The sequence below is a fragment of the Nicotiana sylvestris genome, chromosome 3 (assembly GCF_000393655.2).
Source record: "Nicotiana sylvestris chromosome 3, ASM39365v2, whole genome shotgun sequence".
NCBI classification, from domain to species: Eukaryota; Viridiplantae; Streptophyta; class Magnoliopsida; order Solanales; family Solanaceae; genus Nicotiana; species Nicotiana sylvestris.
In genome coordinates this window covers 138755144-138827232 of record NC_091059.1, presented here as the reverse complement: position 1 = coordinate 138827232, position 72089 = coordinate 138755144, and the positions used below count along the sequence as shown (strand labels likewise).

Here is a 72089-nt window from a genome sequence, read left to right as displayed (position 1 = left end):
CATTATTCAAATGTTTGACAAATTTTATCTATCAATTCTAACTAAAAAATGAACAATATGCAATGTGAGCTAATACTACTAAAATAAGTAAATTAGAACCATGAAATAACACAATTTCAAAATCCAAAAAATAAAATAAAAAATAGTTTAACATATGTTAAATTCCAACATAATAATAGTAAGTTCCACTACAACTTAATATTAGAAAACACAATAAGTTTATAACCACATTCAACAACAAAATTTCACTTTAATCGCATCACTCTTATGTGCCAAGTTTGTTAATAATTCATTATTTCTAATGCTAGGAGGTGTAGTTTCAAAAAATAGAATAATAAAATAAATAAAAAATAAAATATAAGCAATTACACAGAATCACAAGAGGTAAAGGTAGATAAATAATATACAAAGAAAAATATATTTTAAAATTTTAAAAGAGATAAAAAAGTAAAAATAAATTAAAAAAATAAAATAATAGAAATAAAAAGTTATAAAGAAAATAAATTAAAACAAAAACAAAAAAGGCAAGAAACTAAAAAGCAACCTTGTAATTATACAGTGTAATTACCACCAATTCTCACCTCCCCTTAAGAATTGGAGAGTGTAATTACACCCCTTCAATTACACCCAATTTCATGCTGACCAAGTAATTATTTGGCCAAACAAACATGCCAAACTGTGTAATTACACCCAATTACACTCAAATTCAATTCCTAGGTGTCTTTCCAAACATGCTGTTAAAGTCTTCGTGATCCCTGATTTTTTATTTTTTTTTATTTTTTTTATTTTTTTTTTGGGATTAGCTGCTCACTTTGAATACGGTGATGTAAGAAACCAAAAAAGTGATTCTAAATTAATGCACATATATAAAATCTCGGCGCTGTGTGGACATAAAGAAATTAGGTAAGTTGAAGCTATCTCAAATGCGGTAATTTGATAATCTACAAAAAGTTATTACTTATATGCAATCCAATTCCTCGAACTGCAATGAGTTTGAAAAATCCCGAGAACATTCAAGGAACTATTTCGAAAAAACATACATTTCAATATTCAATATTATTATAGTAAGCTTTAATAAAAAAATACGTATTTGTGTGGTAATTTGATTTATTCGCAGAATCTCATTATAAACAAAAAATAAATTTTATACAACTAATTATATAGTATACAACTTATTTTAACTTATCTATAATTTTCATAAATTATATTTATCTAGTTAAAAATAACTACAACACCATACAACTTCAATACAATTTTCATACAAATATGTCTTTTGTATATATTTTATATATGATTTGTATATATTTTGTATGTAGTGTGTTCTTCTTCTTCTCCGACTTTTCAATCAAACATTCTCTTTTAATACAATTTTGATATATATCAACAACTTTATGTAAAATGAAAATATTTATAACTTAAATACAAATTTCATACAATGATTCATACGTTATACAACCATTTTTCAACTTTTATACAACATTCAAATAAATCAAAAATATAACTACGTACAACATAACACAATTTAAATACAATTTACATACAATTATTGTGATGACCTTTTACCTCACCTTACATGAATTCAGTGTTCTGAGGCCTAAAAACCTCCCTTCTACCTCACCTTGATTTGCCTGTGTGGTTCGGACCTATATCCGAAAAGTCTTCTATGTGAAACTATGAGAAATAGAAATTCTAGAGTTAAAAATTTGATTATGGTTGACTTTGGTCAACATTTTGAGCAAACGGACCCGGATTCGTGTTCCGACAATCCTGGGAGGTCCGCAGTAAAATATGGGACTTGGGCGTATGCCCGGAAATGAATTCCGAGGTACCAAGCCTTAGAAATCAATTTTTGAAAGAAATTATTTTACTGAATTGTCACGACCCGAAATTTCCACCCTCGGGAGTCGTGATGGCGCCTACTCGTAGAAGCTAGGCAAGCCACGAACTTAGAAATCTTTAACTCTTCTATTTTAATCCATTTTACAACTTATATTAACAAGTGATAAACATCTAAATGACAGCGGAATATGAGATTTAAGCGGAAGTCTTAAATAAATATAAAACCAAAATATTTCGAAAATCAATACGTGCCTCTACCCAGAAACTGGTGTTACAATATCCACGGACTACTAAGAGTACTACATACAACAGTTTGAAGGAAAAATAACACTGTTTGTCTCGGATACATGAGATAACAGAACTTAATAAAGGATAGAGGAGACACCGGGCCTGCTGACGCCTGCAAGGCTACCTCAGTGTCTCGGTGGACTGAAGGCTGGCTCTCCTACTACTGTTGATCAAGTGCCGCTCCGGTATCTACACAGAGTGCAGAGTGTAGTATCAGCACAATCGATCCCATGTGCTGGTAAGTGCCAGGCCTAACCCCGGCGAGGTAGTGACGAGGCTAGGACCAGACTCCAGATAAACCTGTGCAATTATATAATATATGGCGGAAAATAAACAGGAATAAGCAGTTTAAAATTGGAGGGGGTACATGCTTCGGGGAAACATATCAAGACCAACATAAACTTAATAAAATATGAAAGGACAACTCAATATCTACAACAATACAATAACAATACTGTTGCGGCGTGCAACCCGATCCCTTATCATTTAACATTGTTACGGCGTGCAACCCGATTCACATATATATAGCTGTTGCAGCGTGCAACCCGATCCACATATATAACCGTTGCGGCGTGGAACTCGATCCAATATAATATCTGTTGCGGCTTGCAACCCGATCCAATATGATATCTGTAGCGGCGTGCAACCCGATCCAATATAAATCTGTTGCGGCGTGCAACCCGAACCATAGACTACACCATCCCGGCAAGGGAACTCAACAGTGCATGTATATACGTCCCGGTAAGGGAGAAACAACTTTAACCAAACTTGTTCCAACAGATAACTATCTCAACTATAACCTAACTGGTTTCAACACCTAGCTTAAAGAATCATCAACCTAAGCGTCAATAATATAAATTAAGAAACTCAATGCAAGGGAACCTCAACTCAACAATAGCCCAGCAGGGGGGCAATATAATGATCTCCTTTCTTTCTCACTTTTACTTCACAATTCACTTCACAACTCGAACCAATGCTCTAGAGTTTCGATTATCACTTATACTTTCGCAATTCGTTATACAACTGGAGCCAACGCTCCTCAATGTTCATAGGTCACAATTCCTTCCACAACTTTGCACAACAAATAGAAATCTTCACCAAGGCATGAATAATACAATGAGATCATGAAAATCATAATATAAGACTCATGGTCATGCTTGACACCAACGCATAGATACTCGTTACCATGCCTATACGTCGTACTCAACAAGAGATAAATAGCAAATAGTACATAAATCCTAATCCCTCAAGCTAAGGTTAGACCAAACACTTACCTCGATGCCACGAACACAACTCAAGGTTCAATTATAGCTTTACCCTTTGATTCCACCACCAATTCGCTCGTATCTAGTCACAAATTACTCAATTACATCAATAATCGCTAAATGAATCAACCCCAATGCATGAAAATGAGTTTTTCAAAATTTTACCCAAAAAGTCAAAAAATTGCCCCCGGACCCACATGGTCTAAACCAGAGGTTCAAAACAAAACCCGATTACCCATTCCCCCACGAACCCAAATATATGATTTGTTTTGAAATCGGACCTCAAATCGAGGTCCAAATCACCAATTTTTGAAAAACCTAGGTTCTACCCAAAAACACCCAATTTCCCCCATGAAAATCTTTGATTTTAAGTTGAAATCATGTTAAAAGATGTTAATGATTGAAGAAAACTAGTTAAAAAATAACTTACAATTGATTTGGAGAAGAAATGTTGTTTGAAAAATTGCCTCTTATGTTTTTGGGGTTTTGAAAAATGAAAAATAACTGAAAATCTCGTCTATTTATACTCCTCTCAGACCCTCTCCGCGGACCGCATAAAAAGGATTGCGACCGCGGAGCTCCATCGCGGACCGCAAGAAATCGAGCGCGGCACCGCGGACCGCACAAATCCCACTGTGGTCGCGAAGTCCCCACCGCGGTCGCGAAGCTTCCACCGCGGACCGCGAGACCTGGCTTCAGAGACCTGTAACTTCTCTGAATCTGCAACTTTTTCCTAAGTGTAAAAACATCCCGAAACTCACCCGAGCCCTCGGGGCTCCAAACCAAATGTACACAAAACTTCAAAAACATCTTAAGGATTTATTCGTGTAATCAAATCATCAAAATAACATCATGAACATCAAATTAAATCTCAAGATCAATGAAATTTTCTCAAAACTTCTTTAAACATCAATTTTTTTTTTTTGCAATTTAAGTCTGAATCATGTCAAATGACATCCATTTTCACCAAATTCCACAAAAAATGTCTTAAATCATATATAAGACCTGTACCGGGCACTGGAACCAAAATACAGGCCCGATACCATCATGTTCTAATCAAATTTCATTTCAAATTTCCTTGAACAATTTTAGATAACAATTTTCTTTAAAAATTTATTTCTCAGGCTTGGGACCTTAAAATTCGATTCTGGGTATACGCCGAAGTCCCATATTTTCCTACGGACCCTCCGAGACCGTCAAATCACGGGTTCGGGTTTGTTTACACAAAACGTTGACCGAAGTCAAATTAACTTATTTTATAACCAAATTTTATTATTTTTCACAGAATTTCATATTTAAGCTTTTCGGTTACGCGTCCGGACTGTGCACGCAAATCGAGGTGACTCTAAATGAGGGTTTTAAGGCCTCAGAACACAGAATTTCAGTTTTAAACAAGTGATGACCTTTTGGGTCATTACATGAATTATCTAAGAAATGAAGAAATAAATTTAATATTTGAAACCATTGTTATCGGGCCCATTTTGGTTCCGGAGCCCCATACAAACTTGTTATAGTATTTGAAAGATAACTGTAAAGTTTGGTGAAAATGGAGTTTATTTCACGTGAGTTAGACTTCCGGTTCGAGAGTTATGAACTTTGAGAGTTCTTGATGAAAATGTTGAGTTTTGAGGTTTAATTCATGATTTTACATGTTATTTTGATGATATAATCGTACGAATAAGTTCGTGGGATGTTTTTGAGGTTGTGTCCATATTTGGTTTGGATCCCCGAGGGCTCAGGTGAGTTTCGGGTAGGTTTTGGGGTGTCTTAGGCTTAAACATGACTATTGGAGGTTCAGAAAACTGCAACTCTCTGAACCTGCTAGTGCGGTTCGCACTGGTTTTGTGTTGTCCGCACTGGTGGCTGTGCGGCCGCAGTGGATCTTGTGTGGTCCGCATAGGTTCACTGGTGACTGTGCGGACGCTGTTGATTTTGTGCAGTCCGCACAGGGAGTTTGAGAGGAGTATATTTAGATGAGATTTTTAGTTATTTTTTATTTTTCAAAACCCCAAAAAATAAGAGGTAATTTTTCAAACAACCTTTCTTCTCCAAAACGTTGGTAAGTGATTTCTAACTCATTTTCTTCACTCTTTAACATCTTTTAACATGATTTCAACTCAAAATCAATGACTTTCATGGGGGAAATTGGGTGTTTTGGGTAGAACCTTGGTTTTTTCAAAAATTGGGGATTTGGACCTCGATTTGAGGTCCGATTTCAAAACAAATTATATATTTGAGTTCGTGGGGGAATGGGTAAACGGATTTTGGTTCGAACCTCGTGTTTTGACCATGTGGGCCCGGGGGCGATTTTTGACTTTTTGGGTAAAACTTTAGAAAATTCATTTTCATGCATTCAAATTGATTCATTTAGCGTTTATTGATGTAATTAAGTAACTTGTGACTAGATACGAGCGAATTGGTGGTGTAATCAAGGGGTAAAGCTATAATTGAATCGTGAATTGCGTTTGTGGCATCGAGGTATGTGTTTTGTCTAACCTTAGCATGATGGATTAGGAGTTGAGTCCTATTTGCTATGTGGTAATTGTTGAGTACGATGTATAGTCATGGTGACGAATATCTATACGTTGATGTCTAGCATGCCCGTGAGTCTTTATATTGTGATTATCATGACTTTGTTGTATCTCTCTTGCCTTGGTGATGGTTTCTAACTGTTATGTAAAGTTTGTGGAAGGAATTGTGACCTATGAACATTGAGGAGCGTTGGCTCAAGTTGTATAATGAATTGTGAAAGTATAAGTGACAATTGAACTTTTAGAGCATTGGCTCGAGTTGTGAAATGAATTGTGAAGGTATAAGTGATAATGGAACCTCTAGAGCATTGGCTCAAGTTGTGAAGTGAATCGTGAAGTAAAAGTGAGAAAGAGAAGAGGTCATTATATTGTTACCTTGCCGGGCTATTGTTGATTTATTTGTTATCTCCCTTGCCGGGATGTGGATATTATTGATGTTGTTCCCTTACCGAGATTTAATTGTTGACTTGTTGCTCCCTTGTCGGGATTCTTATTGTAAATTTTCTTTATTTCCTTGCCCTATTGTTTGTGATTGTTGTTTGGGTGAGGAAGAGAGTTAAATCACGAAGGGTGATGCCGTGCATTGTTTGTTTTGTGAGGAAAGAATGTAAAACACGAAGGGTGATGTCGTGTATTATTGTGAGGAAAGAGTGTAAAGCACGAAGGGTGATGCCGTGCCGCACGATGTACCATTCCTTGTTGATTTTATTGGTTATATGGTGAGGAAAGAGAGTAAAAGCCCGAAGGGTGATGCCGTGCACATTTTTATTATATGATTGCTTTGGTGAGGACGAGAGTAAAAGCACGAAGGGTGATGCCGTGCATTTGTTGATTTCTAATTCTTTGATGATATCCGAGTTATATTGTTTCTTTCATTACTTGATGTCTTTCTATTCGGAATTGTTATCTCCCCCCACAACATGCTTCCCCTCCCATATTGACTGGTTATTTCTGTATTTCTTTCCGTTATATATGTATTTGAACTGCACAGGTTATTTGGTAGTCTGGTCCTAGCCTCGTCACTACTTCGCCGAGGTTAGGCTAGACACTTACCAGCACATGAGGTCGGTTGTGCTGATACTATACTCTGCACTATGTGCAGATCCCGGAGCAGCTTTTGAACAGTAGTGTGGAGGCTACCTTCAGTCCACGCGGAGATCCAAGGTAGACCTGCAGGTGTCCGCAGGCTCTGGCTTCTCCTCTACTCCTATCTCCTATTTCATTTTCCTTTTATTCAGAAACAGTGTATTGTCATTTTCTTCAAACTTTATATGTAGTTAATCTTAGACCGTCTGTGACACTGCAATACCAGGTTTTGGGTGCTTTAGGTTTTAAGAGTTGTAATAGATGCATATTTCAGATATTTAGTTGTTATCTTCCGTTTAATTATTTAAAATTCCGCTGTTTTCATGTTATCGTCTTATATTTGTTCTAAAGAAATAATTGAGTAATGAAATAAGTAGTTAAGTGAGTGGCTTGCCTAGCTTATATTAGTAGGCGTCGTCACAACTCCCGAGGGTGGGAAATCCGGGTCGTGACAATTATAATACAACTTTAATACATCTTCTTCATCTTCATATTTCAATCTGAAAATTTATCCAAAATCAACTGTAATCTTCACCAAACACTTTAAAATTAAGATATAAACTCTAAAGAATATTCATAATTGTTTGCAATAACATCCAATCAAAACAAATAATAATTAATAAAAAACGAATTCTCTTCTCTTTTCTAATCTCCCTTTTTCTGTTCTCCAGAGAATTCAATAATAGATGGTAATTTTGATTCTCTCTTTGAATGCAACTTTCTCGGTTTCTCAAGTATATACTTGTTTGTGTGGAAAACTCCAAATGCAGATTAGTAGAAGAGACTGGAGCGTGAAAATAGAGAGAGGAGGGAGACATGTGGAATATGATTTCCACATTAAAAAGTTACAATTAAGGATACTCATCTAAAATTTATTTGTATATAGGTGGTAAATTGGATATCAATTTGTAATAAAATTAAAATCTAAATAGTGAGGGTAAATAAAATTTTAATATAGTACACATAAGTAAAAATCCCTTTAGTTTTCTCGGTTTTGGAAAACGAAGAGTAAAGTGCTCTATTGGAGAATTACCGGTGGCGACATACAATAGCACCGTGAGCTTCCAAAGTCCAGGTATTATCTTTTATGTGGCAACAAAATAGCAAAATCGTGTAGTTATATTAGTCAGATATTGGGATTAGTGCATTATGATATATTTTGAATGTAAAATATATTGCAAATATTTTTTGGCAAAGAGGAAGTATAATAATTATTAGCTTTAAAGGATAAATATGAGGTGGGAATTGTGGGAAAACATTGATTTCGTATACTTACAGTGGAATTGAATTTTTTCTAAGAAGCTACAGTGTTGGAATTTTAATATTAAGTATATGAACTATAAACTCAATCATGGCGTAATGATTGGGTAATGATATTAAATGTACAATAGCATGAGAAATTATTATTTTGGAGTTACTGGGTCATATGTGAGGCTACTGTTAGGTAATCTTTTTCCACTATTGAAGCTGCCATTCGATATTAATCATGTACAGATTTTTATTAACTGGGCTGAGGGTTGACTTTGATTTTGACTCGTCCTAAGATTATGAAAATTATTCACCTGGACTAACAAGGACGTGTTATTTAATATTTTGGATAGATTGAGATCATTGGAGGCTGTTTGGTTGATGTTCTAGACGTTGCAAGGTTGGAAAACTTCCGTCAGCGAGGTAAGTGAGACTTTAAACTTTGATGCTTGCTTTTATAAAATCCACTTTGAAAATGTGTTTTCTCTACCTGGTCCATGTGATGACCCGGCCGATCGTCTTAAGAATTAATACCCCGATCCCCTATCAACTGCTTTCCCCAAGTTTATTTCTGCTATTTCAATTTGCGGGGATGTTCGATTTTGAGTTTCGGAGAGTTTTGGGATACTTAGTCCCTAAATGAGAGCTTAAGTGTTGGAAAGTTGACCGTAGTCAGAACAGTATGAAGACGGCCTCAGAATGGAAATCCGATGGTTCTGTTAGCTCCGTTGGGTGATTTCGGGGTTTGGAGCGTGTTCGGATTGTGTTTTGGAGGTCCGTAGCTAATTTAAGTTTGAAATGCCGAAAGTTGAATTTTTGAAGTTTCCGGTCTGATAGTGAGATTTTGATCCGAGGGTCGGAATGGAATTCCGGAGGTTGGAGTAGCTCCGTAGTGTTGAATGTGACGTGTGTGCAAAATTTTAGGTCATTCGGACGCGTTGTGATAAACTTTTTGATCGAAAGCGTATTTTGAGGAAATTTGGAGTTCTTATGCTTAAAACCTTGGTTAATTCGAGGTTTAGATGTTGTTTTAGGTGTTTTAAGGATTGGTACAAGTTTGAATAAGGTATTAGGTGATGTTTTTGCTTTTGGTTGAGGTCTCGGGGGCCTCGGGGTGATTTCGGATGGTTAATGAGAAATTGAGGAACACGTTGCAGCTGTTGTATTTTTGCATCTGCGGTCCCCGCAAAAGCGGTGTAGAGACCGCAAAAGCAGAAATTGGGAATTTCTCAGGAACCGCAGATGCGGTGAAATCTTCGCAGAAGCGCAACCGCTCCTGCGGTTAGAGTTTCGCAGATGCGGAATCTGGCATTTAAATGAAAGTCGTAGATGGGACGTAGTTTCCGTAGAAACCGGACCGCAGATACGGTCCCTGGGCCACAAATGCGGGAATCGCTGGGCAGAACATATAAAGAGTTGCCTTTGCGATTTTGAGACATTCTTTCACTATTTCATCCGGGTTTGAAGCTTTTGAGAGAGATTTTTGAGGAAAACAAAGGGTAATCATTTGGAGGTAATGTCCTTGACTTCATAAATTATTTTTATGTGATTAAAGACCTAATTAGTGGTGAGAAATTTGGGAAAAATGGGCAATTAGGGCTTGAGTTTAAGAGGCCTTTAAATGAGGATTTGAGGGGTCATTTGGACTCTGATTTCAGTGTTCTTGTTATGAATAGACTCGTGAGAGTACGGGGTTTCTTAAAATATAAATTTTACCCGATTCCGAGACATGGGCCCGAGGGGCATTTTAGTCATTTTACATAATTTTGCGTATTAGCTTAGACTTTAATTGTAGAATCAGTACTTGAAGTATTATTTATATCATGCAATTGGGTTGAATAGATTTGGGCTATTTGGAGTCGAGTACTCGTGGTAAAGACGTGGTGTCAGGCTGATTTTGAGCTAGTTCGAGGTAAGTGGATTGTCTAACCTTGTGTGGGGGACCTCCCCCTTAGGATATGATATACTTGATAATTGAAATGCCTTGTACGTGAGGTGACGAGCGCGTACTTGACCTAATTGTTGAAAATCCAATTTTACTTTAAATATTTGAACTGAGTTCCTTTTTCTTGCTTTATTCTACTTGCGAATTTAGCTTTTTGTTAGTTTAGAAAAGCATGTTTAGTTGACTTAATTGCCTATTTGCTTAAATTGCCTTAATTGCATTATGTGAAGCATGTTAGGCTAGAATTGACTATTTACTTAGTACGAAATTAGCATTTAATTTAGTATTCTTGTGTTTCTGTTGTGTGTTTTAATTTGGGACTACGGAACGACATCCCGAGAGATCCCCTGTATGTATTTATGATCTGGACTGAGGTGCGGGATACCAAGAGATCCCTGACACGTATATTGAGGATACCGAGAGATCCTCGGGATACTAAGAGATCCCTGGCATATATTGAGGATACCGAGAGATCCTCGGGATACCAAGAGATCCCTGACATATATTGAGGATACCAAGAGATCTTCGGGATACCAAAAGATCCCTAGCATATATTGAGGATACCAAGAGATCCTCGGGATACTAAGAGATCCCCGGTTATTATCCTTGTTGTGAGTGGTATTTCCTTGTAGTTTGCCTTTATCTTTATTTTCGTTATTGTACTCTTATTATAATGTATAGATTCTTAATATAGATTCTCAGTTTTACTGCTTATTTTATCCAGTCATTTTATTATTTATTAACCTCAGTAGGGCCTTGACCTTCCTCGTCACTACTGATAAGTAGGGATTTTAACGAGTTTCATGCTCCTTCTTGCCTATGCTTTGATTATAAATCGTTACAAAATAGTCCGAAAAGCTCATAAGTTGTGCTTGATTGCAGGTTTGATCGACAAAGTAACGAATGTCAAAGATCGGCTCAAAAGGAGTGAAACCTGCTCAAGTATCAAAGGCAAAGTAAACTGAGGGCAAACAAGCCTAGTGTGGACCGCACAAAATGGAACGCGGCCGCACTAGGTGATTCAGAGAGATGGCAAGATCAGGCTTCAAGCAACGCGGCCGCAGTCCACACTGGTTCCGCGGCCGCATTACCTTTTTGTACGGTCCGCGGAAGAGAGATTCAGAGAGATGACAAAAACTAGGCTTAGGCAACGCGGCCGCATTGCACATTGTGCGATCCGCGGTGAAGGTTCTGTGACCACACTACCTTTTTGTGCGGTCCGCGGAAGAGATATTAAGAGAGAGGCAAAATGCCAATGCGGTCCATGGTCATGGTTGTGCGGACCGCGACAGTTGCCTCCGCGGCAACGGTCCATTCTACGCGGTCCGCGGATCCCAAGTCAGAGACCCCAAAATCGAAGTCCAAGAGCCTAGCGCGGCCGCGATCTATTTTATGCGGCCCGCGCTGACCCCGCAGGAGTATTTTTGTCCAGTTTTTCCAATCTAGTATAAATAGAACATTTTACCATTTTTAGGTCATCAGATATATCCAGAACTTAGCTGCGCTCGTGGGAACTTCATCTGTAGCCAATTTTTGGCATCTTAGCTTCAAAATAACGATAGATTCTTGTATTTTAATTTATCATTTAATTAATATGTCTTGTTCTTCATCTATTTATATATTTTCTCCTTCAAGCATGAGTAGCTAAACCTATTAGCTAGGGTTATGGCTCAACCCTAGATTGGGTAATTGATGGGTGTTGCCATCTAATGTTAGATTGACTATGGGTGTTTGTTATTTGGGTCAATTTTATGGTTTAATCTATGAATTGGTGGTTGCAAACACTGGTTTGTGCTAAGTTAACTTGGCTCTTCTTGAGAAAGAGAGCTTAAGTCTCCAAAATAGACCCAACAAGGAATTGGGATGGACTCACGAGAATTGATAGTCCCAATTAAAGGGTTAAACCTCAAGAGAGTAATTACCCAACTTGAACCCTAGTTGCTTGAGCTAATTTGCCAACCCATTTGGTCTCAAGAGAGTTAATTAGGCAAAATCACTCTCTCTACCGAGAGGTGTAAGAGTGGGTAAAATTGTGCAACGGTTATAGCATAAGCCCTAAGTATGTCAATCGAACTTTAGTAACATCTACCCGTCAATTAGCCACCTAGGTAATGCCATGACCCTAGTGCCCTTCTTCCCATTAGATACAACTTAGAAATTATCTCGTAGCATAATCTAGTTTCAATTAATAGTTTGATAATAGTAGTTTATAATCTAAAACCCAAAAATGTATGGAAGTGACATTTGGAACAAATACACACTTCTAGTCTAGATAGATACTCGACTATATTCCTAGCTCCCTGTGAAAATTGATCCCGACCCTCATATCGGGTAAAAGCTATTGCGACCCTCTTTTCCTACTTTTTAGTAGTGTGGAGTTGGAAGCGATCACTTTTTGGTGCCGTTGCCGGGGAGCTAATGATTTTGGCTATCTATTTTGTTAGTTTTGTGTATTGTTCTTCTTTCCTTCCTTGTTATTTACTTGTTTGTGCCATTACTCAGGTACCAACATGGCTTTAAACAACGCTAATGAACCTCTTGGAAACGTGATAGCGGGGATGAGGTAGATGATCTTGAGCAAGATGAGGTGACTCTTGCACCTCAAGGTCAACGGAGAGGCCGGAAGGCCAAAGCTAATCCAAATGACAATATTCCAGACCCTCCCCCGGTTCCTCCAAGAGTGGCTCCTAGAGTATTACCGAACCAGGGCTACGCAAGTACTATTGTCCCACCCCGAATCCGGGCGGGCAACTTTCAGATAACCAATATGATGTTGATCTTACTTGAGCAGCGTGGGTACTTCTAGGGCGCTGCAAATCAAAATGCCTACAAACATCTCAAGGGGTTCGTCGATACATGCTGGGGGAGAAAACAGACGAATGTGTCCGAGGATGCGTTGAGATTGAGACTTTTCCCGTTCTCACTATGGGAAAAGGCATTGGATTGGCTCGAGAGACTCCCCAACCATTCCATCACAACTTGGGATAAGTTGGCGGATAAATTTATTGCCAAATTCTTTTCTCCTAGTCATATGGCGGCACTTCAAGATGAAATATTAGCCTTCAAGCTAGAGCCAACAGAACCTTTGCATGAGATTTGGGAGCGGTATAGAACGATGGTGAAGGAGTACCCAAATAATGATATGACCGAGGCCATGATCCAACAAACCTTCTACCGGGGAATAAATACTACAAATCAATGCATTGTTAACCAATCGGCTGGGGGAAATTTTATGAAACTTTCTTATGAGGAGGCATGTGATGTACTTGATGAAATGGCAGACACTTCTTCAGCATGGCAGAGTAGAGCAAATGTGCCTCAAGGTGTTACATAAGGAATTACATGATCACGGGCAAGCGATAGTTGAGCTTACCACCACGATGAATCAATTGGCTAAGGCACAGTTGCAACAAGTTTAGAATCCTCGCCAAGTGAATTCCATGGATGGTGTTAGTATGCTTGTCAACAAGAGAAGGCAAATGAGGCAACAAAATCAAGGAAATTCTGAGCAATTTGTTGATGAATATGATGGGTGTCAAAATGATGGTTATGATGACCAAAGTGAAGAGGTACAATATGTCAACAACTATCAAGGCAATAAAGGCAACTCTTCAAACCAACAATGGCGACCCCAAGGAAATTGGGGCAATCAACAACAAAGTGGTGGTAATTGGAACAACAACCAAAATAACAATTGGGGTAATCAGAACAACAACCAAGGAAACTAGAATGGAAATAACAACAACTGGGGCAACAACAACAATCAAGGCGGGTGGAACAACAATGGAAACCAAGGAAACAGGGGGCAAGGCTTTCAAAGGCCCCCAATGTACCAACAACCGAACAATCCACCCCCTTTCTCTTCTTAGGGTCCTAGTTCTTCTGGTAATGATATGGGTAGAATTGAAATGATGTTCGAGCAGATGATGAAGAGGAATGCGGATTCGGATGCACAGTTAGCTTCTCACAACACCTCTATTCGAAACTTGGAGGTGCAATTAGGCCAAATCTCTCAGTCATTGAATACTCGCCCGAAGGGTGCTCTACCAAGTGATACGGTAGTGAACCCGAAGAGTGGAAATAACAATCATGTGATGGTGGTTACAACAAGAAGTGGGAGAGGCGATGATGTGAATGCCTCAAAGCAAAAGCAAGTTGTGGATGAAGATGTTGAGTTGCGGGATGATGATGTACCTTTGATTGTTGAAGGTGTGGTTGAAGAGAATGTGAACAATGATGTGAGGATTGATATTGGTGAGGCCGAGGTAGAAACCCAAGATGCTGTGAACTCGTCTAGGGAATACGTGATTGACATGCCCGAGCCGGTTGTGCCAAAAGCCAAGGCTCTTTTAACAAGGCCACCTCCACCTTATCCTCAGAGGCTCGCAAAGCAGAAAAATGATAATCAGTTTAAAAAGTTCATTGACATGATGAAGAGCTTATCTATTAATGTGCCATTGGTAGAGGCACTTGAACAAATGCCGAGCTATGCAAAATTCATTAAAGACTTGATCACAAAGAAGCGTTCTATGGACTGCGAAACTATAAAAATGACTCACCAAGTTAGTGCTATAGTGCATTCAATGGCCCCGAAGCTTGAAGATCCCGACGCCTTCACCATTCCTTGAACCATTAGAAGTGCGGATTTTGCCAAAGCTCTTTGTGACTTGGGAGCTAGTATCAATTTGATACCCTAATCGGTTTTCAAAACTTTGGGTATTGGGCAACCTAGGACAACTTCAATGAGACTTCAAATGACAGATCGATCAATGAAGCGGCCTTTGGGCATTATTAATGATGTGCTTGTCCGGGTTGACAAATTCATATTGTCGGCTGACTTTGTGATTTTGGATTGTGAGGTGGACTATGAGGTTCCTTTTATCTTGGGCAGACCTTTCCTTGCAACGGGGAAGACATTGGTTGATGTTGAAGCGGGCGAGCTCACTTTTCGAGTGGGAGATGAAAAGGTCGTTTTCCACGTTTGCAAATCTATGAAGCAGCCCAATAGCACCGAGGTGTGCTCATTGTAGACCTTGTCACTGCTGTGATTGTGGATGATTCCAGTGCTATGATCAACGTGAAAGATCCTCTTGAAGCAGTGCTCTTGAACATGGATGTCAATGATGATGCTAGTAGAGTGGAGTGCATGAATTCCCTACATGGGATGGGCTCTTATTCTTACAAGCCGAGGAAGCTATCTTTGGATCTTGAAAACTGGAAAACTCCACCAACAAAGCCATCAATTGAGGAGCCACTGGTATTGGAGTTGAAACCACTTCCTCCACACCTCAGGTATGAATTCTTGGGTTCAAATTCTACTTTACCAGTTATTCTTTCTTCTTGCCTTACTAACATGCAGGTTGAGACCACTTTGGTGGTGCTTCAAAAGCAAAAAAGGGCAATTGGATGGACTCTAGCTGACATTCGGGGAATAAGCCCCGCATTTTGCATGCACAAAATCATCTTGGAGGAGGATGCAAAACCTTCCTTGGAGCATCAAATAAGATTAAATGAGGTGATTCAAGAAGTGGTGAAGAAAGAGGTTATCAAGTGGTTAGACGCCGGTGTGGTTTATCCTATTTCTGACAGTTCTTGGACTTCTCTGGTGCAATGTGTGCCGAAGAAGGGTGATATGACTGTGGTGACCAATGACAACAATGAACTCATGCCTACTCGCATGGTCACCAGGTGGAGAGTATGTATGGATTACCAGAAGCTAAATAAGGTGACCCGAAAAGACCATTTCCCATTGCCATTCCTTGACTAAATGCTAGATTGTCTTGCGGGGCGTGCTTTCTATTGCTTTTTGGATGGTTACTCGGGGTACAATCAAATTTTAATTGCCCCAGAAGACCAAGAGAAGACAACTTTTACATGTCCTTATGGCACATTCGCTTTCTCTCGAATGCCGTTCGGATTATGTAATGCTCCGGTGACCTTCCAATGTTGCATGATGGCTATTTTCACCGACATGTTGGAAGATATCTTGGAGGTTTTCATGGATGATTTCAGCATGGTTGGGGATTCTTTTGACGAGTGTCTGAAAAATTTGGATAGAGTATTGGTCCGGTGTGAAGACACCAACCTTGTTCTCAATTGGGAAAAGTGCCATTTCATGGTAGAAGAGGGTATAATGTTGGTTACGAAATCTCAAAGCGAGGAATTGAAGTAGATAAAGCCAAGATAGAGGTGATTTCGAGGCTTCCTCCCTCTACTTCTGTCAAAGGGGTGAGGAGTTTCCTTGGGCACGCGGGTTTTTACCGGAGGTTCATAAAAGATTTTTCCAAAGTGGTACACCCTTTGTGCAAGTTGCTAGAGAAAGATGCAAAGTTCTTGTTCGATGAGAGTTGTATGCAAGCATTCGAGCTTCTCAAGCTCAAGTTGACTTATACCCCCATCATTACCGTACCAAATTGAAGTTTCCTTTCGAGCTTATGTGCGATGCTAGTGACATTGCGGTTGGAGCTGTTTTGGGCCAAAGGATCAACAAGATGTTTCATCCGGTGTACTACGCAAGCAAGACCATGAATGAGGCTCAAAGGAACTACACAGTCAACTAGAAAGAATTGTTAACTATTGTATTTGCTATGAAAAAATTCCGACCCTACCTTATTGGGGCCAAAGTTATAGTGCACACTGATCATGCCGCCCTTAGGTATTTGATGACCAAGAAAGACTCCAAGGCGAGATTGATGAGATGGGTGTTACTTCTTTAAGAGTTTGATCTAGAAATTGTTGACCGGAAAGGTAGTGAGAATCAAGTGGCGAACCACTTGTCCCATTTGAAGGAGGAGGGGAGGCCTTGTGACGGCCTTGAGATCAATGATTCATTTCCTAACGAACAACTCCTTGCGGTGTCAATGAAGGATATGCCATGGTTTGCCGATGTTGCCAATTACCTTGTGACCAGAATAATCCCGTGTGAGCTCTCTTCTAACCAAAGGAAGAAGCTCAAGCAGGATAGTTTGGATTTCTATTGGGATGAGCCATACTTGTTCAAGATTTGTACGGACGGTGTGATTCGTAGATGTGTCTCGGAGGAAGAACAATTGAGTATCTTAGAGGCTTGCCATTCTTCACCCTATGGTGGCCATCATGGTGGGTGAGGAACGCCTCGAAAGTCCTTAGTTGTGGATTCTATTGGCCCACCTTGTTCAAAGATGTGGGCGATTTGGTGAAGAGGTGTGATGAGTTCCAAAGAGCGGGCGAAATTTCAAAAAGAGATGAGATGCCTCTCAATACGATTCTAGAAGTGGATATCTTTGATGTTTGGGGCATCGATGTCATGGGTCCTTTTGTTAGCTCTTATGGGAATACCTACATTCTCGTGGCGGTTGATTATGTCTCAAAATGGGTTGAAGCCATGGCTTTGCCTAATAATGAAGCCCAGAGTGTTGTTGCATTTCTTAAAAAGAGCATCTTCACAAGGTTTGGCACTCCTCGTGTGATTATTAGTGATGGAAGGTCTCATTTTTGCAACAAGGCTTTCGACATATTGCTTTCCAAGAAAGGTGTCAATCATAAGGTTTCTACCCCCTATCATCCTCAAGCTAGTGGTCAAGTGGAAGTCTCCAATAGAGAAATTAAGAGCATCTTGTCAAAAACTGTCAATGCTAATAGGACCGATTGGTCGAAAAAGTTGGATGACGCTCTAGGGGCTTATCGGATGGCTTATAGAACTCCGATTGGTATGTCTCCATAACGGTTGGTGTTTGGAAAAGCTTGTCATCTTCCGGTCAAGTTAGAGCACAAGTGCATGTGGGCTTTGAGGAAGTTGAACTTGGAATGGGATGTCACGGCAAATCTTTGTGTTGAACAACTCAATGAGCTTGATGAGTTTAGATTCCATGCCTACTCAAGTTCATCCTTGTATAAGGACAAAATGAAGTACCTTCACGACAAATATGCTCGGGGTAAGGAGTTCAAGGTTGGAGATATGGTTCTCTTGTTCAATTCCCGGTTACGTCTGTTTCCGTGTAAGCTCAAGTCAAAGTAGAGTGGGCCATTTGAAGTTGTGTTCGTGACCCCATTTGGTGCTCTTGATCTAAGGAACAAAAATGGTGAAGTTTTCAGAGTTAATGGGCACTGGGTCAAGCATTATCTTGGAAAATTTGATGACAGCCATGTGGTGGCACTTCTTCATCTAAAGTGATGCGCTAGTAGCATGCGTCGTCCCGCGACGTTAAATCAGACGCTTCTTAGGAGGCAACCTATGTCTTTTTCTTCTTGTTTTCTTTGATTTTCTTTGTAGTGTAGGACCGATTTTTGAGCTAATTGGTTGTGAGATGTTGCTGGGACTATGTTGATACAGTGCAAAAAATTTTGAAAAAATTGAATAGTCTCTGAAGTTTCCAGTGCGTCCGCATTGCACTTTGTGTGGTCCGCACTGGTGAAGGCCAAGTGAGGTACTCTTTGAAGTTTTCCACCGCGGCCGCATCCCATTTAGTACGGACCGCGGTGGACCTCCGCGGCCGTGGTCTGTTTTGTGCGGACCACGGAGGTTGCCTTCTCATATATCTTCTGAACAAACCCACCGCGGTTCGCGGTCCATTTTGTGCGGCCTGTGCTGGTAGGTAAGGCTGGGTCCCACATGCTTTTCTATAAATTGACCACAGGGGTCACCATTTACCCTTTTCGAAAAATTGACTCTCAGAGACCTAAAATTACGGTTCATCTTCCCTATTGACTGTGATTCTTGCTTAGAGTGATTATCTGCATTTTATATCCACATTTGGTAACATTTCAACCATTTCTTTGTGCTCAATTTTTTAAATTCGTTTTTATTTCACTGCCATTAGCCTGTAACTTCTTCTTCTTCCCATATTTCTCTATGTGTCAGCATAGGTTAGCTTAAATGTAGTCTTATTTGTGTGTTCCTGAGAGGTATAATGAACATGGTAAACTGAGTAGGGCCCTAACTAGGTTGGAACTGAACAAAAATGCAAGACCAAGAACCATAACTCAGTGCCTTGACCAAGCACCCACCGCGAACCGCGATCATTTTTGTGCAGTTTGCGGTGCTTCGACGCGGTCCATGGCACCACTTTGTACGGACCACGGTGAGGATTTTTCAGGAATTGACCTCTTGCCTAGCGCGGCCGCATTGCATTTTGTGCGGTCCGCGCTGGCCCACCGCGGCCGCGGTGCTACTTTGTGAAAGTCGCGGTGGTTGGATTCAGAGAGGTAGTGTTATAGACCTTGCCTCAGTGCGGACCACAGTTGCCTTTATGCGGTCCGCGATGCCCCTAGTGTGGCCGCACTCCCTTTTGTGCGGCCCGCGGTGCACTATTTCTGCAACATGTTCTGTAGCTTGTGGCTTCTATTCTGCAATTCATTCTCCACAACTGATTCACTACCTGTGTTGGTACTAAAAAAGCTAGATGTTTGTGCTTGCAGATAATGGTTAAACAATGAGGCAAAGGCTCGAAACAACCCGGTCGAGGTGATTCTTCCTGGGGACGAAAGCAAAGGATGGTAAAACTCACTCCCCAGGCTAAAAAAACATAAAGGACATGAGAAAAACAATGAAAGCGGCTGACAGAGCCATTGACAACTCAGGGAGTGAGTACGAGCCCTCCGGGGAGATCTCTTCAGATTCAGTCTCACTATACATCCCGTATCCGGAGAGAGCCATACATAAAGACACTCCTCCCTCTTCCCCCGATGCACAAGCTTCAATCAACATTTCTTATGGGTCGTCTGAGGGCTCAGGGCCAGGTAGTGGAGATGAACTCTACCTCTCCCATATCGTCAATATCTGGAGAGGGTGCTAGGGGTGATGAGGGAGATGGGGAGTTACCTGGGGGTGGTGTGCCTCAGGTTGGGGGTGTTGACCGGACTAGAAATCCCTCTGTTTGGGAAGATAGATTTGTCAGCCAGGTGGCGTTCCACAAGTTTAGGGAATGGTGGCCGGCACAAAAGTTGATTCTTGAAAGGAGCTTCATTAACAAAGACCTTCTACCCCTACACCCCAATGTACATAGACAGTTTCGAGCTCGAGTGGGTTGGGAGCACTTCAAAGATAATTGTGTGAAGGCGAATGAGCACATGGTCAAGGAATTTTATAGCAATGTGGCCCACATCTTGAAGGGCACTAAAGTGACTAAGTGCGAAACAAAAATATGGTATTTACCGGGAAGGAACTAAATGAATACCTGGGTTCAATGAAGAAGATGAGTCCCTTTACAATGAGAAGTTGGCAATGGGCGAGGAGGTTCGTTCGTGGTTAGCTTCATACCTGGAAATCCCGGGTATGGTTCTAGAGTGGTTGCAAATAGTGGCCAAAATACTTCGGAGAACCTTTAACTTTGAGGCTAGAGGGTGGTTGACTTTTGTGTGCAGTCGGCTCGACCCCACTACCCATGATCAGACTATTCCACTTTCCCGGGCTGTTCTTGTTGCATCTATTATGGCGAGATACCCTATCAATGTGGGCAATGTGATGTCCCGCGTAATTTTTGCAGTGGGGGTTGAGCATGACCGGAACTACCCTTTTCCCAGCACCCTTACTATGTATTTCCGGGACCTGGATGTGGAGAAGAGACCTTTTGACATCAAGGTCAAACTTGTGGCTCCGTTTTCGTGGTACAGTTTGAAGGGGTCATACAACCCCAAGGACAAAAATTACAAGTCATCTACTTCTGCCCCAACTGGCTAGTCTGAAGAGCCGGTTGCGGTAGATCACTCCACTGAACCTGCCTCCACAGTTGCTGACATGCCTCCCGGACATTCCACTACTGCTGGTCCCTCTACTTCAGCTGGCCCGAGGATTCCATCTTCCCGGGCCTATCCTATCACCACCCACCAGTTGAGCCAGACACTTCATAGCTTAAACAACTGGATGGCGACTACTTCGTCCAAGTTGTCTATATTGACCTCCACCATTGCGGCTCAGTCGGCACCACAACCAATGCAGGTGCCCCAGTCTATCGAGGATTCACTTAAGGAGATTCTTGCCAACCAGTAGAAGATCCTTGATTCTCAGGCTGCCTTGGCACAGTAGTGGATTTACATGGCAAGGCCCTGAAGGATCTTGCCAGGGAGCACAAGAAGCTGCGCATAACACAGGCTTCCAAAGAGTCTATAAAGGAGCTTAGAGCGGATGTGAAGACTGAAGGCAGACCAGCTGCTTAGATTTGCTATTTGAGGATCTAACTCCAGCAGCAGTACCAGCAGTAGAGCCATAGCAGGAGCATGCACAGAGGCTTCCTAAGAAGAATAGAAAGCTCCCTAGTGCAGATTAGGCAATCATCCAGTTGGAGGACCCACCGGAGGCTTCCTCCAGTCAGCCATAGGATGTTCCTGATATTCAGCCCATCCAGGTCCAGACCCCAGTCCCAGTAGCTGAGCAGTAGGAGACCAGGAACCAGTCTGAGGTTCCCGTGCATACAGAGGACTCGGGGACCACTGATGATCCCATGCAGACGGACACAGCTTAGGGAGTTCCCATATCCTTTCCGTATATGTGTTTTGGTGCTTATTTGTTTAGTTGGCATTGGGGACAATGCCAGCTTTTATTTTAGGGGGTGCGCCCTACATTTTTGGATGACTGTATATATTGTTACATTTTATGTCTTTTTGATTTTCATCTTTGGTCTGTATATAATTTTACGTTTCGTTACTTTTATCGCACTTTTTATCTTTCATTTGGTCTATATATAAAGTTACATTATTGTATATATTCATCCCCTATTGTATATTCAAATCCCCTATTGTACATATTCATTCTATTTTCTATTTTCGTAAAAGTTTTTTCGTTTTTAGCTTCTTAGATAGGCTTGTAGCTTTTAATTTCATTTTTGGCGCTTCAATAAGCCTTTGGTTTTCTTAATGCCACAGTTCTTTTCAAAGGTGGAATATTGTGTGAACTGGATGGCTCTTCTTGATGATGGATAGCGTGACAACCTTCTTAAGGGTTTGAGTCCATTTTTATTTTTATTTTTGGTAGCTTATAGTTAAGGGTACCTCAAGAAAAGCTTCACTTGGGCCTAACACATTTGCCTTTGATCCCATGATAAAAGACAAGTTGTTGTATTTAGGATGGTGAAAGTCATGACCTTGAGACTCTTGTGTTGACCAAATAATCATCATGTGGTCTTTAGGGACTATTATGGGCTCAATCGCGTCTAAGGTTGTTGTGGGCCTCCGACTCTATGTCTTTAGCAATTCTTAAGCTTGTGTGGTGAGAAATTGATTGTGAGTCCAAGTTCCGAGCCAATGGTCTAGAACTTGCCCTGAATGTCTGTTGAGGCGAAATCTTGAGTGAAATTTGGCTTGAGAAGTGATTATAGGCTCTCCTTGATCCAAATGATAGTTGAACAACTCCATAGCCCACCAATGATATAATCCTTAGTTATCCCTTTTGAGCCTTAAACCTTTTTCTTTCAAGAACCAATACTATAAGCTTATATCCGTTCTAAAATATACCCTTTTTTGGCACCCGATCTTCCCTTGAGCAATGGCAAACGTCTAAGTTTGGGGAGGTATAGATGAGAGAGGGAACAAAGTGGTAAAAGGTACTAAAGCAAAGAAAAGGAAGGCAATGAAAAAAAAAAAGAAAATAAAAAGACAAAAAATAAAGCCCAATGTGAAAAAGAATAAAAAGGGATTCATCAAAAAACAAAAGAAAAAAACAAAAGAGAATAAGGTGTGGAAAAAGTTGAAAAAGGAGAAAGGCTTTGAAGTGCAATAAAAAGAGTGACATTATGTCTCTCTAACCCCTTAAAAAGAAGTGAGATACTCAAAGAGTCAAGAAAATTGTGCCAAATGAATCAAAAGAAGTGCTTAAGGGAAGATGGAACCCATTTAGACCAAACATTTCCTAGCCTGAACCCAAAGCCTTCACATTGACTCCTCAAAAGCCCTATATGATCTTGAGTTGAAGGACGCTTACATTAGTGGATACTTACATGAGGGCAAGCATATGGTACTTAGAGCCGGACTTGTGACCTTTCCTTGAGAGAGATGAGTGAATTCCCATTAACCTCGATTTGTGTGCTAATACTCTAAAAGGCGAGGTTTGCTTAGGGAGAGTTGATGATGTGTGAGTTTGGGTTCCACAATGACCAAAGTAATTGTGAGAGTTCTTTGATGTAATGAGTCAACTCTTGATGTTCTTGTGTCACACTTGATCTATAGTTTTTCAAAAGTTAAATGTTGTCAATGATTCATTCGTATTGAGGGCAATTGTTAGTCCCAATTGATGCTTGTTGAGGTTACTTTAGGATAGTTGGAAATACATGGATTTTCCCTTAAGGGGTGGGTCTTATTTTGTTTGCTTGAGGACAAGCAAATGCTTAAGTTTGGGGGAGTTGATAAGTAGGGATTTTAACGAGTTTCATGCTCCTTCTTGCCTATGCTTTGATTATTAATCGTTACAAAATAGTCCCAAAAGGCTCGTAAGTTGTGCTTGATTGCAAGTTTGATTGACAAAATGACGAAATGTCAAAGAACGGCTCAAAAGGAGTGAAAACTGCTCAAGTATCAAAGGCAAAGTAAACTGAGGGCAAACAAGACTAGTGCGGACCGCACAAAATGGAATGTGGCCGCACTAGGTGATTCAGAGAGATGGCAAGGTTAGGCTTCAAGCAACGCGGTCGCAGTCCACACTGCGCATCCTGCGGTGAAGGTTCCGCGGTCGCACTGCCTTTTTGTGCGGTCCGCAGAAGAGAGATTCATAGAGATGACAAAAACTAGGCTTAGGCAACGCGGTTGCATTACACATTACGCGGTCTGCGATGAAGGTTTAGCGACCGCACTACCTTTTTGTGTGGTCCGCGGAAGAGATATTCAGAGAGAAGCAAAATGCCAATGCGGTCCGCGGTCATGGTTGTGCGAACCGCGATAGCTGCCTTCGCGGCCGCGGTCCATTCTACGCGGTCCGTGGAGCCCAAGATAGAGACCCCATCATTTTAGTATTTAGCCCTTTTGTACTTCTTTTTTGTTACATTCCGTAGATTAGAGCTGTATAGTGTTTTTGTCAGCTTGTAGATCCGTGGGTTTCCGGGTTTTGGGATAATATATCAGATTTTGAGAAGTTATGTATATATGTCGAGCGGCATTTAAATATTGTTTCCTTTAGTTGTTTTCAGCTTTGGATTATTTATTCCACAAGTTAGTTCATTTTCCGCATTTGTTAGGCTTACCTAGTCGTAGAGACTAGGTGCCATCACGAAAGTTCACAGAGGGTGAATTGGGGTAGTGACAAGTTGGTGTCAGAGCTCTAGGTTCATAGGAGTCACGGATCAGAAGTTGGTTTATTAGAGTCTCGCTGATCGGTACGGAGACGTCTGTACTTATCTATGAGAGGCTATGTAACTGTTAGGAAAACTTCCACTTTATTTGATTTCCTTGTTATGCGATATTTTGATATCACAAGTCTAAACTTTTGTCTTCTATTCTCTCACAGATGTTGAGGACACGTGCTACTCAAGATGATCAGGCACCCGCGCCCCCTACTGCAGCCTTCAGAGGCCGAGGCTGGGGTAGAGGTCGAGGACGTGCATATGGTGCATCCAGAGCACCTGCGTGAGCTGTTGCCGAGGTACCACTAGCAAATCTAGCTGGAGTCCAGGCACCTGACACGCCCACTGCTACTACTCCAGCTCTTCAGGAGACACTGGCACAGTTCATGAGCATGTACACCACTTTGGCACAAGCAGGGTTGCTTCCCCTTGCTGCAGCCACATCCCAGGCCGGGGGAGGAGCACAGACTCCCACCGCCCGCACTCCTGAGTAGAGAGTGTATATTGAGCAGGTCCTTGAGATTATTCTTGTACCTCCTGCAGTGCCAGTTCAGCCTGAGGACAGGGCAGCAGCTTCCGAGGATGAGCAGCTGAGGCTTGAGAGGTTCAAGAAGTACAAGCCTCCTGTATTTAGTGGTCTAGCATTGGAGGATGCTCTGGAATTTCTTAATGAGCGTTACCGCTATGTACCATAGGTATCTCAGGATCGAGCGGGGTTTCTTTCACTACCTTCCAGTTTTAAGGAGCCACCTATGAGTGGTGGCACACCTACGAGTTAGACAGTCCAGATGAGGCTGCTTCACTGACCTGGGCTCAGTTTTCAGATCTGTTCCTGAGGGAGTATGTTTCTCAGAGCCTCAAGGACGCATGGCGCACAAACTTTGAGCATTTGCGCAGAGTGCTATGATTGTTTCAGAGTATGCTGTCCGTTACACTAGTTTGGCTAGGCATGCACCAGCATTGCTTTCTACTGTCCGTGAGAGGGTTCATCGGTTTATTGAGGGCCTTATTCCTAGCATCAGATATAGCTTGGATCGTGAGTTGGAGATGGATATTTCTTATCAGTAGGTGGTGAGCATTGCTATGAGGATTGAGGGTATGCATGCTAGGGAGAGAGAGGAGAGGGAGGCCAAGAGGTATCGAGAGTCGAGCCATTATTCTGGTACCCGTACCCCAGCTGCCGGTCGTTATGGTAGGGGTTATATGAGTCGCCCTGTTCATTCAGCTCTTCTAGCAGCCAGTAGTGCTCCAGTTTCCTCCTAGGCCACATGAACTTTATTATGCACCTCCGGTTTCTAGTGCGTCTCTTGCGCGGGGTGCTTTCAGAGGTCAGTCCAGTAGACCTGGCCCTAGCTAGTCATAGCCACCGCGTCCTCCTAGGGCTTGTTTTGAGTGTGGTGATACACGCCACATGGTGAGGGATTGCCCTAAACTTGGGAGGAGTGCACCTTCACAGACTTCTCAGCAACATCGTGCCCCACAGAGTTCTCAGGATATGATTACAACTCCAGTTGCTACCCCACCTGCTCAGCTAGCTAGAGGTAGAGGTCGCCATCGAGGGGGAGGCCAGGCCAGATACTATGCCCTTCCTTCTCGTACCGATGCTATTGCCTCTGATTCTGTCATCATAGGTATTGTCATGGTTTGTCATAGAGATGCATCGGTTCTATTCGATCCAGGCTCCACTTACTCTTATGTGTCTTCTTATTTTTCTCTGCATTTGGGTGTACCTCAGGATTCTTTGAGTTCCCCTGTTTATGTTTCTACTCCTGTGGGAGATTCACTTGTTGTGGACCATGTTTTTCTGTCTTGTTTGGTTACTCTTCGTGGTTTCGAGACCAGAGCCAATTTATTATTACTCAGCATAGTAGATTTTGACATTATCTTGGGCATGGACTGGTTGTCACCCCATTATGCTATTCTTGATTGTCACGCCAAAACCATGACGCTGGCTATGCCAGGTATACTGCGTGTTGAGTGGAGGGGTACTTTAGATCACACTCCCAGTAGAGTTATTTCTTTCCTTAAGGCTCAGCGTATGGTTGAGAAGGGGTGTGACACGTATTTAGCTTATGTGAGAGATGTCAGCATTGATACCCCTTCAGTTGATTTAGTACCAGTAGTACGGGATTTTCTCAATGTGTTTCCAGCTGACCTTCCAGGCATGCCTTCTAATAGAGATATTGATTTCGGCATTGATCTGTTGCCGGGCACTCAGCCCATTTCTATCCCTCTGTATCGTATGGCTCCTTCCGAGTTGAAGGAATTGAAAGATCAGTTATAGGAATTGCTTGATAAGGGTTTTATTTGACCCAGTGTTTCACCTTAGGGTGCTCCTATCTTGTTTGTGAAGAAAAAGGATAGTTCTATACGTATGTGTATTAATTATCGCCAGTTGAACAAGGTTACAGTGAAGAACCGTTATCCTTTGCCTCGTAGTGATGATCTGTTTGACTAGCTTTAGCGCGCACGGGTTTTTTCTAAGATTGATTTGTGCTCAAGTTACCATCAGTTGAATATTCGGAAGCCAGATATCCTGAAGACTGCTTTTCGGACTCGGTATGGTCATTACGAGTTCCTTGTCATGTCATTTGGGCTGACCAATGCCCCAACAACCTTTATGCATTTGATGCATAGTGTGTTCCGGCCATATCTTGACTCGTTCATCATTGTCTTTATTGATGATATTCTGGTGCATTCCCGGAGTTGGGAAGATCATGAGCAACACCTGAGGACTGTGCTTCAGACTTTCAGAGTAAAGAAGTTATATGCTAAGTTCTCAAAATGTGAGTTTTGATTGGATTCAGTGGCATTTTTAGGCCACGTGGTATCGAATGAGGGTATTCAGGTGGATCCGAAGAAGATAGAGGTCGTGCAGAGTTGGCCCAGACCATCCTCAGCTACAAAGATCCACAGTTTCCTTGGTTTGGCGGGCTACTACCATCGTTTTGTGGAGGGGTTTTCATCGATTGCAGCCCCTATGACTGGGTAGACCCAGAAAGGTGCTCCATTTCAGTGGACGGAGGAGTGTGAGGCGAGCTTCCAGAAGCTCAAGAAAGCTTTGACCACAACCCCAGTTTTGATATTGCCTACATGTTAAGGGTCTTATACGGTCTGTTGTGATGCCTCGAGGATTGGACTCGGAGCGGTGTTCATGTAGGATGGTAGGGTGATTGCCTACGCACCCAGACAATTGAAGATTCATGAGAAGAACTAGCCTTTTCACGACCTTGAGTTAGCTGCCATTGTTCACGCCCTGAAAATTTGGCGCCATTATTTATACGAGGTTCCCTGTGAGATTTATACTGACCATCGGATCTTGCAGCACTTGTTCAAGCAAAAGGATCTAAATTTGTGCCAGAGGAGGTGGTTAGAGTTGCTGAAGGATTATGACATCACTATTTTGTATCACCCGGGCAAGGCCAATGTAGTGGCTGATGCCTTGAGTTGCCGGGTGGAGAGTTTGGGGAGTTTGGCTTATTTACCAGCATCAGAGAGGCCTATGGTGATGGATGTTCAGGCCTTAGCCAGCTAGTTTGTGATATTGGATCTTTCGGAGCCCAGTCAGGTTCTAGCTTGCGTGGTTTCTCGGTCTTCCTTATTTGATCTTATCAGGGAGCGGCAGTATGATGACCCTCACTTTCTTGTCCTCAAGGACAAGGTTCAGCACGGTGATGCCAGAGATGTGACTATTGGTGATGATGGGGTAATGAGGATGCAGGGTTGGATTTGTGTACCCAATGTTGATGGGCTTCGAGAGTTGATTCTGGAGGAGGCCCATAGCTCGTGGTATTCCATCTATCCGGGTGCCGCGAAGATGTATTAGGATTTGAGGCAGCACTATTGGTGGAGGCGGATAAAGAAAGATATAGTCGGGTTCGTAGCTCGGTGTCTCAACTGTCAGCAGGTGAAGTATGAGCACCAGAGACCGGGCGGGTTGCTTCAGTAGATAGAGATTCCGGAGTGGAAGTGGGAGTGGATCACCGTGGACTTTGTAGTTGGACTCCCACGGACTTTGAAAAAGTTTGATGCTATTTGGGTGATTGTGGATCGACTGACCAAGTCCGCTCATTTCATTCCTATATGTACTACTTATTCTTCGGAGCGGTTGACGGAGATTTATATCCAGGGGATTGTTCATCTGCATGGTATTCCAGTTTCCATTATTTCAGATAGAGGTACTCAGTTCACATCACGATTTTGGAGGGTCGTTCAACGTGAGTTGGGTACTCAGGAGAGTTGAGTACAACATTTCACCCTCAGACGGACGGACAGTCCGAGCGCACTATTCAGATTCTTGAGGATATGCTCATTGCGTGTGTGATTGAATTTGGAAGGTCTTGGGATCAATTTTTGCCATTGGCGGAGTTTGCTTACAACAACAGTTATCAGTCCAGCATTCAGATGGCGCCGTATGAGGCCTTATATGGTAGGCGATGTAGATCTCTAGCTGGTTGGTTTGAGCCGGGTGAGGCTAGATTATTGGGCACAGATTTGGTTCAGAATGCTTTGGAGAAGGTTAAGGTGATTCAAGATAGACTCCATACAGCCCAGCCCAGACAGAAGAGTTACGTGGACCGAAAGGTTCGTGATGTTTCCTATATGGTTGGAGAGCGGGTTCGGCTTCGGCTTTCGCCTATGAAGGGCATTATGAGATTTGGGAAGAAAGGGAAGTTGAGTCCGAGGTTTATTGGCTCTTTTGAGATATTAAGGCGTGTTAGGGAGGTTGCTTATGAGCTTGCCTTACCTCCCAGCTTGGCAGGAGTTCATCCGGTATTTCATGTTTCGATGCTCTGAAGGTATCACGGTGATCCGTCGTACGTGTTGGATTTCAGTTCAGTCCAATTGGACAAGGATCTATCTTATGTTGAGGATCCAGTGGCAATATTGGACACGCAGGTCAGAAAGTTGAGGTCAAAGAACATTGCATCAGTCAAGGTTCGGTGGCGGGGTCAGCCAGTCGAGGAGGCGACCTGGGAGACTGAGCAGGATATGCGCAGACGTTACCCGCATCTTTTCACTACTTCAGGTATGTATCTATGCTTGTTCGAGGACGAACGAATGTTTAAGTGTAGGAGGATGTGACGACCCGGTCGGTCGCCTTAAGAATTAACACCCTGATCCCCTATTAACTATATTCCCCAAGTTTATTTCTGCTATTTCGATTTGACGGGATGTTCGGTTTTGAGTTTCGGAGAGTTTTGGTATCCTTAGTCCCTAAATGAGAGCTTATGTGTTGGAAAGTTGACCGTAGTTAGAACAATGTGAAGACGACCTCGAAATGGAATCCGATGGTTCCGTTAGCTCCGTTGGGTGAATTTGGGGTTAGGAGCATGTTTGGATTGTGTTTTGGAGGTCCATAGCTAATTTAGGCTTAAAATGCCGAAAGTTGAATTTTTGAAGTTTCTGGTCCGATAGTGAGATTTTGATCCGAGGGTCGGAATGGAATTCCGGAGGTAGGAGTAGCTCCGTAGTGTTGAATGTGACGTGTGTGCAAAATTTTAGGTCATTCGGACGCGTTGTAATAGACTTTTTGATCGAAAACATATTTTGAGGAAATTTGGAGTTCTTAGGCTTAAATCCTTGGTTAATACGAGGTTTCGATGTTGTTTTAGGTGTTTTAAGAATTGGTTCAAGTTTGAATAAGGTATTAGATGATGTTTGTGCTTTTGGTTGAGGTCTCGGGGGCCTCGTGGTGATTTCGAATGGTTAACGAGAAATTGAGGAACATGTTGCAACTACTATATTTTTTTTGCTACTTCTGGTTTTTTCGCATCTGCGGTTTGGGGGCCACATATGCTGAGCTGCAGAAGCAGCGTAGAGACCGCATAAGTGGAAATTGGGAATTCCTCAGGAACCGCAAATGCGGTGAAATCTTCGCAGAAGCGCAACCTCTCCTGCGGTTAGAGTTCCACAGATGCGAAATCTTGCATTTAAATAAAAGTCACAGATGCGACGTAGTTTCCGCTAAAGCGGGACTGCAGATGCGGTCCCAGGGTCGCAAATGCGGGAATCGCTGGGCAAAACATATAAATAGTTGCCTTTGTGATTTTGAGACATTCTTTCGCCATTTTCATCCGGGTTTGAAGCTTTTGAGAGAGATTTTTGAGGAAAACAAAGGGGATTCACTTGGAGGTAACGTCCTTGACTTCATAACTCGTTTTTATATGATTAAAGACCTAATTAGTGGTGAGAAATTTGAGAAAAATAGGTAATTGGAGCTTGAGTTTAAGAGGCCTTTAAATAAGGATTTGAGGGGCCATTTGGACTCCGATTTCAGTGTTCTTGTTATGAATAGACTCGTGAGAGTATGAGGTTTCTGAAAATGTAAATTTCACCCGATTCTGAGATGTGGGCCTGAGGGGCATTTTGGTCATTTTAGATAATTCGCGTATTAGCTTAGACTTTAATTGTTGAATCAATACTTGAAGTGTTATTTACATCATGCAATTGAATTGAATAGATTTGGGCCATTTGGTGTCGAGTACTCGTGGCAAAGACGTGGTGTCGGGCTGATTTTGAGTTGGTTCGAGGTAAGTGGCTTGTCTAACCTTGTGTGAGAGACCTCCCCCTTAGGATATGATATACATGACAATTGAAATGCCTTGTATGTGAGGTGACGAGCGTGCACTTAAGCTAATTGTTGAAAATCCGGTTTTACTTTAAGTATTTCAACTGAGTTCCTTTTTCCTACTTTATTTTACTTGCGAATTTAGCCTGTTGTTAGTTTAGAAAAGCATGTTTAGTTGACTTAATTGCCTATTTGCTTAAATTGCCTTAATTGCATTACGTGAAGCATGTTAGGTTAGAATTGACTGTTTACTTAGTACGAAATTAGCATTTAATTAGTATTCTTGTGTTGCTGCTGTGTGTTTTAATTTGGGACTACGGGACGGCATCCCGGGAGATCCCCTATACGTATTTATGATCTGGACTAAGGTGCGAGATACCAAGAGATCCCTGGCATGTATATTGAGGATACCGAGAGATCCTCGGGATACTAAGAGATCCCTGGCATATATTGAGGATACCGAGAGATCCTAAGGATACCAAAAAATCCCTAGCATATATTGAGGATACCAAGAGATCCTCGGGATACTAAGAGATCCCCGATTATTATCCTTGTTGTGAGTGGTATTTCCTTGTAGTTTGCCTTTTTCTCTGTTTCCGTTATTGTACTCTTATTATACTGTATAGATTCTTAATATAGATTCTCGGTTTTACTGCTTATTTTATCCTTTCATTTTATTATTTATTAACCTCAGTAGGGCCTGACCTTCGTCGTTACTACCCGACCGAGGTTAGGCTTGACACTTACTGAGTACCGCTGTGGTGTACTCATGCCCTTTCTGCGCATTTTTTTTATTGTGCAGATCCAGGTACCTCTACTCAGGCTTACCATTCTTGAGGCGAGGCGGTTCTACGAGACTTCGAGGTATATCTACTGCGTTCGCAGACCGAGGAGTCTCTTTCTATTCCTACTTTTTAGTATTTAGCCCTTCTATACTTCTGTTTTGTCAGATATTCCGGAGATGAGAGTTGTGTAGTGTTTTTCTCAGCTTATGGATCCGTGGGTTTCAGGGTTTTGGGATAGTGTATCAGATTTCGTGAAGTTATGTATATATGTCGAGCGGCATTTAAATATTGTTTCCTTCAGTTGTTTTCAGCTTTGGATTATTTATTCCGCAAGTTAGTTCATTTTCTGCATTTGTTAGGTTTATCTAGTCGTAGCGACTAGGTGCCATCACGATAGTTCACGGAGGACGAACTGAAGTCGTGATAGTCCATGTGTTGGGATAAGCGTGAGCTTGACAGAATCGATGGTCTTAGACTAGCCGCAAATATATTATTATGAAAAATACAAAAAAATTATTTTATAAGTTGTTTGGTGGCGTGATACAACTATTAGCCATGATGTTGAGTTTGATAGTTTGATACGGCTGTGAGCTAAGGTGTGTGTTGAGTTTGATACGGCTGTGAGCTATGATGTTGGGGCATTGTGTATGCCTTTTTACATCACCCGAGAATTGTGTATGCTTCAATGAGCATTGTGTTTGCTCCATTACATATTTGAGGCATTATGGTGCAGTTGTGGACTCGTAGAGGTGTTGATTAATTTCTTTCATTGCAATTATGACAAGTCCTTAGTGTGTACTCTTGTTGGTTAATTTTTATTAACTCTGTTGATACATATATATTGAGTTATTATATAATTATCATATTTATTATATCGTTCTTGTTGTGGTGTGGCAAAGGTATTTAAAATGGCGGGTCGAGGATCTTAATGAGTTATATTTACATATAACTCACTCATTACCTGCATCTCTATGCAGATACCATTGAGGGAGATAGAGCTAGTGGCTGACGAATTTGTTCGAGTGGATCTTATTGCAGAGGTGAGCCACCGCATTGTTCATGAAGGCTTTCGTTTCAACTTTATCTAGTTCGTATTAGTTAATTTCCTTTTCCTTCGGGTTTTCATACCCGTCAATTAAACTCATATTACTCTATTAGATGCTCTATGGTCTTAGTGTGAGATTAGGGCTAGAGTTTTATTATTTGAGTGATTGTTGATTTTCTATCAATTGACTAAGGTATTGGGTGATAATTATTTCGTCTTTAACTATTAATAATACTTTTAGCATGCACTTAATTTTTCTCCCAGTGTTTATGTAAATGATTAAACATTTGAGAAAGGGGTTCGCCTGGCAGGTGGTGTTAGTTGGGTGCCAATCACATCTAGGGAATAGTTTGGGACGTGACAGCCGTAAGCATGTGATTTTTGTCATATATGAAATACTCCTATAAAATGCAGAAAACATAGATTTTTTCAAATTATTTGCCATTTTGTAGGATATTTGTAGGATTTTATTAATTGTTTGCATTTTTGTATACGTTTAATTTTTAATTAAATCATGAAAAATGCCAAAAATACAATGCATTGCATTTAGATTTTGTTTTTATACTTTATAGGATTAATTAGTTAATTTATTATTTTATTAACAATGAAAATCACAAAAATGGCTCATTTTACATTTTTTACCTTTTAATTTTTAGGTTATTGATTTTTCTCTTTTAATTTAGGATCAAGTAATTTTTATAATTTTTATAATTAGATAATTAGTTATTTTCACAATTTAGATTAATTTAGGATTTTTTTTAAGAAAAAGAAAAAGAAAAATAAAAGAAAAAGGAAATAAAAGGGGGAATTGAAGAAATGGGTTTTAAATCTAAATTTGGGTTAATTGTTACACCAAACTGGCCCAAAAGTTTCTTAAAATTAACCCAGACCCAAGCCCAAATGTAGCCTTACCCGGTCCAAACCACAACTGACTAAAACGACACCGTTCCATGGCTATTGAATCCCATCCGTTGATCTTGTTTGATCAAATGGACGTGAACTAACTACCCCTTTATCATATAATGGTCGGAACTCACCCCCAAACCGTGAAACCCCTTCCCATTTCCTTCACTCAAACTCAGAGACGTGAAACCCTAGCTGTCGCGCCCCCTTTTTTTCCCATCCTCGCGTAGGGAGGTCCAGGTTTCGACATTCATGGGGTGTAATGACTCGTTTCCTTTTGGGAATTGGGTATTTGAAGAGTCGCCACCTAACGGATTATGGTGCGTTACGGCACCTAGAGCAATTAACTCTTGAGTTGGTTTGCATTACCAGAGATTAGGGTAACGGCTCGAAATAACCTCGAGGGGAAGGTGTTAGGCACCTCTCTTGGTCCACAACTGTGGGTCCCGACCGAACTTATTTTTACAAATTAGTTCATATAAACAAGTAAGTTGTAAAGCTCATTGAACAAGTCAAGTAACGAAATAAAGGTTTGAACAAATTATACAAACAAAGTTTTAAATAAGGAGAGGATTTGTGGTAAAAAGGGGTCCTAGGTTGTTTATCCTATAGGATCACCCCACACAATGTCCGGTAAACACTCCTCAATGAGGTGCTACATGTGACATTAATGCGTAGTCATCATATCCCATGTCTACCCTTCCCATCCCCTTATTGGTCATGCAAAACGAGTGTTTGGTCATTAATTCCTATTGTGTGCTGCTACCCGTCCCTTCTTAATAATCCCGGAGGGATTTGAGACCTCTACCTATAGGTAGTGCTAGACGTACCCCTAAGGTTTTAAAGGCAAAACTCTAAGGCAACAGTCAAAAAGCATCTAGGACTTTCACATAATGAGAGCAAGTAAAAGGCTCATAGTTTCCTCCGTAAACAAGCATGCATGCAGCACGACTCAACCACAAGTAAGGTCTTTAGTAATCAAAGTCCTAAAGAAGGATTTCTAAGTGATTATGCAGAAATAAACCACTTTCAGATATAGAAGTCATAACATTATTAGCTGCCTAGGACCTCCTATTTAAAAGCTTATTAGAATTCAGAGACATCGAGTGACAGAAATAGCTTCAGAGAAATGCAAGTTTAGAAAAAGCCCTAAGGCTTGCCTATATGCAGAACTGTGTCTATGTTAATGCAGAAACAAATAAGTTTTCGAAATAGAACCTTTCAATACCTATAGGCAGAATATCTAACGGGATTAAAGTAATTATGAAAGGACCAGTTTTAGAGAGTTATCACTTGACAAGGCTAGTCTTATGAAGTAAACGAGGTGAGATAAAATCGATTCATTAGGTTAATTAGATTATCAAACATAATTGCGAGTAGAAGTCCCTATAGGCATGGTATCTAGGCGTGTTACTAGTTTTAGGCAATTTGCAGTAACATATTGAATCAGAATTATGTCCTATAGGCATGGTATCTATATTTGAATTGATTTAAAACATGATGGCTTGAAACCTGAAAATATGGTTTCTAACATGACAAATGCAGGATTTATGAACATGGTTTATACTAATGCAAATGACATTAAAAGTGAAAACCTATAGACATGATGTCTATTATGCAAAATGAAATCAGATTTAATAAGAGTCACACCCTATGAACATGTTTTCTATTGAGTAAAGCAAGCAGATTTGAATGTAAATTCCTAAGAGCAGGATTTCTACCCATATTACCCCACAAAGTATACATCTACCCTCCCCTTTTACTAAATTACCCCGAATATCTGTTTACAAAATATTACAGGCCAACAAATGAATTACATAAATGAAATAGAAAACTAAGAAGCTATTCTATAGGGAGCTTGCAATCAGGCCCAAGTTTCCCAAAGCCTCCAATGGTCTTTCAAACCTTATTTCCATAGACAAATCAAGGTGTAGGTGCATCAAAGTTCCCTAAGGGTCTCAAGGACCCCAGGCAATGCTTACACCTAGACTTATTAGCCAAGCATTGAACCAGTGCAGTGTGGAAAACCAGCCTCAGTATGCCAGAGTTCCAAGGGTTCTCAAGAGGATCCCAAGGCAGTACACATACTAGAGGGGGCAAAACTTATTAACTAAGAGTAGAGTGAAAGTGTAGGACATATGTTTGAAAGAAGTTTATTAAAGACTGGACTTAAAGGTCTGTTTTGAAAAGCAATTAGTAAATCAATAGAGGTTGTTTGAAAAAGGTTGGATTAGTAAACAGAGTTCAAACACTTCAGGATAAGACCACACACAGAAAGATCACATAATCTAAATGTATTCAGTAATCACACAGGGGTTAAGGGGTTTAGGGATACATAGACATTGCCTGCAGACACATGACCCTAGCAGGAGATTAGGACTGGTATGGACATACTCAGAGATAGCTTGACACTGGCATAATCACAAACCAGTCATGAGGAACATAAACACTTAGAGGGGAATAGGGATTTGGGATTCACAAAATGGTATGTGCACAGTAGGTAAAGGAAAACAATTGTCCAGACATGCTTGAATCACACAAGGGAATACATGAGCTTAAAGGGAGGTGAGTCATACTAGCATGTTTAACTACAAACTCCACAACAAAACCATAAGTAAAAGCAGGCTAGAAATAAAAAAAACTGAAACAAGAAAAGAAACATGTTGTTGTTGTGGCTATAAATGAAACTAGGACATACCAGTGAAGATAGAAGTAAGCAGAATGAAAGAGCCAAAGAGTACAGATGATTAGCCTTGGCTTGCAGCCGGCTAATAGTAATAGAATAACACAGAGATTTTAAATAAGAGAGGGGTTTTTTGGAAGCCAAGTGTGTGTGTCGTTTGTGAAAGAATTAGGGTATTTATAGTTGAAAGTAGGTAGTGGAATAAGGTAAAACACATAGTAGATACTAATTTAAGAACTCAGAATCAATCACTTAGAGAATCAAGGAAGTAATAACTTGAGTTAGGGGAATCAAGGTCAAATGGAAAGATTCAGTACCATATAAGGGGGAAAGGAGGAATCAGTGCATAATTAAACAAGGAAAGGAGCCAGAGTCCATTAGGCATAAAGTAGTCGATTAGGACCAAATTCAGAAAGATCCAATTAAGGAAAGACTAAGTAAAACCAAGTATCATAATAAATAAGGTAATAAAATTAGTGAATTCAAACAGACGAGTAGAATTCTATGGCCTTGAAGGAAAATCTTTCAATTACCAACAATTAAGGAATATTAGAATCAATCATAAGGGGTCATGATTCTGTGTGTTTCAACATATAAATAGAGACGAATGAACAGAAGTAGCACACAAAACAAGGTCAATTATATAGGCAGAAAGAAATAAGAGAAGATCAAGCACAATCATAGAGAGGTGATGTAAGTAGGCTAGAAATTCAGCAGGACATATTCGAAGCATGGTGACCATGAGAGATTAACAAGACCAAAGAAAATTAGGCTAACATGCAGAGCCATGGCAAAGAAAATCATGCCAACACATGGAACCAAAAGTGGAGAAAATCATGCTAAGACACAGAAGCAAGTAAAGGGAATCATGCTAACTCACAAAAACAAGTAAAGAAAAATCTTTAACACAAGTAAAGAGAATCATGTTGACACATAGAACAAGTAAAGGAAAAATCTTTAAAAAATAGGGCCTTTTAACAGAGTCGAGTTAAAAAGCATTAGGAAGATAAAATCGGTCAAAATAAATAAGGGAAAAAGGTTTAATCATAAAGAAATCAATTGAAACTAGAATAGAAAGAACTCCGAGAAAACCCTAGTTTTCAAAGAAAGTAAGAACAGTTTAGACTAGAGGATCTTTCAGAAGAAAGCTTGAAATAAGCAAATCATAGAAGGAAACATGTTTGAAGCATGAAAATAACACAGATCTGAGAGATCCTGAAGAGAGTTAGGGTTTCAAAAGAAACCTAGGTAGAAATCGAAAGAACATGTTGTAACTTCATAAATCGTAACACACATGGTGTGAGTTTTCCCAAAATCACACTAGAGAAGCCTCGAACAACAGAATCAAAAACCCTAGGTTCGAATCGGCATGGCCCAGGACCCTTGAATGCCTCAGAGATGATGAGCAAGGTGATGAGAGTGACCATTGGAGGCTTGGGGTTTGAGAGATAGTCGTCGGAGATGACCGGAGAAGGAGGTGAGTAGAGGAGTCTAGGGTTAGGTTTGAGAGAAGATTGGAGATGAGAGAGCATCTGAAGGCGGCACCTTTAGAGAAGTGACTAAGGGTTAGGGGTCGTTTGAGAATTAAAAAGGAAAGGAATTATTTGGATCGTTGATCTGGGAGATCAATGGTCAGGATTAAAACGGGTAGGTGGGTTCTGGGTTTGGGTAGGGATTAATAGGGTATGGGTTGGATGATTTGGGTGTGAAATTGGGCTGGAAAGGGGTCCATTATGGCTATAATTGAAAGCCAAATTTGGCTGTTATTTAAATAGTAAATTTTTCCCTATTTAATTTATAAAAAATAGTAGGTAATTTTTGGAAAATAAATTAAGGTACCAAAATGATTTAAAATACATAATTAATAATTTAAAAATACAGGATCCAATTTTATGCATATAAACATCATTGTATCTAGAAATGGGCTAACATTGTAATTATATGCAATTTAGCTTTAAAAATACCAAATGTAATTGTAAAAAATACATAAAAATTACATTAGCCATATTTTGGAATAAATATAAAAATTAAATAAAATGAATTATCAAAACAATAATTTTATAAATACTTATTGGGATTTTATGGATAAAAGGGGAGAAAATAAATTAATTAAAATCCTTTAAATTATGGAAAAAATAATAAAAACTGTGGGCATGCTTATGTATTCATATATATGCTATTTTGAAGGCTTTTATGCATATTCAAAACATATAGGAAAAAATTGGGTATCAACATCTGCCCCTCTTTACCCGGGAAGGATGAAAGAGTTTTCGGGTAAAGAAATGATGGCCAATTTTGACCGGACGGGGTGTTTTGAATGAAAAAGGCCAATCTCCAGTTTCCAAGTTGCCTACATATCCCTGATTTTACGGGAATCAGGCCATGTGTAGTTCTGGATTCACCTGCGGAGTATGCCGATGGAATCATTTTAAGAACGGACACGAGATGTGGAAGCGGCTACGGTGAGCGTTTAAGGCTTGGGAGGGTTAGAGGGAACTGGAGCAAGATTGCTTCTGCTAGGATAGTGGTTGCTTACTGGTTACCTATAGATAAAGATTATATAAACGTGTTTGCAAAAATTTAAACATGATGCAAATTCCCTTTGGACAATGAAGGTTGTCTTTGAACGGTTAAAAATGACGTCCTTGGACCATGACGTCCTGGGCCATGTATTGTTTAATGAGGGATTCGCAGGCCATGAAATAATGTTCTCGGGCCATGCAAATGGTGCCTCCGAACCATGACGCCTTTGAATAATGATATGCAAATTTGAGAGATCTTCAGGCCATGGTATGATGTCTTCAGGCTATGAGGATGGTGCCTTTAGACTATGATGCCTTTGGAAAGATTGGCGATGTTTCAGCCCATGATATGTAATAATATTATATAACAAGGCAAGGTTTAGTCTTGCGAAGCAGAGAGCAGAGCTCAGCCTAATTGAAAAACAGGTAGATAGTAGTAGAAAATAGAGCAATATTGGTGCAAGAAGGGACAATGCTTAGTCCATGCGAGTGGGGGAATCAAAGATTAGCCTTATGCAAATGGGAAAGCAAGGATTAGTCTCATGCAAATACGGAGTCGGGGCTTAGACTCATGTAGGTATGGAGGCAATGATCAACCTCATGCAAATAAGTAGTCATGGATTAGACTTATGCAAGATTGGAGACAGAGCTTAGTCTCATGCAAAGAGAAGGCAACGCTTAGCCCCTTGCAAATATAGAGATAGAGCTTCACCTCATGCAAGATTTGGGATAAGGCTTAGTCCCATGCAAATGGAAGGCAATGCTTAGCCTTGTGTAGATATGGAGGCAGGGCTTAGCCTCATGCAAGATTCGGGACAGGGCATAGTCCCATGAAAAATGGAAGGCAATGCTTAGCCTTATGCATAATGGAGGCAGGGCTTAGCCTCATGCAAATATGGAGTAGAGCTTAACCTCATACAAGATTAGGGACAAGGCTTAGTCCTATGCAAAATGGAAGGAAATGCTTAGGTTTATGCAAAATGGAGGTAAGGCTTAGCCTCATGCAAGATTCGGGACAAGGCTTGGTCCCATGCAAATATGGAGTCAAGGCTTAGACTCATGCAAATGTGGAGTCAAGGCTTAGACTCATGCAAATATGGAGTCAGGGCTTAGATTCATGCAAATATGGAGTCAATGATTAGACTCGTGCAAATGTGGAGTCAAGGCTTAGACTCATGCAAATATGGAGTTAGGGCTCAGAATCATGCAAATATGGAGTCAAGGATTAGACTCATGCAAATATGGAGTCAAGGCTTAGACTCATGCAGATATGGAGTCAATGATTAGACTCATGCAAATGTGGAGTCAAGGCTTAGACTTATGCAAATATGGAGTCAGAGATTAGACTCATACAAATATAGAGTCAGAGATTAGACTCATGCAAAGAGAAAACAACAGATAAGGGTATAGTATATCTTAGCTAGGATAGGTTCAGCGTCTAACGGCCCGATGGATGGTAAATTTGCTTTGTGTACGAATGCTATCGTCAAATGTGCCTACATTTAAAGAAAAATCATAAGTTTCATGAGGGGAGGTTGGTTCTTGCTTCGTATGCCAGCCTTGCTTTGCTCCACTCTAGAAGCCCCCTTCGAGTTCCCCTAGGTAGCACCTGACCGTTATGAAAAATAGAATTTTCGAAAATATGCATTCATTGATAAAAAAATGGAATTATTTTGGAAGTGTATTGATATATCAAGTAACTTTTAATAAACTAGCGACTGTGACATATTTTAGGCATTGTAGCTCTCTTATGTTGGAATTTTGAGGGTCCTCCTCAAAATTCTGCCCCAGTTTGGTAGATGATTTTTAAACGTTTGCGGATGGAGGACCTTGCTGAATCTTCTTCAGAATTTTGAGAATCCTTCTCAAAATTCTAATCCAGTTCTTGACGGATGACTGGCTTCCTGGCATGTGATGGCACTGGCTGGACTTGCTCCGAAATTTTGAGGACCCTCCTCAAAATTCTTCCCCAGTTCTGATTTTGGAGAAAATGAAAATTTTATTATGATATGACTGAACCCATAAGGCTGCCTACATATCCCCTCTTAAACGGGAATCAGGTCAAGCATAGTTCAATTACATCAGAAAGGAAAATGTGAAATAATCTAAGCGTAGTATCTCTTGACTGCGTTTGAATTGATTGGTTTTGGCCAGATCTCTCCATCCATATCTGCAAGTATGAGTGCTCCTCCTGTAAGTACTCTGTGAACCATATACGAACCTTGCCAGTTGGGAGAAAATTTCCCTCTCGCTTCATCTTGGTGTGGAAAAATATTCTTCAATACCAGCTGTCCTAGACATTCTGTTCTGATAGAGTTGGTTGTGACATACTGCGTTCATCCTCTTTCCATCGATAAGGGCCAATTGTTCATAGCGACTTCTTACCTATTCCACATCGCTGAGTTCAGCTTCCTGTATGACTCTTAAAGAAGGAATCTCTACCTTGGATGGGATGACCGCCTCGGTACCATAAACCAACATGTAGGGGGTTGCCTCGGTTGATGTGCAAACTGTGGTGCGGTACCCTAACAGAGACAAAGGTAACTTTTCATGCCACTGCTTGTGATTCGCTACCATTTTCCTTAGTATCTTCTTAATGTTTTTGTTGGCAGCTTCTACGGCTCCATTCATTTGAGGTCTGTAGGCGGTGGAATTCTTGTGCTTGATTTTGAAGGTTTCACATATAGCTTTCATTAGATCACTGTTGAGGTTGGCGGCATTGTCAGTGATAATAGACTCAGGAACCCCTAATCGGCAGACGATACGATCATTGACAAAATCTGCAACGACCTTCTTGGTTATGGCTTTGTAAGATGCAGCTTCCACCCATTTTGTGAAGTAGTAAATGGCTACCAGAATAAACCGATGTCCGTTTGAAGCCGTGGGCTCAATTGGACCAATAACATCCATTCCCCAAGCGGCGAATGGCCAATGTGAGCTTGTTGCATTGAGCTCGTTTGGTGGTACTTTTATCATGTTGGCATGTACTTGACATTGAAATCATTTGCGGACATACTGAATACAATTCGTCTCCATAGTCATCCAAAAGTAACCTGCCCTGAGTATCTTCTTGGCTAGAACGAGACCATTCATGTGCGGGCCACATGTCCCAGCATGCAAATCCTTAAGTAGCTTTGAATTTTCCTTTTCTTTGACACACCTTAGCAAACCCAAATCCGGAGTTCTTCTTTACAAGTTCCCTCCACTGTGGAAGAAAGGATTTGACAACCTCCGGAGTGTGTGTTTTTGAATTTGATTTGTGTGCTTCGGATATTCTCCTTTTGATAGGTACTCCTTAATGTCATGGAACCAAGACTTTCCATCTGCTTCTTCCTTGACATGTGCATAATATGCCAATTGATTATGGATCCTCATCGGAATGGGATCAATATAGTTCTTATCTGGATGCTGTATCATTGATGACAAAGTGGTTAATGCGTCAGCAAACTCATTCTGGATTCTGGGCACATGTCAGAATTCTATCTTTGTGAACCTCCTTTTCAATTCCTGCACATGGTGCAGATAAGGAAATATCTTGGAATTCTTGGTAGCCCATTCTCCTTGCACTTGGTGCACAAGCAAATTCGAATCGCCGATCACCAACAACTCCTGAATGTTCATGTCGACTGCCATGTTGAGCCCTAGTATGTAGGCTTTATATTCTGCCATGTTATTGGTGCAGGGAAATCTGAGTTTAGAATATATGGGATAATGTTGACCCGTTTTGGACACTGAAACTGCTCCAATGCCTACTTCTTTGAAATTTGTGGCTCCATCGAAGAACATCCTCCAACCGTCATATGCTTTAGTAATGTCTTCTCCTATGAATAATACTTTTTCATCAAGAAAACACGTTTTCAAGGGTTTGTATTCTCCTCCCACCGGATTTTCAGCGAGGTGATCTACCAATGCTTGTCCCTTGACCGCCTTTTGAGTTACGTAGATGATGTCGAACTCACTCAATAGTATCTACCATTTAGCCAACTTCCCAGTAGGCATGGGCTTCTGAAATATGTACTTCACAGGATCCATCCTGAATATAAGGTATGTAGTGTAGGCATAGAAGTAATGCCTCAACTTCTGGGATGTCCAAGTCAAAGCACAACAAGTACGTTCGAGCAGAGAATACTGTGCTTCATAAGGTGTGAATTTCTTACTCAGGTAATATATGGCTTGATCCTTTCTTCCTGTCTCATCATATTTCCCTAAAACACATCTAAAGGCTCCATCTAACATGGATAAATAAAGCAGCAATGGTCATCCTGGTTCTGGAAGGACCAGAACTGGCGGTGCGGACAGGTATTCCTTGATCTTGTCAAAAGCTTTCTGACAATCCTTGGTCCAACTTGTCTCAACATCTTTCCTCAGGATTTTGAAGATGGGTTCACATATTACTATGGACTGTGTTATGAATCAACTGATGTAGTTGGGCCCCCCCAGGAAGCTCATCATGTCCTTCTTGCTTTTGGGTGGTGGTAATTCCTGAATAGCTTTGACTTTAGTCGGATCTAGTTCGATCCCTCGGCGACTGATGATGAATCCCAATAACTTTCCTACGGGGACCCCGAATGAACACTTTGCGAGGTTCAACTTCAAATTGTATCTCCTAATCCTGTCGAAGAATTTTCTCAAGTCTGCTATGTGATCCGCGACTCTCTTGGATTTGATAATGATGTCGTCCATATATACCTCTATTTCTTTGTGTATCATATCATGAAAGCTGGTTGTTATGGCCCTCATGTAAGTGGCCCCTGTCAGACCGAACGACATCATCTTGTAACAGTATACACCCCAAGGTGTAATAAAAGCTGTCTTCTCAGCATCTTCTTCATACATCCAGATCTGGTGATAACCTACGAAGCAATCTACAAAGGATTGGAGTTCATTCTTGGCGCAGTTATCGATCAGGATGTGTATATTTGGCAGTGGGAAATTGTCTTTGGGACTTGCTCTGTTTAAATCCCGATAATCGATACATACCCTGACCTTCCCGTACTTCTTCGAAACTGGCACAATATTAGCTAACCATGTTGAGTACTCAACCAACCTGAGAACCTTGGCTTTGATCTGCTTGGTAACCTCTTCCTTGATCTTCAAACTCATATCTGGTTTGAATTTTCTGAGTTTCTGCTTGACTGGCGGACACATGGGATTGGTAGGCAACTTGTGTGCTACTATAGATGTGATCAAACCGGTCATATTGTCATACGACCATGAAAAGATATCCTCATATTCCTTTAGAAAACAGATGTACTCTTCCTTTTATGTTGGTGACAAGTGAATGCTGATGCAGGTCTTTTTGATGGTCTCGGCGTCTCCAAAATTTACTGCTTCTATTTCGTCCAAGTTGGATTTAGGCTTGTCCTCAAAATTCTCAACTTCTCTGACAATTTCCTCAGGTATCTCATCTTCTTCCTCTGAGTCACTATTCTCATGTTGATTTGCCTCATTACATGTCACAGTCATTGGCTCATCAGGAAAAGTAATAATAACAATGTAAAAGGGAAAAGTATAAAAATAGTAATGAATAATGATAAATATAAATGCATTTGATTAAAATTGAGGAAATTGTTCAAACAAAGCTTGGCTCGGTGGATCGAGCATTTATTTTAAAACAAAGAAATCTTAAAACAAAAATGCTAAAAAAATTAAAATGCCTAGAACGGCTTATAAATTCTGCCAAGCTACCCAGAGACTCGGCAGGCTCGGGATGGTGTGACGGTCCAGTTGCTAAGAATAGCTCCCTTTGCCACGGTCTGAATGGAGAGGCCTTCTTCTTCCTCCTCCTCAATTATGGCACTGCAGTCCATATCATCATCTTCCAAGAACAAATCCTTCAGCCCATCAAGTGCTTCTTTAGCAGTTCCCTATATTGTGTCTGCCTGATGGAAAACCTGTTCCAAACGGGGTATCGGTTGTTCAAGAGGGTAATACGGTCCACGCCATAGAGGCGACCATTCCCTGTACTCTTTCCATGTATACTGGTATCCGAGCCCAAAGGTGGTACCATGATTTTTTAGTCGTATCGACTTGGTGATACCCTGAAGGTTCTTTCCCAACCCTTTATTGGGTTCATATCTAGACCATGCCAGTATGCTTTCTATTTTTTTACTCCACCACTTATCTTTCTTGACGACATTGACCCATTCAATGTGATGATAAGTTTCCCATCCTAGCCTCCTTCTATGTCCGATGGCCGGGATGATTTGACTAGTGTAGATGGGATTGCTCCCGTCCTCATGAATGATTACCTCCTGACGGTTCCATTCATATTTTATGACTTGATGTAGTGTGGAGGGTATGGATCTAGCAACATTATGGGTGGCCCAACAAAAGATTATATGAGGCTGGTATGTCAAACACTTGGAATTCAAAATCGAACAAAGTCGGTCCCATCTGCAAGCAAAGGTTGATTTCCCCAATAGTGGCCCTCTAGGACCCATCGAAAGCCTTCACATTCATGCTTCCGGTCCGTATTTCATGGAAACCTTTGTCCAACCTTTTCAGGGTATCCAGTGGACAAATATTCAGACTAGAACACCCATCAACCAGGACCTTGGCAATGAATTTGTCTTCAAATTGTACCGTAATATGTAGTGCTCGATTGTGATTCAGACCTTCGGGCGGCATCTAATCCTCATGGAAGATAATTTTGTGGCTTTTTAGTACATGTCCGACCATGTTGGCCATTTCTCCACTAGTGATATTATTGGGTACATAAGCCTCGCTCAGTACTTTCATCAAGGCCTTCTTGTGTGCCTTTGAATTCTGTAGTAGTGACATGATGATCGAAAACAGAATACTCTTTTGCCTGTACTTTCCTCCATAAGTCATTCGGTCTGGTCTTAATGACAGACTACCTAGCAGTGGAATCCTTGCTTGAACCTCCCAGGTGTTCAAGTGTGTAGACTCTTCCAGTTCTAGTCATCCCTTGTGCAGCATCAGATTCCTCTATCTTAGTCTTCCCTTTTCGCCGAGCCTCTGCGACATAATCCCAGGGTATCACTTTTGAGTTGAATGGGGGTGTGGTTGACACTATCACAGTAAAAGGTGTTATCACTTCTACTTCAAATGGAGTGGAGGTGGCTGCGGGCGGAGTTACTTCCACCTCGAATGGAACTGATGCAGTTACCTCAACGTCAATTGGTGCCTAAGTCTGAACCACAATAGGAGTAAGTGTAACTACCACCTTGAAGTCATCGCCTTCTCGGATAAGCCCGATCGACCCCTCGGGGTCCCATTCCTCATTCGTTTCTATAAAATACACACCGTTGCCTCTATGATCAGGGAGGGCATTGTTGCAGACATTAAGTGCGGCTTCCTTTGCTTGTATGGCCTTGTTATCATTGAGTGTCTGAATCTTATCCTTCAATGTTCGGCACTCAACAGTGGTGTGACCTTTCATACCGACGTGGTATGCGCAGGTTTTGTTCGAATTGACCTATTGGGATGGATTTTCCAATGCTACAACGGGAATATGAGTGACATAACCTATGGCTTTAACCTTTCGTACAATTGGTCGATGGGCTTATCAATGGCAGTGTATTGTTTGGGTGGCTTGCGATCGAAATTAGGTCTTGGTCTTGGATAATTTTGGCAAGTTGGTGGTGATTGGAAGTAGGATGGTTGGGAATTGTAGGTGTGATGGACAGCGGCTGGTTGAGAATATCTGGGAGATGAGGGTTGATATGTAGGTGGTGATGCTTGGTGTGTGGGTGGAGATGCTTGGTATGTAGGTGGAGGTGTTTGATGTGTGGGTGGAGGTGTTTGGTATGTGAGTAGAGTTTTTGGATCTTGAGCCACCATTACTTCCCCAACATCTATCTTCTTTGTTATGCCACCGGATTGGAGTGCCTTATTTGGGGCTTGTAGTGTCTCGAAATTTGTTACCATTCTGCTCTTGATTCCTTCCTTGATCCTTTCTCCGAGCTTGATAATGTCGGAGAATTTGTGATTTTTGATGACCATGAACCTCTCATAATAATGTGGATCATGTGCTCTGACGAAGAATTTATTCATCTGTTCTTCGTCCAAAGCGAGCCTGACCTTGGCGGCTTCCGACCTCCAACGAGTAGCATATTCGCAGAAAGTCTCAACGGGCTTCTTCTTGAGATTCTGGAAGACATCATGTGCGTTTTCTGTGTTGAACCTGAATCGGTCCATGAAATCTGACGCCATACTTACCTAATTAGACCATTTCTTGGGGTTCTAGCAAATATACCGAGACAACGCATCCCCAGTAAGACTCCTCATGAAGAGCTTCATCCGAATGTTTTTATCTTTTCCAACCCCGACCAGCTTATCATAGTAAGCCCTTAGGTGAACCCTGGGATCACCTATACCATCAAACATTTCGAACTTGGGAGGTTTGTTCCCCTCTGGAAATTCCACATCAGGCTATATGCACAGATCTTCATAGTTTAAACCTTCTATTCCCCTATCACCTTCAACACCTTGAACTCGGCTTGTTAACTTCTTGAGTTCTTCAGCCATGTTCTTAATGAGCAGGTCCTTTTAGGAGGGTTCCGTTGAACAGGAGATTGGCTGGGTAGAATGTGGTATAGTTTCCACGTATATGGGGTTGCTCCGATGGGTGCCAATAACTTGGGTATAGTGATGGTCATTGGTGGAGTTTTGTGGATCTGGAATGAGTGATGGTGTATTTTGGGGAGTGTGGTAAGTGATGGTTGGTGGGTATGAAATTGGTTGATGTTGTGGTGGAGTTGGTATCGGTAATGGATTGACATTTTGATGTGGAGTTGCGTATTGATTTGTTATGGTAGGGTTTTGCGGCTATTGGTTTTGTGTGTTTTGAGGAGGTGTTGGGTTCATTGCGTTCTGTTGGTGGATATCAGGGATATTTAGGGTGAGTGACAAGTTAGCCAAATTGCGGACCTACTCAAGTTCTCCTTGCAGTTCTAGTATCGTTTGTTCAAGTCTCAAAACCAGGTCATTTGGGGCCAGAATACTACGGCCATCAGAGGTCTCTGCATTCTCAATGTTTTCCTTTCGAATTCCACTTAAGTCGTCCATCTTTGCTTTTCCTCTACCTTTTGTGTTGCTTGGAGGGGGAGGAGGTGGAGGGCTTCTAGATCTGGTATGATATGCTGATGAGGCCAGTATGGATGAACCAACCTATGAGGATAGTAATAATAATAATAAAAAATAAACAAAACAAAAAGGTAACAAGTTAGCAAAGATCCTGAAATGTTTGATGTATTTAAACATACATAGTGCGAGATATAAATTCGTACCCTAATTTGGGAGCCTCGGTGTGCCTGAGGTAGGCCTAGCGACAAATAAATTTGGAGAACTTAAAATGCCAGTAAATGCTTCATTTCATAATATAAAATAGACGAATCCAAAACGACACTAACATAATAACAAAAACAAGTCACTACTGGCACTTGGCCTTATTACATTTTAAGAAAACCAAGTAAATCTAATCTATTTGGTCCCAGAAGGACCTTCCCCAGATTCGATCTTCCGGACTCTATCAAACAGATCTCCCAGCTGGCGCAGTCCCAGCAGCAAGTAGGCTCGGGCCATATGTCCTCCCTCAGCTCCTTCAGCATTCTGACAGTTTTCAATCCTTTTTATGACTTTTCCCTCTTGTTCCACTATTCCTCACTCCAGGTATTCCATTTTTCTGTTGGAAGTGACCTCCATCTCTTTCCATTCCCGATCAACCTTACGTTTCTCTTATGTATCTCCTGATGCTCATTATCAGAGTCGTGGACTCTCTTGCGCAACCTATTGTACTTGACTTGGGCTTCAGCTTCCTCGTCTATGATTCTGTTCCCTCGACCAGTCCCCAGTGTCACCGCTCCTTTCAGATTGTCCTCCAACCATGCAGGGTAAAGAGGCTTGCACCCCCCGTGATATCTGTCTGGCTCGACAGTGTTTTTCTCCATAATGATTGTGCAGTGCCACATATGCTGAGCTTGGCACTTGTAAGGTATGTCATCGTCTTGGAAATGTACCCTGAAATGACTCATCTTGATGACCCTTGGTACAACCTGCTTTCTACCTGCTTGCTTCATAACTCGTATAGGAACATGTGGATATATCCCTATCAACCCGATCAACACCAAATGTGGAGCATCCCCGGACCTAATAATGAACTCGTCTGTTAGAAACCATTCAACCATCCACTGCACCTGTTCCTCCGTCAGATTGTCGAAGAACTTTACCTATTCGCTGACACTTTCTGGCTGAGCAAATCTGTTTGGAATGTAGGTCATCTACTTAGGTGATGAAAAGCGATGTGGCCATTCCAAGCCCTTCGCGATTCTTGGCGATAGTGACCCTTTTGGAGATGTTCCAACAACCATAAATGTAGCAGCAAGTTGCAACCCTCGAAATGTTGGACCCCTCTTTGATAGTGTTCCAGGGCCCTATAGATATCAACTATGATCATGGGGACTATGGTATACGTCTGCCCATTAATCCCCCCCCCCATTAGAGTTTTGGCGACCATGACCAACCTAGTGTGGATTCTTCCCTTTTTCATTAGGAACACTATCATCCCCAGAAAGCACACGATGAACACAAACACTCTGCGGTAGATGTGACCCAGTGAAGTGAGGGCGATCTCATCATGATAAGTGCGGAAGGACTTGTTGTGGCCATACCTCTCGTAGAGATATTCGAAAGGTATGTAGGAGTCCTTCAGGCATACTAAGTCGACATTTTTTCAGTCCCATCATTTTTAAAAATCCCCTGCCTGTACAATTTTCTGGTACCAAAAGCCCGGGACCATCCCAAGCCAACCGGGAAAGTCCTCATATTTCCTCTAGGAGCGATGTCATTTCTATGTCACCGAATCAGAACATGGCTCTTTCCCTATCCCAGAATAGGGTGGCAGCCTCGATCAGTTTCTTGTTCGGTTCAATATCTAGCAGGGAAGGCAAACTACCCAGGTACTTTTTCACATACTTTTTGTCATTTGAGGAAAGAGCTTCCCACCAATTTAGCAACAATAGAGGGATATTGCTAACCATACCGAATCTGGGGACTTCGTGCCTCATTTTCTGCAAAACAAAAGGGTTATCCTTACCCCCACCGAACTTGACTACTTATACATTTACGATCAACATATCGACATTTAGTTCTCCAAATTAATGCACATAACGTAATTGCGTCCGTTGGGATTATGGAAAACCCGATGGACTTTGGATAAGGCTTATCTTAAAGGATCATTATGTGGACAACATAACTGATCCAACTAGGTTTGACCAAAATGCATGCACAATTTAAACAGAGTAAGGTTTCTATGAGGTTTTAGACTGGTACCCTCAAGCGGACAACTTGAGGGGGAAGGCACAGAACCGTTGACTGCACCGCTGATCGACTAGTTTTACCGCAAATAAGCCTTTCCGAATTTAAGGGTAACAAATAGGAAGAGCGCAACCACTCATTAAAGCGTTACTATAGGATTTGATACGCACGAGTGGAATATGATGTGGAACATGATTTATACAGCAGTTAATAACATGTAGGCAAGTATTTTCACGTAGGAAAAAAATAAATACAACATTAATAATTGAAAAGACAGTTACATAAAAAGGAAAACAAAGAGATAAGTCAGTTTTCAAGGTAATAAAGGAATCATAAATGCTTGAAAAAAACAAAATAGACAATTAAATCCAGATAAGGGAGCAGGGTATGGGATAAACATGCTTGGACTAATTTGTAAAAACAAGTTCGTTATGGTAAGAGCCTAAAGATATCCCCAACAGAGTCTCCATGCTATCGCGCCCCCTTATTTCCCATCCTCGAGAAGGGAGGTACGAGTTTCGACATTCATGGGGTGTAATGACTCATTTCCTTTTGGGAATTGGGTATTTGAAGAGTCGTCACCTAATGGATTATGGTGCATTAGCGCACCTAGAGCAATTAACTGTTGGGTTGGTTTGCATTACCAGATATTAGGATAAGGGCTCGAAATAACCTCAAGGAGAAGGTGTTAGGCACCCCTCTTGGTCCACAACTGTGGGTTCCGAACGAACTTATATTTACAAATTAGTCCATATAAACAAGTAAGTTGTAAAGCTCATTGAACAAGTCAAGTAATGAAATAAAGGTTTGAACAAATTATACAAACAAAGTTTTAAATAAGGAGAGGATTTGGGGTAAGAAGGGGTCCTAGGTTGTTTATCCTATAGGATCACCCCACGCAATGTCCAGTAAACACTCCTCAATGAGGGGCTACACGTGACATTAACACTTAGTCATCATATCCCATGTCTACCCTTCCCATCCTCGTATTGATCATGCAAAGCGAGTGTTTGGTCATTGATTCCTATTGCGTGCTGCTACCCGTCCCTTCTTAATAGTCCCGAAGGGAGTTGGGACCTCTACCTATAGGTACTTCTAGACATACGCCAAAGGTTTTAATGGCAAAACTCTAAGGTGATAGTCAAAAAGCATCTAGGACTTTCACATAATGAGAGCAAGTAAAAGGCTCATAGTTTCCTCCGCAAACAAGCATACATGCAGCACGACTCAACCACAAGTAAGGTATTTAGTAATCAAAGTCCTAAAATAGGATTTCTAAGTGATTATACAGAAATAAAGCATTTTCAAATACAGAAGTCATAACATTATTAGCTTCCTAGGACCTCTTCTTTAAAAGCTTATTAGAATTTAGAGACGTCGAGTGACAGAAACAGCTTAAGAGAAATGCAAGTTTTGAAAATGCCCTAAGGCTTGCCTATATGCAGAACTGTGTCTATGTTAATGCAGAAACATACAAGTTTTCAAAATAGAAACTTTCAATACCTATAGGCAGAATATCTAACGGGATTAAAACAATTATGAAAGGACCAGTTTTAGAGAGTTATCACTTGACAAGGCTAGTTTTAAGAAGTAAACGAGGTGAGATAAAATTGACTCATTAGGCTAATTAGATTATCAAACATAATTGCGAGTAGAAGTCCCTATAGGCATGGTATCTAGGCGTGTTACTGCTTTTAGGCAATTTGCAGTAACTTATTGAATCAGAATTATGTCCTATAGGTATGGTGTCTATACTTGAATTGATTTAAAACATGATAGCTTGGAACCTGGAAACATGGTTTCTAACATGACAAATGCAGGAGTTATGAACATTGTTTATATCTGATGCAAATGACATTAAAAGTGAAAACCTATAGACATGATGTCTATTTTACAAAATAAAATCAGATTCAACAAGAGCCACACCCTATCAACATATTTTCTATTGAGTAAAGTAGGCAGATTTAAAAGTAAAATCCTAAGAGCAGGATTTCTACCCATATTACCCCACAAAGTATACATCTACCCACCCCTTTTACTAAATTACCCCGAATATCTATTTACAAAATATTACAGCCCAATAAATGTATTACATAAATGAAATAGAAATCTAAAAAGCTATTCTATAGGGAGCCTGCAATCAGGCCCAAGTTTCCCAAAGCCTCCAATGGTCTTTCAAACCTCATTTCCACAGACGAATCAGGGTCTAGGTGCATCAAAGTTCCCTAAGGGTCTCAAGGACCCCGGGAAATGCTTATACCTAGACTTAGTAGCCAAGCATTGAACCAGTGCAGTGTGGAAAGACAGTCTAAGTATGCCAGAGTTTCAAGGGTTCTCAAGAGGATCCCAAGGCAGTACACATACTAGAGGGGGCAGAACTTATTAACTAAGAGTAGAGTGAAAGCGCAGGACACATATTTGAAAGAAGTTTATTAAAGGCTAGACTTAAAGGCTTGTTTTGAAAGAAATTAGTAAAGCAATAGAGGTTGTTTGAAAGAGGTTGGAGTAGTAAACAGAGTTCAAATACTTCAGGACAAGACCACACATAACAAGTTCACAGAATCTAAATGTATTCAGTAATCACACAGGGGTTAAGGGGTTTGGGGATACACAGACAGTGCCTACAGACACATGACCCTAGCAGGAGTATTAGGACTGGTATGGACATGCTTATAGATAGCTTGACACTGGTATAATCACAAACCATTCATGAGGAACATAAACACTTAGATGGGAATAGGGATTTGGGATTCACAAAATGGTAAATGCATAGTAGGTAAAGGAAAATAATTGTTCAGACATGCTTGAATCACACAAGGGAATACATGAGCTTAAAGGGATGGGAGTCATACTAGCATGTTTAACTACAAATTCCACAACAAAACCATAAGTAAAAGCAGGCTAGAAATAAAAGAAACTGAAACAAGAAAAGAAATATGTTGTTGTTATTGTGAGCACGTGATTTTTGCCTTATATGTATTTCTCCAAGAAATTCAAAACAAAATAATTTCTTTCAGTGTTTGCAATTTTGTTGGATTTCGTGGCATTTTCTGTTAATTATTTGCATTTGTCTGTGCACGTTTATGTTATTTAATTCATAAAAAATACAAAAATATATGTTGCATCTGCATTTAGGATTTAATTTTATATTTTTAGATTAATTATCAAATTAGTTTGTTTTATAAAAAATGAAAATCACAAAAATAATTCATTTTGCATTTTTACTTTTTAATTTTGAATTGTGTAATTTTTCTTTAAATTTAGGATTTAATTAATTATTGTAAGTACCATGATGAGTGATTAGTCTAATCGGGTGGGTTAATTTAGTTTAAAAATTATTATTAATTAATTTAGGATTTATTTTAATTTTGGGAAAAGAAAAGGATGTTGAAATTGAAAAGAAAAAGAAAAGAATTTCAATAAGAAGTCTGTTTGGGCCATTTTTATTTAAAAGTCCCCAGGCCCAAACAAAAAACCCATCCAAACCATGCCCATACCCGGCCCACAGCCCTTCTGTCCCTAAGACTTAAGAAACGACGTAGTACAGGCGTGAAACTACGTCATTTCGAGTTCATTAAACCTCAACAAATCATGGCCGTTCGTCTCGTTGCATCCAACGGCCCAGAGCACTTCATCATTTTCGTTTAAAATTGTCCTAAAACCTATAGAGACACTTCAGTTCGAGTAGACCCCCCTTTCCGTTAACCTCTCTCATCTCTCTCACAGAAACCCTACCCGCCGCCCCTAATTCCACCGCCTTAACCTGGCGGCGCCACCACCTTTCTCCACCAAATCAATACCCTAATCCCTACTCGACCCCCTCTTCCCAAATATATGACCAGCTCCCCTCGAGTCTGTCCGGAACTCGTCGAATATTGAATCTGAGGTTGAGCACTAGAAGCCCAAACTTTACCAGTACATGCAAGGTTATATCCCGGATTTCCCATAAGATTGAGGGCCAATTTTATTCCGAAATAACATAATTTGATTGTTCTTAACCAAGCACAAGCGATTGGAGTTATTTGGGGATTTGATCGGAGGTTTAGTCAAGTTCAAGGCTTGAATCAGTGAGTCTCCTTAGCCTTTCTGTTCAATTTTTCTTATCTCGTCCCCGTTCCTCATCGTTTGTGTTGTATATTCGTGATTGTTCCCCCTTCTCTTTCTTCTTACTCGTTTTCCTTTACCCCATAGTATTTCCTGTTAATGCTGTTCTAATCACATTTTTATCTTCTTTGTTTGGTTGCTAATTTACAGCAAAGAGTTCAATGTTGAGTTGGGTGATTAAAATAATTCAAGATTAAAATCAAAAGTAATTGTGTTTTCCCCGAATTTCTAATTTATCAGTTCCTTTGGTTCATTTGGTCACTTCTGAGTTTTTCGATCCCTAACGAGTAACTATGGTCATCTTTGACCTGGTTAAAGGGTCCGACTAATTAGACCATGGGTTAATTTGAATCAATGGGTAGGCTAAGGTAAATAACATGGGTATGGGGGTTAGTTTAGTTAGTCTTAGTGAGAGAATCTATTTGTAACTGTCTGGGAAGCTTCTAGGAAGCTGGGGAGGGGACTACTTTGCAAAAACTGAATTTAAACTAGGGGTATTTAAGCTAAAATTGAAATTAAAAAGGGCTGAATGACAAAAACGTATCTCCTTGGGTCTGCCCTATTTGCTTGCCTATAAAGGCATCTCTTCCTTGCCATTCATGGCAGAATTAGAGGGTCCTAGAAAACTGAAATGGCTGTTTCTCTTCGAAAACTTTTGAAATAATCTGAAATTCCCTTAAGTTCTTTGGAAAAATTATTGAAAATTCTGCTTGGTTCTGTCCCTTTGATCCTCATATTCTAGCTCAAAACCACTGAAATTTCATAGTTTTATATTCTGGTTTAAAAATGGACTGAATGTTTTGGTTTGAGTTTCTGTTAGTTGATTTACTATTCCATTGCTGGGTTGGATTCGATTTCTGCTGATTGCTTTTCACTGCTAGTTTACTGCTGTTGTTCGTCTATTCTTGATCACAAACTGAGTTTCTGGTTCTGTCTTGTTATATTCTGGTACATGTCTTTTAATCCCTGTTGATATGAGACTCGAATTGAGAGATGAAATGGAAACAACATTTTCAAAGCATAGCATCAGACTATTCACTTATAGTTCAATCTTATTTTCTTCCCTTCTCCCTAACTCCCTTTGTTTTTTCTTGTTTTGAGTGTATCATATTCTGCTAGCTGTGTGTTGCACTCTTCTAGAGGTTGAGTTGGGTTTGTACTTAGCAGGGGATTCAATTTTCTCGCAAAGTTCTATAGCTGAATGCTGATTTGGATAATCTAAGATCCCTTTATCTTCCTTGATCATGAATTGTCGTGAGAATTGAGTTGACAACCTGACTAATCAAATCAAATAGCTAGGTTTGAATGCAATCTTGTCAAATAGTGTGATGAGGATTACAGTAGAGTTGTCTTCCTATTATATGATTCATATGATGTGTCGTGGCATGATTGTTGTGTTTAAATAACCTTAGGATTCACAGGCTAACTAATTGAACAAGTTTCAAGTTATGGTCAGTTTTTCTTTACAAGTTATTTCTGGGCATGCTTTAGTAGTATTCGAAGTTTTTGGGTGTATCAGCTATTGGGTGGCAATGCAATTTGTCAGTTTGTGTTGATTTTTAAAGGCTGCCTCGCGTCAGTGTGGACTCAATGCTAAATCTAGAATCATCAGCTTAATCCCCTACGGGTGTTGAGTCCATTGAACATGGGATACAAGGGTCGTTGGCAAGAGAAGGTGGCCTGTTATTGCTATTTGGGCTTGTTTGCTTGAGCCCACTAGTCCTTTTGTTTGGCTGCTGGATTGTTTTGATAGCAGAATTAATCCCCAAGATGCATGAAAGATAAAAATTGGAAATATAGTCCAGTTGATTTGTATTCAATGGTTTTAAAATCAGAATTAAAGCTAGACTTGCACGCCAAAAGATTGCTTTCCTCTTCTTCATACTGTAGAAATTTACAAATTCGATACATGTATAGAATGGAAAGAAGATTAAACTTTTAAGGAAATTGGTTGTAGCTTATCACGCCTGTTCCTAGCGAAATTGACCCATTTCCTGTTAATCGTCTCTAGCTCTTTCCCATTATGGTGCCGACTATTTTGTAGTATTTTCTCTAAATGTTTGCAAAGCAGGTTGGTTGTTTAAATTATGATCATGCTTAAAACTCCTTGGAAATTACCGTGTCACATTTTGAAATAATGTCTGGGTCTAATTTGTGTCCAAAAGTGGACATTGAGTGGTTTCATTGTTAATCTTTGAAATTCATTGTTTGTCAGCATCATGTTTGCATTTATTGAATGTGGTAAGGACTGCCCGCTTGTAATGCGTTTGAGTTATACTGCTCACGCCTTGAATTGAAAATGAAGTCAGTAAATAGTCGACATTCAAGGCACAATCGATGAACTTTCGTTAAACCAGCTTTAGTAAGTATAAATCTCAGGGATAAAAAAATAATTAATTATGAAACACGTAGTTGCTTTAGGGCGTGCTATTTAATAATTTTACTTTCTTAAATTCGGGTGCGCATTTCATGTGACCCAAATCAAATCTTAAAACGTTGAATAAAATATGTTTAGGATCACGGGTGCATTTCATATGGCGCGATCCAAAGACGTGTTCTAAATGACGTTCAATCTTCTTTAAAAATAATTAAAAGCGGTTAAAGGTTAAATTTGCACATAGGTTCAAAATGTTCTAAAATCAGATTATTAAGCCAAATATAACAGTTAAGCGACCGTTCTAGAACCACGGAACTCGGGAGTGCCTCACACCTTCTCCCGGGTTAATAGAATTCCTTACCCGGATTTCTGGTTAGCGGACTGTTAAACAGACTCAACCCTTTTCTCGATTCGGGATTTGAACCGGTGACTTGGGACACCATAAATCTCCCAACTGGCGACTCTGAATCTTTAAATAAATAAATCCCGTTTCGATAGTCACTTAAAGTGGAAAAACTCCTCTATACTCTCTTCTCGGGGGTGTAGGTAGAAAAAGGAGGTGTGACAGCTCTGGCGACTCTGCTGGGGACTGAACCCAAAATCTCTGGTTCAAGGTTCAAGAATTCGAGCTTAGAATAATTGTTATTGTTGGCTTTATCCATTATCTGATTTTGTTACATGATTTGGGCCTAATGTGCTAATTGATTGCTTTTACTGCTTTGATATACCGTGAACTGTATATAAACTGTCGCGAAATCCCCTTCTCTCTGAGTCTTCTAAATCATGAAGAAGTGTGCACTTCGTGTGACTTCTTTTCTGTTAGATTCATATCCCAAATTTTGAATGAGGTTCAGACAAGTTGCAAAGCCGATGAAGCTTCTGTATTCCCAGTAAGCTGCCCCCCACCCCTCGACTCGAGCTGTCTGCTCGGGTAAGCCAGGTCTAGAACAATAAACCCAGGTTTTAAACCTAGTATAACTCAGCCTCATGCCGGATCCCTAGTAGGCAAGTTTGTTTGCATCATGTGCATTTGACTTTGGGGACTCAACATAGGGGTTGGGTCCGTCTAGGACAGGTGTACCCAAAATAACAGACCATCTTGATGCATCCTATGTGCTACATATTGCATTTCTTCAAAGGTAAAAGGGTCATTTGGCGGGCCAATGATAATTGAGGGAGAATGAAAAAAAAGAGAAAAAAAAAAGAAAAAAAAGAGAGGCTGAAGTGTGAAGATAAAGCGAGCTTGAAAATTCAAAAAACAATTTTGCACTTTTTCATCATTTGTCGAAAATCAGAAAATCAAAAAAAAAAAAAGAAAAAGAAAATCCAAAAAGATTTTGCGTGTTTCGTCATTTTCCAAGAAAAAGAAAAAAATGTGATTTCTATAAATTAGTGGTTTTTTTATTATTCTCGCCCGTATCCAATCTGCCCGAACTACGCAAACCTGATTCTCGTCTTTCGGGGCGGGATACGTAGGCAACCCACATAGGGTCCGGCCGTCCTAGTAAATCTTAGGTTCTTGGCTTTGCAGGGTCATAGCCAAATTTTGCACTTCTAGCCACCTTTTGGCCAAATAAGTCAGTTTGCAAAAATAGCCTCAACCATGTCTTCCATGTGTCCAGTAGGGAGTGTTATTGTCTCACATAGTGTTGATTTAAAGTTTTCTCATATAGGTGTGGATTTATTTACCGAAGTTTGAACATGACAGATACCCCAGGATCACTGCATTCAGGAGCTGCTCGAGGAGCAATTTTATGTTTTTGAGTCAATTGTTTTTGTTTTATTTTTCTAGTCCTGTATAGTAGTATTTAGTCTTTTAGGTGATGTTAGAGTTTGTATTGTCTAGTTAAATTTGTATAGTCTTTTGTTACTGTATTTCTCATTTTGAATTTGGAAATATGTTACAAGAAAAAATCCAAAAAAAAGGAGATGTTGCATTTTATATTTCGTTATAATTTTTTTTTAGAATACTAATTCTAGAAATGAATTTTTTTTTCTTTTAGTACTTCTTTAAAAGCTTTCTTTAAGGTGTTAATTCCAAAATCCAAAAAGATTTTCTTTTGAGGTGTTTCTTCGGGAAATTAGTGAAAAATAAAAAAAGAAAAATTCTTTTATTTTCATTAGAACTTTAGGATATTGTACATAAAAAAAAATACTTTATCTTTTGTTTATCATTGGAATTTTTCCTTTAGGCAATCAAAATTGAAATCCAAAAATATTCTGTTTTATTTTTTTCATTGCTTGCTTCGAAATCTTACGTTAGGATATCAAATGAAAATTCAAAATATTTTTCTGTGGTTTATTCTTTCGATCTTCTTCCTAAAAAAAAAGAGGAATCAAAAATATTTTTGTTTTCTCTTCTAGGGTTTTCCTTAATAATTTCCCATGGAGTGTTTGTTTCAAAGAAAAGAAAAAAGCAAAATATATGCTCGTTAAGCTTGAGTTTGCAATAGGTTATAGAACATTAAGTCTAGAAAATTTAAAACAAAAAAGAGATTTGTTTCTTTTATTTCCCTTTTCTCGTCAGAGTCATTAAGGTAGAAACAGAGAACGTCAGTTTGTTTCCTTTATTCCTGATCTTCCCGAACTACGCAAAGATCCGATTCATGCGGCGTCATGATATGTAGGCAACTTACATAGGGTTCGATCGAATCATTTTTTTATTTATTATTAAAAGAAAAGAAAAAAATAGAAAAAAAGAGAAAAAAGGAAACGAAAAAAAGAGGTGAAATTGTGGGACGTGAGATATGAGAGAAAGAAAGAGTGATGAAAAAAAAAAGAGGAAAAGAAATGAAGGAAAATGGACAAGCCAGCAAGTACCAGAAAAACAAAGAAAAGAGAGTTTGAAATGAACAAATTGGGATGATGCCAACTGACCTTTGTACCCTCGAAGTCATTTTAGAACCGATAACTGTGGCTAGGTGCATTGCACATAAAGTGAGATTATCTTATGTTAAATGCCCTAACGCTAATGTGATGGCTTCATTTTGTTGTATTCATAGCAGAAGGGTGGTTGGTTTGTGGTTCTTAAGGTAACTCATCCATTCAATACAAGGCCAAAGGGCAAGGTAGCCATGACTAGCAAAAACTTGGGCACAAGAGTTGTTGACCCGGCAAGGGAGTTTGTGGAGTCGGAGTCTGGATTGAAAGAGGAGTTCCAAAGGGTGAAACAGCAGATGGCAGGAATGTATCAGTCTTGGATCAGAGGGCATCCTCCACCTTCATTCCCCACTAACTACACTGAAAACCCTGCAACTAGCCCATCACTATCACAAGTCCAGGTTCCCACTGCTGTTGATATCTCCCCACAACCTTTTCACACTCCACCCCTCAAAAGCACATCATATCCCGCTCCTTTGGCCACTCATGCTCTTGTAGCTCCTCCTCCAGCTATTTTTCCTCGATCCTCTAACGAGACTGTGTTCAAAGTCCCCGATGCCCAACACTGTGCTCCAAAACCAACTCTCAAAGTCTCGGATCCATATTCTCACATTCCTCATTTTGAGCCTCCTGGTGAAACTGAAAAGCCTGCTAAGATAGTGGAGCAAGATGAGATATCCAGGAAGGTGAAAATCTTAGAGCAGTCTTTAAGAAACATGCAAGGGATAAAGTGCCAGATGAGCGTGGCTTACAAAGACTTGTGTTTGTTTCCTGACGTCCAACTGCCTGATGGGTTTAAGATGACAAAGTTCAATTTATATGACGGACATGGAGATCCCGTGGACCATTTTTGAGGTTACTACAGTAAGATAAGAGGCGGCGGTGGGAAAGACAAATTATTGATGGCGTATTTCAGTCAAAATCTGGGTGGGGCAGCTCTGGAATGGTACACCCGCCAAAATGCTAGCAGGTGGTACACATGGGATGACATGGCTTAGGCTTTTGCCAGGCACTTTCAGTATAATATAGAAATTGTCCCAGATCGCATGTCCCTCGCCAAGATGGAAAAGAAGCCTAATGAAAGCTTTAGGGAATACGGGCTCAGATGGAGAGAGCAAGCTGCCAGAGTCAATCCCCCGATGGAAGAAAAAGAGATGGTCGAGTACTTCCTCCAAGCTCAAGAGCCAACTTACTTTGGGCATTTGATCACGGCTGTGGGTAGGCCTTTTAATGATGTGGTAAAAATGGGAGAAATGGTAGAAGACGGGTTGAAGTCGAGCAAGATTATGAGCTATTCTGCTTTAAAAGTAACAACACAAGCAATTCCGAACGACATAGGAAGTTTGCTAGGTCAGAAGGAACACGATGATGTTGCCATGGTTGTTTTAGAGTCACGACATGGACTAAAGGGCTCGCCTTACCAATATACCCAGCCTCAGCTCCAACCCCAAACCTGTCCCCGAGCTCCGCATAATCCACCTCAGTATTATCCTCCGAACAATGTCCGATCATATGTCCAACCACTAGGTCACTCCCTATGGCGAGCGCCAGCACTGCATAATTCATTCTTGCCTTCACAACATTTTCGAGCACCCAACAACCCTAGAAAATAGGGGCAGGGAAGGTAACAAAGGCAAAGAAATAGTTTCACGCCAATTGGGGAGTCCTACACAAGCTTGTTTGAAAAGTTAAAGCATTCTGGCCTGATTGAGCCGCTCCTCGGCTATACTCCAGACCCATATGCAAAAGGCTTTGATCCTACTGTACGATGCATGTACCACTCTAATGTCCAAGGGCATAGCATTGAAGATTGTCGTTCTTTGAAGAGGGAAATAGAAAAAATGATTCAAGAAGGGGAAATTGGGATCAATGACAATGACAGGGAGCATGCGAATCCTCTTGGAAACTTGCTGACTGAAGTTAGTAATATTTAAGTTGTTAATGGTTTTGGGAATATTGATGTGGAACCCAGTGACTAAGATGCCATGCTTGGTAATTGAAAAGATGCTTCATCTCTTGGCTAGCTGGAGAGGAGTCTTGGTGGTTTATTTTGTTGTCATTTCTGCTGTCCGGGTTATTTTCAGGGTTGTAATCCGGATATTGTCTTGTTATTCAAACCATTCTATCCTTTTATTTTGCCTAATTTATTTTTCGTACTAACTCGTTTAGTGTTGTTTAGGTTGTTCCAGGGTTGTAACCCAGTTTAGTTTGCTTGTTTTGTTGTTCAAACCCTTTCACCATCTGTCTAATGCAATTTTCTGTTTTTGTGATTTCTAGTCATTTTCGTTTAGCTCTTTTTTCTTTTTATAGTTCTTTTCCTGTTGACTCTAGTGACGTGACATGCACACATAATTCTCAGCCTTGTTTAAAAGTCAGTTTAATCACGAAGCAATGAAATAATATTGAAGATATAAGGACATTTGAGGGAAATAAGTAAAGGCATTTTGAGATCACTTTAGGACCGAATTGTATGAAACTGGGGCAGGTAGAACATAAAAATACACTATTGAAATGCATCATGCTGCATCGGGTAAAGATAACGGCAAGTTTGCCCCAAATTTGTAGGGGGTAGTTCGTGGTAATGAGAGTGAGAGTGTTGTCCAATGGTGATTTGTATGTAACAGATGTGGAAGGCGAATGTGCGGATATGGTCATCAAGTCTGGCGCAATCAAAAGATGTTACGAATGTTTTTCTTGGTTTGTTTAATTGTGTTGTTTGTACTTGGCATGTTTTGAAGATTGGAATGACGAAGGCATTTTATTCTGCTATCTAAACACTTTATCCCTCGTCACCCCTTTTGAGACTTATTTATTTTCTTTCATACCCCTCTTTCGGAATTAGTAGCGAATATCAGAAACACAAGCGTGAAAGACAAGTAAAGGAAAAGGAGAAAAGAAAAGAACGAAAAGGGAGAGAAGAAAAATGAAAATTGAAAAAAAAAAAGAAAAAAGAAAAAAAAAAGAAAAAAGCGGAAAAAGAAAAAAACAATAAAACAACAAAAAGAGAAAAAGGAAGAAAGAAAAGAAAAGAAAAGAGAAAGAGAAAAGAAAAATTACAACAACAGAGCAATTCCTATGTCATGAACTACGTTCGACCTGATTCCTTTTAAGGATACGTAGGCAGCCTCACGGTTCGGTCTCATCAAAACAAAAATCCAAAAATCCCCATGCAAGAAACTGGGACAGAAGTTGTGGTTGTTGTGAGAACCCTGATCCCGGAAGTTGTAATTTTAACCAATTTGTATTGTTTTGAGCCTTTTATACCCTTTCTTCCTAACCCTGTCCAAAAGCCCGCAGTACGGTCCAAAGAAAGACCTTCTGATCAGTCTTTGATAAATGCCAAGTCGAGCAGGTAAATGTAATTCATGTCAGGGGAAACACTCTGGTTCAAGCAGGAAAAATAAAAATGAGAGAGTCTTATTGGTGAAAACCTTCACAAGCATCGTAAGGCGACGAGAATTAAGAGAAAAAAATGAGAGAATCTTATTGGTGAAAACCCTCACGGGCACCGTAAGGCGAAAGTGAGTTGAGAGATGAACGAATGAAAGAGGTATGCTGGTGAAAACCTTTCAAGGCGCCGCAGGATGAACAAGGTCAAGGGTTGGGTAAAGTAATCAGGTCATGGAAATCCTCAGGCAACAAAGTACTGCAACTGAAAGTTGATTGGTTGGATAGATTGGGCCGATTAATCCGAAATGCATGTCATAATCATTCGTACTATCTGTTCCACTTAGATAATTTTCCTTTTCTTTTTTCCTTTTGTAGCAGTCATCTGGTTTTGGATTCTTCTTATCCTTAACCTGCAAAGTCATTGCATTTTATTTCTTTTGGGTATTTATCTAAAGATGTTTCAATGTCAATCTTGTTCAAATCAAGGGAAAATTCAAAGCTCACTACTAACTTCCAAAATTGCAAAGCACGGAGTGGTCAAAGCATACTAAGGATAACATGATGTAAGATAGGGGTACAAGGAATCACCGGAAGTTTCATCAGTGGAATGGATTGGTAATGTCATGGGAGATGCAAAGTTTTAGATAAAAAGGTCAGAGATAAAACAACAGTGGGGGTATAGAACACTCGGCTCGTCAAAGGTCATGGTGTTTGAAAGTCAGTCAGAAAGTCAAAGCGGTTCAGGGCCAGTTCGGGAAAGCCAGTCAGAACAAAACAATGCAGCGGAAAGATCTTCAGCAAGAATGCCATCGGCTAACCACAATTTTAAACGGACAAAATTTTTCTCTGATTAAAATAGGGGTAGGAAATTTCGGTTGTTTTGGAGAAACCCACCGTGGAGAAAGGTAGTCACCAAACAGGTTTGATTTTTGATTTTCAGGACCCTCCTGGAAAATGGGACCTAGTTTAAAGTTCAGAAATAACATAATCTAACATAAATGTATCCCAAAAGAATATAAGTTAGCTTAGAAGTTTGCATGTTTGAGATAGGATTCAATTAGGAGTTTCTAGGACCCTCCTAAATAATGAGACTTAGCTCTAAGATTTCGATTAGATAACAAAACTCTGCTGTAGGGCAGTATAATTCAGCCATGAAAATTGTCACCCTTACGATAAAAATTGACATTTGATTTTCAGGACCCTCCTGGATAATGGGAAGCAGTTTAAAGATTCTCTTAGATAACAAGATTTAGCAGAAGTCACACCTATAGAAGATATAACTTAGATTTAAAATTGTTGTTCAGTTAAGAGTTGTCAGGACCCCCCTGCATAATGGGACTTAGATTTCAAATTCTTAGTAATATTTGGTAATATGATTCAGTTTAACACTCACATATGTGCCCAGTTACCAAACTGGGGTAGAAAAATTTTCGTTGTTTTTGTCTATTTTGTTGAAATCAGGTGCCCGCTTGGAGAATAGGGAGAATACATTCAAGTTGAAGTCAGGAACCCGCCTGGAGAGTAGGGAATACTTTCAAGCGCAACAGTCAGGAGCCCGCCTGGAGAACAAGGGAGTACAATTTAAGTTTTAGTTTTCAAATTCTTTGCTTTGTTTATTTTGAAGTCAGGAGCCCATTTGGAGAACAAGGGAATACATTTCAAGTTGAAGTCAGGAGCCCGCCTAGAGAGCAGGGAATACTTTCAAATGCAGCAGTCAGGAGATCGCCTGGAGAGCAGAGAATACTTTTAAGCGCAACAGTCAGGAGCCCGCCTGGAGAACAAGGGAGTACCATTTAAATTTAACTTTCAAATTCTTTGTTTTGTTTATTTTAAAGTCAGGAGCCCGCCTGGAGTTCAAGGAATACATTTAAATTTAGCAGTCAGGAGCCCGCCTGAAGAGCAGAGAATACATTTCAAGTCAGAAGTCAGGAGCCCGTCTGGATAACATGGGAATACATATCAAGTTCAGCAGTCAGGAACCCACTTGAAGAAGGGGAAAACATCTCAGTTTACAATTCAAGGTGGCAACAAACGGATGTTTCCGAGAGAATGGAGGACAACAAGGCAACAAGAAACACAAGAGCAAGCTTGAAGACATAGATAGGACTTTTGTAATCCATAGATCATAGTCTAGTCTAGCTTCTTGTTTTGTTTTGATGGTGAAATAAGGGGTTCAGTGAGCAGCAGCAGCAGCAGTGAAATCACAGCTCCATGGTAGTCCCAACTACCAGACATTCCTGAACTACACTGACCTGATTCCTTTTTAGCCAAGGATATGTAGGCAACCTCGGAAGCAGGGTGCGGTCAAATCTTTCAAAAATGCTTCCCACGGAGTATTCAAACGAGCAAAAATCGCTCGTATCCGCTCACTTATCTTTGCATGAAAACTCTTCGTGTTTCCGGGCAAAGAGGGGTAGGTGTGAGCACATGAATTTTTCCCTATATGTATTACTTCAACAAATTCAAAACAAAATAATTTCTTTCAGTGTTTGCAATTTTGTTGGATTTCGTGGCTTTTTCTGTTAATTATTTGCATTTGTCTGTGCACGTTTATGTTATTTAATTCATGAAAAGTACAAAAATATATGTTGCATCTGCATTTAGGATTTAATTTTATATTTTTAGATTAATTAGCAAATTAGTTTGTTTTATAAAAAATGAAAATCACAAAAATAATTCATTTTGCATTTTTACTTTTTAATTTTGAATTGTGTAATTTTTCTTTAAATTTAGGATTTAATTAATTATTGTAAGTACCATGATGAATGATTAGTATAATTGGGTGGGTTAATTTAGTTTAAAAATTATTATTAATTAATTTAGGATTTATTTTAATTTTGGGAAAAGAAAAGGATGTTGAAATTGAAAAGAAAAAGAAAAAGAATTTCAATAAGAAGTCTGTTTGGGCCATTTTTATTTAAAATTCCCCAGACCCAAACAAAGAACCCATCCAAACCATGCCCATACCCGTCCCACAGCCCTTTTGTCCCTAAGACTCAAGAAACGACGTAGTACAGGCGTGAAACTACGTCGTTTCGAGTTCATTAAACCTCAACAAATCATGGCCGTTCGTATCGTTGCATCCAATGGCCCAGAGCACTTCATCATTTTCGTTTAAAATTGTCCTAAAACCTATAGAGACACTTCAGTTCGAGTAGACGCCCCCCACTCCGTTTACCTCTCTCATCTCTCTCACAGAAACCCTACCCACCACCCCTAATTCCACCGCCTTAACCTGGCGGCGCCACCACATTTCCCCACCAAATCAACACCCTAATGCCTCCTCGACCCTCTCTTTCCAAATCTGCGACCAGCTCCCCTCAAATATGTCCGGAACTCATCGAATATTGAATCTGAGGTTGAGCCCTAAAAGCCCAAACTTGACCAATGCATGCAAGGTTATATCCCGGATTCCCCATAAGATTAAGGGCTGATTTTATCCCGAAATAACATCATTTTCTTGTTCTTAACCAAGCACAAGCGATTGGCGTTATTTAGGGATTTGATCGGAGGTTCAGTCAAGTTCAAGGCTTGAATCAGTGAGTCCTTAGCCTTTCTGTTAAATTTTTCTATCTCGTCCCTGTTCCTCATCGTTTGTGTTTTATATCCATGATTGTTCCCCCTTATCTTTCTTCTTACTCGTTTTCCTTTACCCCATAGTATTTCCTGTTAATGCTGTTTTAATCACATTTTTGTCTTCTTTGTTTGGTTGTTGATTTACAGCAAAGAGTTCAATGCTGAGTTGGGTGATTAAAATAATTCAAGCTTAAAATAAAAAGTAATTGTGTTTTCCCTGAATTTCTGATTTATCAGTTCCTTTGGTTCATTTGGTCACTTCTGAGTGTTTTGAGCCCTAACGAGTAACTATGGTCATCTTGACCTGGTTAAAGGGTCTGACTAATTAGACCATGGGTTAATTTAAAACAATTGGTAGGCTAAGGTAAATAACATGGGTATGGGGGTTAGTTTGGGTAGTCTTAGTGAGGGAATCTATTTGTAACTGTCTGGGAAGCTTCTAGGAAGCTGGGGAGGGGACTACTTTGCAAAAACTGAATTTAAACTAGGGGTATTTAAGCTAAAATTGAAAATAAAAAGGACTGAATGGCAAAAACGTATCTCCTTGGGTCTGCCCTATTTGCTTGCCTATAAAGGCATCTCTTCCTTGCCATTCAAGGCAGAATTAGAGGGTCCTAGAAAACTGAAATGGCTGTTTCTTTTCGAAAACTTCTGAAATAATCTGAAATTCCCTTAAGTTCTTTGGAAAAATTATTGAAAATTCTGCTTGGTTCTGTCCCTCTGATCCTCATATTCTAGCTCAAAACCATTGAAAATTCACAGTTTTATATTCTGGTTTGAAAATGGACTGAATGTTTTGGTTTGAGTTTCTGCTGGTTGATTTACTATTCCATTGCTGGGTTGGATTTGATTTCTGCTGATTGCTTTTCACTTCTAGTTTACTGCTTCTGTTCGTCTATTCTTGATCACAAACTGAGTTTCTGGTTCTGTCTTGTTATATTCAGGTACATGTCTTTGAATCCCTGTTGATATGAGACTCGATTTGAGAGATGAAATGGAAACAACATTTTCAAAGCATAACATCAGACTATTCACTTGTAGTTCAATCTTATTTTCTTCCCTTCTCCCTGAATCCCTTTGTTTTTCTTGCTTTGAGTGTATCATATTCTGCTAGCTATGTGTTGCACTCTTCTAGGGGTTGAGTTGGGTTTGTACTTAGCAGGGGATTCAATTTTCTCACAAAGTTTTATAGTTGAATACTGATTTGGATAATCTGAGATCCCTTTATCTTCCTTGATCATGAATTGTCATGAGAATTGAGTTGAAAACCTGACTAATCAAATCAAATGGCTAGGTTTAAATGCAATCTTGTCAAATAGTGTGATGAGGATTATAGTAGAGTTGTCTTCCTATTATATGATTCATATGATGTGTCGTGGCATGATTGTTGTGTTTAAATAACCGTAGGATTCACAGGCTAACTAATTGAACATGTTTCAATTTATGGTCAGTTTTTCTTTACAAGTTATTTCTGAGCATGCTTTAGTAGTATTCGAAGTTTTTGGGTGTATCAGCTATTGGGTGGCAATGCAATTTGTCAGTTTGTGTTGATTTTTAAAAGCTGTCTTGCGTTAGTGTGGACTCGATGCTGAATCTAGAATCATCAGCTTAATCCCCTACGGGTGTTGAGTCAATTGAACCTGGGATACAAGGGTCGTTGGCAAGAGAAGGTGGCCTGTTATTGCTATTTGGGCTCGTTTGCTTGAGCCCACTAGTCCTTTCGTTTGGCTGCTGGACTGTTTTGATAGCAGAATTAACCCCCAAGATGCATGAAAGATAAAAATTGGAAATATAGTCCAGTTGATTTGTATTCGATGGTTTTAAAATCAGAATTAAAGCTAGACTTGCACGCCAAAAGATTGCTTTCCTCTTCTTCATACTGTAGAAATTTACAAATTTGATACATGTATAGAATGGAAAGAAGATTAAACTTTTAAGGAAATTGGTTGTAGCTTATCACACCCGTTCCTAGTGAAATTGACCCATTTCCTATTAATCCTCTCTAGCTCTTTCCCATTATGGTGCCGATGACTTTGTAGTTTTTTTCTCTAAATGTTTGCAAAACAGGTTGGTTGTTTAGATTATGATCATGCTTAAAACTCCTTGGAAATTACCGTGTCACATTTTGAAATAATGTCTGGGTCTAATTTGTGTCCAAAAGTAGACATTGAGTGGTTTCATTGTTAATCTTTGAAATTCATTGTTTGTCAGCATCATGTTTGCATTTATTGAATGTGGTAAGGACTGGCCGCTTGTAATGCGTTTGAGTTATACTGCTCACGCCTTGAATTGAAAATGAAGTCAGTAAATAGTCGACATTCAAGGCACAATCGATGAACTTTCGTTAAACCAGCTATAGTAAGTATAAATCTCAGGGATAAAAAAAATAATTAATTATGAAACGCGTAGTTGCTTTAGGGCGCGTTATTTAATAATTTTACTTTCTTAAACTCGGGTGCACATTTCATGTGACCCAAATCAAATCTTAAAACGTTGAATAAAATATGTTTAGGATTGTGGGTGCATTTCATGTGGCGCGAACCAAAGACGTATTTTAAATGACGCTCAATCTTCTTTAAAAATAATTAAAAGCGGTTAAAGGTTAAATTTGCACATAGGTTCAAAATGTTCTAAAATCAGATTATTAAGCCAAATATAACAGTTGAGCGACCGTGCTAGAACCACGGAACTTGGGAGTACCTAACACCTTCTCCCGGGTTAGCAGAATTCCTTGCCCGGATTTCTGGTTCGCGGACTGTTAAACAGAGTCAACCCTTTCCTCGACTTGTGATTTGAACCGGTGACTTGGGACACCATAAATCTCCCAAGTGGCGACTCTGAATCTTTAAAAAAATAAATCCCGTTTCGATTGTCACTTAAAGTGGAAAAACTCCTCTATACTCTCTTCTCGGGGGTGTAGGTAGAAAAAGGAGGTGTGACAGTTATGGTTGTAAATTAAACTAGGACATACTAGTGAAGATAGAAGTAAGCAGAATGAAAGAACCAAAGAGCACAAATGATTAGCCTTGGCTTGCAGCCGGCTAATAGTAATAGAATAACATAGAGATTTTAAATAAGAGAGGGGTTTTTTGGAAGCCAAGTGTGTGTGTCATTTGTGAAAGACTTAGGGTATTTATAGTTGAAAGTAGGTAGTGGAATAAAGTAAAAAATATAGTAGTATACTAATCTAAGAACTCAGAATTAATCACTTAGAGAATCAAGGAAGTACTTCCTTGAGTTAGGGGAATCAAGTTCAAACGAAAAGATTCAGTACCATATAAGGGGGAAAGGAGGAATCAGTTCATAATTAAACAAGAAAAGGAGCCAAAATCCATTAGGCATAAAGTAGTCGATTAAGACCAAATTCAGAAAGATCCAATTAAGGAAAGACTAAGTAAAACCAAGTATCATAGTAAATAAGGTAATAGAATCAGTGAATTCAAACAGACGAGTAGAATTCTAGGGCCTTGAAGGAAAATCTTTTAATTACCAACAGTTAAGGAAAATCAGAATCAATCATGAGGGGTCATGATTTTGTGTGTTTCAACATATAAATAGAGTGAATGAACAGAAGTAGCACACAAAACAAGGTCAATTATATAGGCAGAAAGAAATAAGAGACGAGAAAGCACAGTTATATAGAGGTGATGTAAGTAGGCTAAAAATTCAGCAGGACATATTCAAAGCATGGTGACCATGAGAGATTAACAAGACCAAAGAAAATCAGGCTATCATGCAGAGCCAAGGCAAAGAAAATCATGCCAACACATGGAACCAAAAGTGGAGAAAATCATGCTAACACACAGAAGCAAGTAAAGAGAATCATGCTAACTCACAGAAACAGGTAAAGAAAAATCTTTAACACAAGTAAAGAGAATCATGCTGACACATAGAACAAGTAAAGGAAAATCTTTAAAATATAGGGGCATTTAATAAAGTAAGGTTAAAAGAAGTAGGAACATAAAATCAGTCAAAATAAACAAGGGAAAAGGTTTAATCATAAATAAACCAATTGAAACCGGTATAGAAAGAACTCCGAGAAAACCCTAGTTTTCAAAGAAAGTAAGAACGATTTAGACTAGATGATCTTTCAGAAGAAAGCTCGAAAATAAGCAAATCATAGAAGGAAACAGGTTTGAAGTATGAAAATAACACAGATCTGAGAGATCCAAAAGACAATTAGGGTTTCAAAAGGAAACCTAGGTAGAAATCGAAAGAACCTGTTGTAACTTCATAAATTGTAACACACATGGTGTGATTTTGCCCAAAATCATACCAGAGAATCCTCGAACAACAGAATAAAAAACCCTAGGTCTGAATTGGCATGGCTCAGGACCCTTGAATACCTTAGAAATGATGAGCAAGGTGATGAGAGTGACCATTGGAGGTTTGGGATTTGAGAAATAGTCGTCGGAGATGACCGGAGAAGGAGGTGAGTGGAGGAGTCTAGGGTTAGGTTTGAGAGAAAAGTGGAGATGAGAGAGCATTTGAAGACGGCACCTTTGGAAAAGTGACTTAGGGTTAGGGGTCATTTGAAAATTAAAAAGGAAAGGAATTATTTGGACCGTTGATCTGAGAGATAAATGGTCAGGATTAAAATGGGTAGGTGGGTTCCGAGTTTGGGTAAGGATTAATAGGGTATGGATCAGGTGATTTGGGTGAGAAATTAGGCTGGAAAGGGGTCCAATTTCCGCTATAATTGAAAGCCAAATTTGGCTGTTATTTAAATAGCCAATTTTCCACTATTTAATTTATAAAAAATAGTAGGTAATTTCTGGAAAATAAATTAAGGTAGCAAAATGATTTAAAATACATTATTAATAATTTAAAAATACAAGATCCAATTTTATGTATATAAACATAATTATATCTAAAAATGGGCTAACATTGCAATTATATTCAATTTAGCTTTAGAAATACCAAATGTAATTGTAAAAAATACATAAAAATTACATTAGCTATATTTTGGCATAAATATAGAAACTAAATAAAAAAATTATCAAAACAATAATTTTGGAAATACTTATTGGGATTTTATGGATAAAAGGGGAGAAAATAAATCAATTAAAACCCTTAAAATTATGGGAAAAATAATAAAAACCTTGGGCATGCTTATGTGTCACGACCCGGATTTTCCACCCTCGGGAGTCATGATGGCATCTACTAATGCGAGCTAGGCAAGCCGACTATTTGAACAAATTACCTTTTACAAATTTTATATTCTTTAACAATTATAAAACAATAACGTGTAGATAACGAAAATTACAATAAGCGGAAGAAATGCTGTAAACTATCCAAAATATATATCCAATACAACTGTTTGAGCCTCGACCACCCAGAACTGGTGTCACAATTTCACAGACGATCAAAAAATACTACATACAAAGTCTAAAAGATAAAAGATACACTGTTTCTAAACTAAGTAAATGAAATAGGAGTAAAGGAATAGAGGGAAACGCCAGGTCCTGCGGACGCCTGCAGGACTACCTTGGATCTCCGCGTGTACTGAAGGCATCCACCCAATCTAC

The 72089-nt window shown here is 40.0% G+C and overlaps 1 protein-coding gene across 1 annotated transcript; it reads right to left on the bottom strand.

The window, feature by feature from the left end:
- Positions 1–41339: 41339 nt before the first annotated feature.
- Positions 41340–41930, bottom strand: LOC138888081 (uncharacterized). Its single transcript, XM_070169887.1, has 2 exons — positions 41636–41930; positions 41340–41479 (listed from the first exon to the last, which is right to left on the bottom strand). The coding sequence occupies exons 1-2, from the start codon at positions 41928–41930 to the stop codon at positions 41340–41342; spliced, it is 435 nt and encodes a 144-aa protein (XP_070025988.1).
- Between the last annotated feature and the right edge of the window lie 30159 nt (positions 41931–72089).

Coding starts and splice junctions, on each gene's coding strand:
- LOC138888081 (XM_070169887.1), bottom strand. CDS start 41,930: ATGATAAAAGTACCACCAAACGAGCTCAATGCAACAAGCTCACATTGG. Junction 41,480..41,635: donor TGATCTAATGAAAGCTATAT/GTGAAACCTTCA, acceptor TGTCTCTGTTAG/GGTACCGCACCACAGTTTGC.